Below are 72,089 nucleotides of genomic sequence, written 5' to 3' on the forward strand. Positions count from 1 at the left end.
TTCTTCAATACCTAATCTAAATAACTCTTTAAACCCAAGTATCATAATATAACAACAGTTACAAAATATAATGAAATACATGCACCAACGAAGAAATAAGGCTGATACAGCACATACAAACAAAATATTGACATATCATCCTTTAAAAATCTGGAACATTGACAACACTATCAATAAAAACTTACTACCTGGAATTAAACTCCCCATGAATCAGTACCTGTATGTATTTCAAGAAAGATAGAATTATATGACAATAAGGTCTGATGTTTATGATGAAGTGCTCGAAAATTAGCTGCATCATACATGTGTATTACCGTACTCAAAAGTTTCATATGCAAATAGACACCATGCGTCAATTAAATGCACCCCTTTGTGTTGCTGCTGTTGTTGTTGGTTTTTTTTTTTTTTTTAAATCAGTACTACTTCCCTAGAATTCTGGAGATCAATGAATGACTGGTACATATATTCAACTGGGCTGTGCATTTCAGTACCGGTAGCTAGGCTCCTACACATTGCAATTCTGTTCAGGGAGGTGGAAAGAGAAACTTCTCTTTGTACCCCAAGGTAGGTCTGTAGACACGATCTCACCGATAGCTCTTTATTAGTCAAAGCCATTTCTTGAACTCTTCGCAAGAGTACCTTGTAATAGATGTGATGATCCCATTCGATGAAGAGATATCAACTCATAATTTCTCACTTGGTATGAACAGACACACACACACACACAAACACACACACACACACACAATTATACAGAATTGTAAATATGTTTTCGGTCGATTACATTTAGTAAATACAATGTACTACTGAACCTCACTTCTAAAGAGTCATCTTTGTTTCCTACTACAAAACTGGAAAAAAGACTGATAAAATGAAACAATAACAATTATTTGTATTGGTTTTTTTTTTCTTTTGCTTTTGTGCTAAAAATGGAAATATAGTCAAGACTTGATGTAATCACTTCCAAAATATAAAATATCTTCTTTTTTTTTTGATAATGTGACTTGTTTCATGAAACACTGAATTTTAATATTCAATGTTTCTTTTATACTCTATAGAATATAATGCAGAACTTGTGAAGCCACATAAATTGCTGAAGTTCAAGAACAACCAGGAAAAGATGGGACCAAATCAATGCACACAAGTCAAATTCACGCTCTATTTTATTGTGCACAGAAAAGTGTGAAGAGGTAATAATGACACATAAACTCTACTACAAAATATGTTTCTGTCCACACACCCCAGAAAACACAACCTGTATTTATCTTAAATCTTGTCCACAAATGACAAAATATGTGTTGAAGAGAAGGGGCAAATGTGTGTGATAACATTCAAATACATTTGCAAACAATTACTATGCACTCAGAAAAAAAAATGCAATTCTAAATAAGAGAAACATTCATTCATTGACACTCATTCAGTAATGAATAAATAGGTTTCTACCACATTTCTATTTCTGACAAATTCACAACCTCTAGTTTGATACTTTCTTCATAACAAGGAAAGAAATAAAAAAGAAATCACGCTCGCTCTCTCTCTCTCTCTCTCTCTCTCATTGGCTAAGATAATGTCTTCAACTCTTTAGACATCAAAACTGCAGACACACACCCAGAATCCAGCAGAACTTGACTGGAAAATGTCTCCAGAAAATGACTGGTCATACATGATTTGATGAAGAGATTGGCAAAAACATGATTACTTGATAAACAAAAAGTACCTGTACTTGACAGGCATGAAATATGTTTACAAACATATGAGCAAACGCATACTTTGAAAGTGTGAACACCTTTCATATGCACCCTATAAGTTACAAAGTAGACCTCAAAAATATAATGTATAGTTTCACTTGCACTGTAATTAGGAATTTGCAGAGAGGTACAATGCACAGTTCTGTTTCCTTATTAAACCCATTGAGGATGGTTTGGTTTTGCTACAAGTATTTTCCAGAGACATCTGCCCGAGTATACTCGGGACTCGTCCTCAACGGGTTAACATCAGCATAATTATCATGAATAAAATAGCAGGGTGTTAGCTTGATTTTGCCAATGAACACGTTTCAAATATTGATATATTCTCCTTTTTCTCACTGGACTCCGCAACTGCCCAAATCAAATTCAAAACTGAAGCTACATGTATTCACTGATCCTTACTTGGTCAGTCTTCTTGCACAGTGTTAGCTGAACACAGAGCAAAAATTAAAGGACCGACGGCATAAATGATTGGCACTTGGACAATCTAAATCAGTTTTCAGCAGAACATTGAAATGTTATTTTCTAGTGTACCAAAGTTCTACCTATCAAACTTGTAAGTAAAGTTGAATGGCAGACAAAGACAAAACAAAAACTGACAAAAATTGGCCCGAATTCACAAAGATGGTACAATTGAAACCATGGTTTAAACCATGGACAATTTGTATGGAGCGCCAAGTGTCACATGGCCTATTCCATTACAAAATCAGTTATTTTGTTGCCGAAATGATCATTTCACAACAAAATGACAACATTTCGTCGACGAAATAATGATTTCGTTAATGAAATGAACATTTTGTCAATGAAACGGTCATTTCGTTGACGAAATGACTGATTTCATAATGAAAAAGGCCATGCGACACTTGGCGCTCCATACAAATTGTTCATGGTTTAAACCACGGTTTCAATTGTACTACCTTCGTGAATTCGGGCCTGTAAGTACAAGCTTGGAGGAAATGAAGGTTTTAAATTGTGCAGTTTTGCTTTAACCATCACTGGGCGGTACATATATAACTTCCATAAAACGACTATTCAAGATGTTGTCATTCCTATTTCTGGAATTCTCATATGCTTGACTGCAATCCAGAATGATAAATACACAGTGACTATGAAGTTGTTATGATCATTTAGTTGAAGATGGATACATTGATTCTGAATCAGAAAGCCACACTTCACAACTTCTTTTAATACAGCGATTAGATTCTGTAAAATTCAAGTTGTTTTTCACACACTATATATTAAGCTACCAGCGCCTGAAATGAACCGAGTTAAGCGACATATTTTGTCAGCATCATATTTTGCGAATAAAGACTACCTGTAGTATGACAATTTGAGAGTGCTTAAATTGGCAACTGTGAACCACAACAATTAAAAGAGTGAGGTGTAGACATTACACCTTTTCACAAAGGAAAATTTATCAATTTCACACCTTGGTGTCATTTCATATTTAGTACGCAGGGAGATATTTTGGTGTGTTGTTACTTTCCTGAAGATTAGCAGATTGTGAAATTTGTGAAAATACTGTATATGGCATCTAAAGCACTCCTACACAGCATTCCACAGGGAAACATGGAAAAAGTTCCCTGTTTAGCTGGCAAAGCATCACTGATAAGTCACGAGTAAAACCAAGCTTTCCGATTCAGAACAGCACATTCTAGACACATCTGCATGGATGTTGCAATGAGCAATATTGTCTACTCATGTAGTACATTGTAATTGGCTATGTAAAGTATCATCTGTTCTCATGTGGCCATGTACTTTGTTTCCACTGGGTAAATCAGTACCGGTAACCAATACAGCTCTTACATTGTACACCAGCATGCTAAACAAATCACTTGCCTGCCTAGGGTATTTAAACTAACTCTGCTTTCAGGCTAAGAAAAATAAAAGGGCACTTGTCTGCCTTAGGGAGGAGGCTTACCAGGGCACATGAGACATTTATTTATTTATTTATCTATTCAGTCAGTCCTACTCTTTTAGTACACAGTGCACTTTGTGGTAATACAGACTTTATATCTAATGTGAATACACAGATTGAGTTTGTGAAAACATACATATTCTGCATTGATTGATACAATAAATATTTATTGTCATGTGGCAAAAACAACAGCAAAAATGACAGCATATCAAACACACAAAATTCACTGTGCATGTACAATGTACAGAAGTGAATCACAGAACAGGACTGGTCTACACAGCTGCAGAAGGAGCACAAAAAAAAGTATGTGTAATACATTTCAATCTGTAGAAACATGGGAAGAGACTCCCAACCTCTGGTTTCACAGAACTTTAGGCTACACTGTTGTCATTACACATCTGACTCTTTCAGCAAATTACAGTATTAAGTATTAAAGAGACCCTCATGCTCTCAATCTTGTTAGCAACAACAGCCAAAGGTGAAGAAAGCTGAAGCTTGGTGCATCACTACCAGGCGAGATCTGCATATATTATTATTCATGAGTCGGCACAAAGCCCCCATGTAACTCGCACCCTCCTCCCCCTCATGAATAATTCAGTACCTCACTTTGACCAATGGATTTGCAAGATTTTGCCGATTTGCTGTCAGTGCCAAATGTACCACACATGGGTTTCTTCAGAATGGCAACTTTACTGATGGGTAGTGATCTTTGCTACTTAATGCTGGTGGCAAAATTCTGTAATACCCCCATTCCACAGAATTTTTTTTTTCACATCGGTCACCCATCGGAAGCAAAGTTTGTTGCTTCCGGCCACCCACTGAAGTGTATAGGATCGCAGTTTGATGAATCCGACTTGGTTGGTTGACTATCACGTAAATGTCAGACATGTCACGCGTGATCCTCATTGGACACTCCTGCCTCATCGGATCATCACCCAACACGTCTGACACTGACCTGATAGCTGACCAACACAAGTCATATTCCTCGGACTGTGATCCAATACACTCTGGTGGGTGGCTGGAAGAGATAAACTTTACTTCCGATGAGTGACCGATGAGAGAAAATCTCTGCGGAATGAGGGTATAATTCACAAGTGTAGTTTAAGATAAAGAAATTGGACAGGTCTCTAAAAGGTTCTCTCCTTGGCAGCTTGACTCTGTCTTACTTACAACTATAACAACAAGGTGAACTTTGGCAAAGGCTGCAGTCTATAAAGCATACACAATACACACAAAGACAAGAAAACAATCTTTTCTCCGGGCACAAATGGAAAAATATAATAACACTGCTATATACTTCATCTCAGATCATTCTGTTATTAACACTTCATGAAGATGGCCTAGTTTACTGGGGACAAGAAGTAGTTTTTACATGACAACCCGATCAAATTTTTATCATAAACTTAAAACTACTTTAATATTTCATTAAATTCCAGCAGGATGACTCTTTAATGCTTAGACTTATGTTGACCAAAGCCAAGTGGCCTCAGATTAAATTTATTGAAAAGGCAAAAGCCAAACACATTATGTTGCTCTACAATATACTGGCAAGAGTTGGTAAAAGCAACTTGAAATTAGAATTATGAATGTCTCATGAAAATGCCCCCCCCCCCAAAAAAAAACAAAACAACAACAACAACAACAACAACAACAACAACAACAAACAAACCAACCAAACAAACAAAAACAAACAAACAAATAAACAAAAACAAATGAGGAAAACATATGAGGAAAGAGGAAATAGGTTTCATGAAACCAATAAATTCACATTCCCTCTTATTTGATCATTAGCTAAAGCAATTGGTCAAATAAATACTAAGTAGGCCTACCATTCAAATGCATCGAAACTGCAATACTTATGACAATATTTAATCTGCATATCGAGGAAATACTTTCTTTAAAGTCAAACAATGATTCTTTTTTTCTGTACAACAAACAAATTTTTGAAGTCAAAACTAAAACACAGTGACCTTTTCATCCCTTCCCATTCCTCTCCCTCCTCCTCCTCTTGCTACACTACAGTGTATGTACTCGGTCTTGTCCTTCTTTTTTCTTCTCTTCACAGAATAGCCTTGGTACAAAATTGTAAGTGCAGGACTATCACGTTGCCGGCTGACAATTGCTGCTGAAGCAGGAAAATATTTGCTATGTTGGTATCTGCGAAAAGATTAGATTCTCTTGAACAATCTTGAAGAGATTGTAAATATCAATGATCACAAAGTACAACAAAATGCCAAAATATTAATTGAATACAATGCTATGCATGAGAGAAGATTTAAAGATCAATGTATATGTAACTTCCACATATCTTGGGTTGAATAACTTTTGACTTGCCTCTGTGTACTACACTGTTTATGTTGTCAAAGCTAAACGTGAGTTTTCCTAACACCGTGTGGTCAATGAACAAAGGGTCTAGACAAGATTTACCTGCTCAAGGATGGACTTGAGTATACTTGGGGCAGATATCTGGGAAGTGCGTGTTACATGTACATACGAAAATTAGCCTGTCCTCATGGAGAGGTTGCTCTGTGATGACAACTGATTTGTTGGTTTGCTTTTTATCAAATACTGTGGATATACCTACACAGAAAATAATAATTACCGTATGAATTGTGTGATGATGATACCGACTTTAAACACAAACTGAATGACAGTAAGCAATTCACTCCCGAGACAACTAATCTGGACTGCCAGAGAGATACGATACCTGTACCATAGCTCACATGTCATTATACAAAGACAGGATGCTATTAAAAACAAAATCATGGTCTAAAGGCTTACTGCTGACTGGGCCAAACTACCAGAAGAGACAAGAAATTTGAAGGCTACATATATATCACCCAACGATAAAATGACGAACAAATCATACGTCTGAATTCCTTTACAATGAGAAACTTGATTATGACGTGTACTCTGAGAGATTCACAACACTACATGTAGGTAGAGAAAAAAAAGCAAGGGAAGAGTAAATCCAATTTGAAGGGTCTGTCCAAAAGTGCCAGTGCATCTTACAATGTATTTTCTCTTAATCCTGACATTGCCACCTGTGGGAACTACACTATACTTTGGGCATTACTGCAGCATTCTGACCAATACACATTTATAAAATCTCAGCAATTAACAAAGTAACACCATCCTAGCTACATTGGCATATGTTTGATCATGTTCAATTAGTGGCCATGATTGGAAAAAAAAAAAAAAAAAAAACTCTTCCTAATACGAGAAAACGAGAATACGAGACGGTCATCATGCCTTCCACAAGGTGATGAAATTAACTGAACTACAACTTTATCTCTGGATTTTACTAGTGATAATGCAGTAGTTGAAGCAAATCCCCTTTTTTGTTTCTCTCATCTACATGGGAAATCAAGAATTAGTCCTATAATGCCAATGATATCTGTAGCTCTCATGAGCTTGTGGGAATAAAAAAAAAAAAAGAACAAAGAAAGGGTGAATACTGATTTCTAGTATATTTCGTTTAAATGCTGCTTTCACACTGGATGAAAAACTCTCCAAAATCTTTCAAATCTATTTTCATATAATACACATGCATGATTTCTCAAGAGCTAAATCTAGGTCACTTTCACTGCAATTGAAATACAAAAAGAAAATAGATTAAAAAAAAAAGTAAAATAAAAGTGATTCAGGACCAATATCACACAACCATTTTTATGCAGTTTGTGGGATGTCCACACAAATCGAATGGTACACAAGATGAAGGAAATGTGAAGTTTACGGACACACAGAGAAATAGGAGGAATATTCTGAGTCACGGCTAGATAAAATCGGTACCTTCTGCATCCATCATACTAGAGTAGATGGCAGCTTGGGAAGTAACAGCCCACCTTTCACTAGCTTCTCCCATTCCCATGATGATGCCATTACTATACAAATGATGACTGGCATTAGGGCACAATTTACCAACGGGTGCAACATGAGGATAGTTCTTTTTACGAACTCCTCACAAAAGTTTCCAGCTTTTACCGTCATAATGTCAGTGGCACAGATTCTTCATAATGATGATAAATCTAAGTTGAATACAATTCCAGAGTCAATAAATGTAAGATCACTTCAGGAATATCATAATTTCCATGGTTCTAGTACATGGCATAAATCAGCATATAGCCTCAATGTTTTGCTTTGTTTTAATACTTCAATAGCTCAACTTTTTTAGAGACCTCCTCATTTGACTTCGCAAAAAGAAGGCTACTAGCTTCAGTGACCGCGGTGACTTCGTGGCAGTGCAACCGTCACATCTAGAGACTTATCCACTCAAGAACATGTGTTCTGTCACTTTAGTGTACATCAAAAGAGAGCTTCCTGAGTATGTGTGGGTATACCACGCAGATGGCGTGTGTGCTACATATTTTCACACTTCATGGACACGCCGACGGGTTTGACGCTGCCGAGTTTGCGATGTTGAGCGGACACTGACTGATGACTCTGAGTGGACTGGGTTCATGGGTTCTTGGGCACTATTGCTAACAGCACTGCCCGCGGCAGTTCCTGCCTGCTGCTCACTGCTCTGAGCAGAGGAGGCTGGGGCTCTGGGTGGGGCCTGTGGGGCAGGGAATCGGGGCCGCCCCACGGAGCGCGTCTCCGGAGCAGAATGTGTACGTTGATGAAGCACAGGAAGGCTAGGGCTGGCACTTGGGTCATATGGAGGCGGGTCCGCTGAGGTACCTGGACTGTCCCTCCCTGACTGGGAGTCGGGGTTCGTTGGAGACTCATTGGCAGGTCTTCTTCGAGGGCGAGATGGCATGGTATACACAGGGGGGCTAGTGTTTGCATGAGACGAGGTGTTATAGCTGTATGAGGCAGGAGACTGGTCTGTTGTTTGGTGTGGGGAGGAATTTCTCATTACCTCGTAAACAGTCTCATCAGAAATAGAGTTGCCGAGATTGATGTTGGGGTCAGAGGAACTTTCTGGAATATCAGTGCCCTTTTTGCCACTATCCCCAGATGAAAGAGTCTCATTTTCTGGCTTCACAGTCTTTGACTTGAGTGCTCTGCTATTGGCGAGGGGCAGAGCAGCTCCTCCAACTGCACCACCACCATCCTTCTCCTCCTCCGCCCCGTCCACTTGCCTGGCAACCGAGTTCTCCTCTCGCTTTACCTTAATCTTCAATCCTGCTATGCCCTTCTTTGGGGCACTCACCAAGTCACGCTTTATCCTCCGCCGGCGGGACGGATCTGACCGTCGGTACTGGAGCATGCTGTCGAGGTCAATCACGTAAACATAGCCAGCAATGAGCAGCTCAAAAGTCCTCTTGTTGGCACGGTAACTGTCCTCTAGCTCTGCTTTGGTCCTCTCCTCGTACTCCCACCAGCCGTTGCGCCCCTCATAGAACCAAGTGTAGGACTCCTCGCTCTCCTTTGCAACTGCTGTCCGAGCCTCCTCCTCGTCCTCCTCCTCGGCCCTCTCCTCCTCCTGAAGGTACAAGAGCTTGGGGCTGGAGAAGAAGTCCTGGGGGATTTCCTGCCTACAGAGGGCGCACCGACGGTACTGGGTGGAGGCACCCTTCATACAGAGGAAGCAGAACACATGATGGCAAGGCAGCTCAACGGGATGGATACAGGACTGAAGGCAGACCGCACAGTCCGGGATGGATGGGGCCATGCGGCCGGGAGGTGCTGGGTCTGATTTACTCATGGTGTCTGCAAGGAGGACAAGCAAACAATATAACAGAAAATTACAAATCACTTCAGTAGTCATAAAGGCAATTTCGTACATACTTGTAGCAGGACGTGACATCAATAAAAGAATTTACTGTATGTGCCCCTTTCTGTTAATCTTTGATTTATTTGGTTTGACTAAATATTAAAAAATGGTAATTTAGTAGTAAAAGCAAATATTTACATTGTAAATTTTCTTTTTAAAAATGCAACATAACTAACCATGGACTTGCCCATTTAAACCCGTTCACATGCGGAGAAAAAGTGAAAAAAAAAAACCCACATGAATAAGGCATTGCAAACACACCATTACAATGTGATTTCATACATTACTTGGTGCAGTCATCATCTCTCAAAGAGTAAAAAGAGAAAGAAGGGGAAGAGTAGGCATATAAATTGTACAATGTATGCCTTTTAAAGGTTTTCCACATATAGTTGTACCATGTACATTGTACATAAGCAGCTGGGCAGCAGCTACGTGTAGGTGTTAATTCCATAGACTTAGCATGAGATCAACATCCTTCCTGTTCTTGTACAATGTACGTTTGTACGTGTAGTTGACATAATGAGGTCATCTGCCCTTTCAGATTTCCTTGTAACTGTAATAGAACAAATCCTATGCCAGCAACTGTGCAAGCTGAAGTCTAAATGCACTACACACCATGTACAATGTAGATGGAGCTTTTACTCGAGACTAGAAGTTGCTGATAACAAGGTACACTATCTTTTACAATGTACACGCTGTATTCAGTGCTTGTACACTTAATATTGTGTTTGCAAGTACATGTCAAAGTGTATGAGTCATATCCTGCCAATGCATAATGAAGGACACAATGGGACACTGTTACTGATTTCAAATATTTGAAATTTGTAGAATGAATAGACTATTAAAGGAATAATCTATATGCAAAACTGGCCCAGAGTTAAAATGTGGAGACACAGCTTTTGTAAAACTGCAACCAGCCAAAAGACAAAGCATTTGGGCTGTGGATGTTTATCAAGCATTTGGTGTTTGGTACGTGGTGGTATTGGACATGAAATTTAACTTTATTAAATAGAGATTTGAATTATATACAATTTGAACGTGTACATTTACAGAAAAATTTGGTACCTTCAACATTCCCTTAATAAGTACTGTAAAAGTTGATAATTCCTTGATTCGGTCAAACGAAGAGACTGTAGTATGACAACTATCCACTTGAAGGATTTGGAACCATGCACTGGTTGTTTATCGCTTACATCCAGTACCTGTACATGTCGGCAGAAACTCCGTGCCGTGTGAACGCCCTCTAGCTGTATGGTATTATTTTCAAGCGAAGAAGCAAGCTCGGCCGAGCATGATAGCAAAAAGAGCCCCTCGCTCTTGGCTGAGAGTGATTAACTAGACCCAATTTGCTCGTCACCATACAGCGAGAGGGTCTTGTTAAAAAAGCTAAGTGCACCGTGACTCCTTGTCTTCCGTACCGTTCATGAACAAATTATGAATATTCATGAAGTACAGTACATGCACAGTGCCACACAAGTTGTTTGAAAAATTAACAGTGGAAATGAGATAAACAGGAAGAAAAATGTCTTTTCAAGACCACGGGAACTGTCTGGAAATGAGCAAATTCTACACACACGTACATTAGGTACCAGTATTGGTCTATGTATGAATGAAAAAAAAAAAAAAAAAAAGAATTATACCTACAGTGTACTAACAGTATAAATGGTAGCCTATTGCTGTTAACCTACGGCACTTTTAACGGTATCCAAGAATTTATGATTTTTTTTTTCTCATCATACAAAGATAACACCCTGTTCACTCAGGGTGCTCCCACAGTACAACTGTACAATGGAGCACCTCACAGTTACATGTGTATATTGTGAATCACGCACATGTTCCAAACTCATACAGTGCACTGTATCCTGTAGGGCATCGGCCTACTTTCAAGTACGTATACAAATTTCAATATAGTTCTTGACTTACAGACACAGTCGTCAGTGTATGGAGACTTCAAAGGCATCGCATAGTTTTGGTTGAGACTTAACTTCAGGTTTCTAACATTTTGGGTGAGATAATGAGAAACCTCTTTAATTTGATATGTGAAAGAGCATATTCGAAGAAGATTTAAAAGTTTATTTGATTAAAATTGGTTTTGAAATGGCTTAGATATTGATATATCCAAAACAGAGCAATCCCAATCAAAGTTGGGACCTACCTTTTATTACACTATTTACAGTCGCTTTGTTTTACTTTGTTTTGGGGATGTCTCAGCCATTCCAAAGCCAATTCTTATCAAATAAACTTTGAGTTCCTCTTACCTAGAATGGTAGACTGTACTATTTTATAAGTTAAGTGGTTTCTTGGTATCTCACAAAAAAACTTAAAAGCCCATTCCTAATGTTCACCACTAATATACTATCCCTCTATTATTGATTCAGAATTAATGATGTCACATCTTTCTTTTCTGTAGTGTAGGGATCATGGCACACAATCGAATGATGCTACAGCTACAGTGTAGGTGTACGTGATTCATATCCAGAGTAGGGATGAGCAAGCAGCGAATCAGTACAGTAATTACATGTAAGATTGTAACTGTGCAATCTATGTAACATTAGGCATCCAACAAAAGAAAAGCAAGCCGCCCATAATTGGACCATATACACTGTATTCCAAACGCTGTCCAAAATTCGACCACCGCCGCACTGCATCGGTTACACATAATAGAAACCTAAAATACATGTATGCTTTTTGCGCAGTCGAATTTTGGCACGGGAAGTCAAATCAAACCTTGGCTTGGTGAAGGTTTTTATTGCAATAACGAATAATTTCAATTCTTGATTGTCAACAACTATGGTCCGTAGACCCTATGGACTATACAATGTAAGTAGACTCTATAAGTATGGTTCGCAATGACTAACGGTTAGACATCTAGAATCTATGACATATGTCTATAGACAATGAACTGATGAATGAATGCCATGGCATCTTGACTGTTCAGTTGACATTGTTTATTGCGGAGCTGGAGAAACATGTCCCCCATCCCCCCCCCCCCCCCCTCCAAAAAAAAAAAAAAAAAAAAAAATTCTCAATTTCTGTACCGGGTAGGCCTATAATGAATTTGTGTAAATTTCAACTCAAAACTAAACAGTGCATGGCATGGAACCCAACCCCTCCCCTGGCAGGATTGCCATCTACTATCTAGTACTAACACACGTTAGTCGTTAGTGGTATAGTAGTCGAAATTAACGGTTAGAGCGAGACATATCATTGATCATAGCATATGTCACCTGAATGAAGAGCTATAGACATCTAGACTATAACCGTTACACGGTTCTATTCCCTTTTTTGGTTCATGTATGATGAGATCCTACATCCGCATAGATCAACAATAGCCAGACTCCATCCACGTAGGCCTACAGTCAAGTTAACGCAAGCTGAACGAAGCTGTTCGTGCCGCTGTTGTCAGCAAGCAGCAGCCCGCCCCCGCCCGGTTGACATGGTAGTGGAATTGCCCCACTAGCCACTCTGTCCTGTGTGACCATGGTTTACTCCACTTACTTACGTACCTGTCTTACTTTCAACTTTTGCGCCCTTTTTGCTCGAAACCGTACCAGATTCTCCTCTCTCTGGCTCACGAGATACCGGAATTGACCCCTCGGACATTTTCGGAGAACAGCAGTCTAGATGTTTGAGCCTTTGAGCATGATATCTCTGATTGTTCCCACAAGTACGGAATGTGCTTTCGGTGTACCCGGTAGCGCTGCTGATAAAAATGTGTGTACGTACGTGTACGTACGTGTAAAATGTACGTGTGTATCGCATTTTGTAGTAGAAGTATGTGGTTGTTGTTGTTTTTCTACATCGATCATAAATGCGCCGAATGTTGACGCCATCTACGTGCGGGTTTCTACAGCAGGTACCACACTACACCTATTTTGTATTTTGATCACTGATCCCTTGACATTGTAGGGGATAGTGATCAGTGGTGTGTTTGTCTTGGACTCTTGGTGTTACTTTTCATGAGGGAACCCCCGACCCCAGCCTAATGAAAAGTTCCTCCCACTTGATTTTTTTTTTCCTGGGGTTGCGCATCTTCCGAGCAATCCGGCTCTCATCTTTGCGTCGAGCAGATTTCTCAGTCTCAAGAAACTGATTATTACCTCTCATTGTGAGAGCGGGTTAAACCGAGCTGATCCAGAACATTGTGACTCCTATTCTGACATATCGAAAAGTTTAAAGGGGGAAAAAAAGTAGTCGTCAAGAACAGAAAACAGAAACAAACAAGTTAGCAAACTAAACGTAGCAAGACAAACAAAACAAAAGCAAAAATAAGTTCACAGGGGGATTTTGATCGTACCTACATGATACTATAGTGCCCCTCACTACGTCGTGGAGATTGCAATTTAAGGTACCAAATTGGCTGTCAAAGGCATCAAATCAGATTATTTTACATCATGATAGAGAAAATACAGACGCTTCGTGTAAAGATTTGAATCAAAACTCGTCGGCCCTGCACACTACTGCGATGTATAAAGAAAATAAGTATTATAATCTAAGATGATAGCTGCCCGAACTTTCCAAAGCAGGCCCGTAGCCAGGATTTTTCAAGGGGGGGTGCGGTCACTAAAAAAACGGACCTTCGGTACCAATACCAATGATGACACATACACACACACACACACACACACACAATTATATATATATATATATATATATATATATATATATATATATATATATATATATATATATATATATTCTTTGGACGACCGAACTACAAAAGTTGTATAAGAATTTGCGCGCGAAGCGCGCCGCAAATTGTGAATTTTGACTGTTTTAATGACGTTTTAAAGTCTCGAGGAAATTTGTATTTTTGTCTGTTGCATGCAATCGCATTACGGTATTTCATCTAGGAAATAGTAAAAACTCATTTTGCCAGGAAGTTGCAAAGTTTAATTGTGTTCGAGACTCTGCGCGCGTAGCGCGCCGCAAAATTGAGAACAGTGATTTTCCTGGTGTTGTTTTAACTTTTATTTTTTCTATTGTATACCCGCGTTAGCAGGCCTGAAGCCAGGATTTTTAAAGGAAGGAGGGATTGCGTTGATTAACAAAACGGTCCTTTGATACTGTCCCGGGAAGGGTAGCGACAATTAAAAGGTGGACACCATGCTCATACATGGACTTTCAAAATGGCCCCTAAACGAGTAATGATCATATGATTTTTTCGGGCCTTAAAAACAAGTATTCCTTAAATGTTTCCTGCACCCTAAAGAAGTACTTCATCATGATTGAACAATATACCATTTTCCCAAATTTCGGCCTTTTTGATACCCTTTGATTATATACGCTCGTACATCACACTTTCCATCTAATCCGTGAGAAAAAACGACCCCTATTACGCGTTTTCTTTAGCGAGTATGGTCACGGTGTCCACCTTTCAGTTGGAGTTTTCCATCCCATTGGATGCTGTTTGGAAGATGAAACATTCACTTTACTATACAGTATATCAGCCGTTGATATTCGTGTTTGTCAAAAACGAAAATAAATAAGAAAATTTTTAAAACAAAATGAATTGTAAATGTGAACCATTTATATTTTGCCTCCTTGTGGTAGGGTATTTCCAGCATTTCCGAACTTTCAAATAATCATTTTAGATTTAATAATATTAAAGGTAGTAGATCCGATTCGTAAACATCTCCAATATCAGTCAAATGTCATATTAACCATCATGCTAAGAAGGTTTTCTTTGTGAAATTTGGAGGTCAGTGAAATTCAAAATTAAACATCGGTTAGCCATTGGAAGAAGTTGAGTGCAAATTCAGACCTCAGGCTTAGTGCTCAGATGTTTTCCTATTTGATTTGATCTGTCTTACTGTGCACACTAAGATACATACTGGAATGGTTATTTCTTATCATTTTATTAAATTATAGCATATCATTCCTTTACAACATTATTTCAGTTGATTACCTGTGTACAACACGTGTATATAAGCGCCCGATTGCAGACAGCAGGTGGCAAGGTGACCGTTGCAACTACTTACATTATTACCACCTCCGAAGGAAATGCACCAGTCCGACTACAGCCATCATCGAAAAATAAGATGGAATGTGGAATGTATTTGGTCGTTTTTGCTCCCAAACTTAACAGTTATGTTGTCAATAACGCTGCTACGTATCTAGATAATGTCTCACATACAACTGTATCTGGATATTGCGTTGAAAATGATATTTGGCGAGAAACAAAAGCTTGAAATCACAGGAATTCACACTGCTGACAACGGCAGACAGTGAAGGTCAACGGCTCAAATTTTCGTTGGTAGTCTTGTCACGTGATAGTTCTGTATGGATTGTACACGTTCCCTATGACAGCAATTGTGAATGGGTAGTCTAGCTTTACTGCAAATTTGCGTCAGGACTGCTCAACCAATGGACAAGATTCTTATGTCACAAAAATGGGCAGAACCTCTACTTTCTGAAACCGTGCGCCCCAAGTTTGTGCGATCTTCCGTTCTCGAGATATCCCGTCTGGAAGAATTGCAAGACGGCAAAATATGCTCAAATTCGTCAAATTTGGACTGTTCGCCATAGACAATTCTACTCATAAGGTACTTTTCTGATCTAATTTGCGTCACTGCTACAAATGTTACAATAAAGATATATACACATAAATAATCCCTAAAGTGTCCACTTTCAGAATCCGGGCGCCCCAAGTTTGCTTCTTAAACAGTTTAAAAGTTATTGCAGATTTTGTGGAAAAATGCGTCGATTTTTGACCCGTTTTACGTGTTGTTATAGCGTTCGCGCGGAAGCGCGGCTTCGCAGATGACCGAAAGTTTTCAATATGTAATAGCTCGCACAAATTGATACATAACATTTGTGTTTGTGTGCATGGGGACGATCCGATGGTTCATACAACAAAAGGATTTCGTACAATTATTTTTAACATTGTTAAACGTACTCTTCCACATTTACGTAGCATATAATGTGTCTTTATATTTATTTGGATTGTTATCTTGAGAATTGCTAAAAACCGTTATTATGAAAAAGTGGACCTTTCAGAATTTGGGGGGGGGGGGGGGGTGCGTACGCACCCGACGCACCCCCCCTGGCTACGGGCCTGCAAAGAGGAATATCGAATATACGCCAATGATATAAGTGGATCATTAATACCCTCTGTTGAATTATAACGTTTTGTGTGTTTTTGTTTTTAAATTATTGTTTCTTTTCTTCGCCGCATTATACCCTTTCATGCCATCACAATTACTGTTCATTATATGCATTATAGCGTATCGATTCATGGCTTTGTCTGATGTAGGATATCATCCTCATCTAGTTTGGATGACTGTAAAATCAAATAAAACCAACTTAACTTAACTGTAATCACAAATGAACTTATTTTCCTATCCGTCCAAAGACTGATAACCGACTCAAAAACTTTAGATGAAATAAACTTTTTTTTTGGTAAAAGTAATTTTTGTATCAGCATAGTCAATCTATCTTTAGTCGGTGGGTAAATGTGATTTCCGCAAGCATTGCACATGGCCGGCGGAACGGGGGGGGGGGGGGGGGGGCTCGCCCCCCCCCTTTTTGTGTGCACAATACAAAGGAATACATAAGGTGTCATCACTTTGGGCCCCACTTTTTTTCAACCCGGAAGTACGTAAGTGGCACTAAAGAGTAATAGACAGAGTGTGAGCGCGGTAAGGGTATGTTTTTCCGCTGAAAAAAACTTTTTTTTTTTTTCTTGTCAACTGAAGAAACCCGAAAGTGGAAGGAGAAAGATGAGCTGAAGTTTTTTGTTTGTTTGTTTGTTTGTTTTTTGCTTGTCAGCTGAAGAAACCAGGAAGTTGAAGGGGAGAGATGAGCTGAGGGTTTTTTTTTTCCGCTTGTTAGCTCATCAAACCCGGAAGTGTCCCCCCCCCCCCCCACTTTTGAAAAGGCTCCGCCAGCCCTGTTACAATATTGTGTAATCGGATGGGTCCCATCTTTTATTAGGACCACTTTGTTTGGCTTTGTTTTTGGATATCTCAGCGATTTCAAAACATATTTTCATCAGATAAACTTTCAATTCCTCGTAGAATATGGTCTTCAATATTTCATATAATGGTTTCTATAATGAAAAAGATGAAGCTGTCTGAGTCCCTATATCTCAAACAAAACTTTACCACAAGCCACATTATCCAGCAAAACGTGCTGATAAGCCTTTTATGTGAGGCAACTTTCTCGACTCTGCATTCGTGAGACAACTTTGAAAGCTCGTGGGACAGAAAGATGTACGTGTTCTATGTGTGGTCCACGCGCGCACGTGAGAGGCGGCAAACTTCTTTTCTCTTTTAGTTTTACAGAGTGCGTGCGTGCGTACTTAATTACGCGACCGTCTGTGTTACCTCCGCCAAGATGGCTGAATTCGACCTGACTTCGAAGATTGGGCAGTATCTTGACAGACATCTTGTGTTTCCCTTGCTAGAGTTTTTATCAGTGCAAGAAGTAAGTAGATCTATACTCCAAGCATCTAAAGTGGTTATGTTTGTGCCATGTGTATCAGTCAACCAGCCGATTTCTCCTCCCATCTGTGCAGCTTTGTACGCTGTCGTTGTGCTAACATGTGGATAGTGTTCGGTCCCATGCGCTTAGATTTGTGTGGGTTCTGTCATGAACGGATGCCTCGTAATGTTGTGTGACGCATGACGCGTGGATGGGTTGATGGGTCTAACTAGATCTAATTAAAGACCAAACAAGTGTAGAAATGCTATTGACGTTAGCATGGTTAGATAGGCCTAAAGTTACAATGTATGCCTAATATACACTAGGCCCGACTGATAGTTGGAACATATAAATTTCTCTATGACTCTAGTCTAAAAACTAAACGTTGGCTTTGCTTGCTTCAGAAGTTCAGGACAAATAAAAAAAAATAGCAGTTGCCAGTTTATTTTTAGTTTATCTTCACGTAGCCTAGGTCTAACTAAGTAAGAAATAGAATAGGCTTCTATAGCATTTCTAAAAAGAAAGGTAAGCTTGCTATTCACTTTCAAAAATGGAGGTTTGACATTTAATTTGAAACTGAATACTTTTTCTACATGGTGCTTTTGTCAAATTTGATATGTAATTTTGTTTATGCTCAATGCTGCACTTTTTTAATGTGATTCTGTAATTCGTTTGATCCTTTATTATTCTTTGCTGTAAATGGCATAGACCGTCTATATTTTTTACCAATAGGTGTCCTAAATACTGAATAAAAAAAAAAAGTTAGATGTAGAAGTACATGTAGATCAACCCTTACCCTTCCGGAGTTTTTGAGAGAAGTGATGCTAGATTTTGAGGTCCTTTACCAATGCCAATTGATACGTTTTGATTTTTTCTTTCTCCTTCCGCTGAGCTGCCCACAACCCACAGTCCCCAGACGCAAACGGACGCATAATGCACTTGTCAATGTAATGACTCGCCCCACTACCCCTGGACATGGGTGTGTCATTTCCTCGTTTGGTCCGTCAAATTTGTGACCCAGGTGTTCTTCATTTTACCAGCTTTGTCCGTCAAATGTTTGACCGAGGGGTGGGTCAAAATCCCATCATTGTCGGTCAAAATTTTGACCGAGGGGTGCGTCATGGTACGTCACTTGGCTATGGAAAATAACACGCATTATTTTGAACCGAGGCGTGCGTCATGGTATGTCACTTGGCTATGGAAAACTGCACGCATTTTTGCACGCTACCAGTACCGGATACACGTACCGCGAGTGAAATTACAGTGAGCGCTTTCCTGCGGCAAGTGAAAATCAAAGTCGGGAAGCGTTTTGGAATAAGAGGGAAAAATGCTTGCCAGAATCTGGCAAGCAAATAATTTAAAAGCCACAACTTAGTTCAACCTTTACTGTCGAACACTTAGTGCCTATATTGCATATTGCGATGCAACACCAACACACATTGCTATCGAAGAAAGTTCGTTTACATTCCAATACAATGTGCGTCTAAATGATGTTCTGTGGTGACAGAGGCGAATTTTTGACAGTAAAAGAAGCGGCAGCAGAAGAAACTGCCTGCCGCATGCCATTTTCTACTCGCGGGATAGCGCTATAGCCCGACCAGCAGACGCATGACGCTGTTAGCTGTGCGAATCTCTACGTACAGCGACTGGGCTGTATGTAGTTACTCGCGGGAATGCTGTGGCGTGGTGTGTACCAGCGCTGCAGCAGTATGCATCCACCGGACTAGCATTGGCCGCACACACACAGCGCATCTGCACACATGTGATTGTCAGGTTGGCTGGTCTGAAGATTGTCATACTACTGTACGGAATATCGTAGCAGCAGCGTGATGTACGGTGAATGACGGTACAGTGCTTACAGGGCCATGGTAAGGGAAACTTGCCGAAACTTTTACAAATTATGTTTACGAACCAAAAGAAAATGAAATTGCTTGAATGAAACGTATGCAAAAATCGTTTCAGTATTTACGGGGTGCGTCAAATGTACCGAGGATGTCCGTCAAAAAAGTGACCGAGGTGTGCGTCACTTTCAACGTGTTGTCCGTCAAAAAAGTGACTGTGGTGTTCGTCACTTGCAGCGTTTTGTCCGTCAAAAAAGTGACTGTGGTGTCCGTCAAAAACCCCCTGTGGTCAGTCAAAAAATGACCATGACGCACCCATGTCCAGGGGTAGTGGGGTGCGTCATTACATTGACAAGTGCATAACATAAAGCAAGTGACGTGACCCAATGTTCGACATCCTAAATTGCGGAAGCAAAATAGCTTGCATGGTCCGAACGCTTGCGCTGCAACCATCCTTCAAACGCCTGTGACCGTTGTTCGGCACCGGGCATCCATGGTTCGGCATTCGCGATGTACCGAGCCGTGCGCTCACCCTGCCTACCATATGTGAATGTACTATTAGCGCGCGTGCCATGCATGGGCGAAACTCTAGCTGTATACATAGTACATCACACTACGAGAGCACGGTGCTCCTTGTACTCCACACTGTGCTAGAGATTCAACGCATACACAAGCATGCAAAATATAAATATCGCGTAAACGCTTAAGTTATCTCAGAAACGGCTGCCATCATGGCTGTAGGTGTAAACGCTGTACAGATTCAGTGCAGATAAACGGACTAGTAACTTCGAAACTTGGAATGAAACGAGTCTATGTGTTGCTATGCAACTTTACTTACCCGTTTACTTACCCGTTGAACTGCTTATGCGAGTTGACCTGGGAGGGTTGCGACAATGATTTCGGGGGTCCAGCGACGTGGCCCACTGTTGTGCTCTTCGGAACACGTGTGGAGGTAGTTGCACAGTTTGAATTTCGCACTTGATATGCGCCTTTTTTTATGCCTCCGCCACGAAGTGGTGCCGGAGGCATTATGTTTTCGGGTTGTCCGTCCGTCCGTCCGTCCGTCCGTCCTTCCGTCCGTCCGTCCGTCCGTCCGTCCGTCCGTCCGTCCTTCCGTCCGTCCGTAATGAATTTTGTGGACAAGGTAACTATCGGAACCTGTTGAGGTATCCTAATGAAACTTGGCATGTATGTGTATTAGGGGGTGAAGTTGTGCCTATCAACTTTTGGGTGCACATGCTCAAGGTCAAAGGTCAAAAGGTCAAGGTCAAATACATAAAATTTCACTATTTCCACCATATCTATTGAATGCCTGAAGATATTTTCTTGAAACTTAGTGTATACATGTATTGCCCAATTAAGATTCTCTGGTGAAAGTTTGGGTCATGAGGTCAAAGGTCAAAGGTCAAAAGGTCAGGGTCAAATACATAAAATTTCACTATTTCCACCATATCTATTGAATGCCTGAAGAGATTTTCTTGAAACTTAGTGTATACATGTATTACTCAATTAAGATTCTCTGGTGAAAGTTTGGGTCATGAGGTCAAAGGTCAAAGGTCAAAAGGTCAGGGTCAAATACATAAAATTTCACTATTTCCACCATATCTATTGAATGCCTGAAGATATTTTCTTGAAACTTAGTGTATACATGTATTACCCAATTAAGATTCTCTGGTGAAAGTTTGGGTCATGAGGTCAAAGGTCAAAGGTCAAAAGGTCAAGTAAAAATATTAAAACTTCTTTTTTTCTCCGTACCTTGGAAAATTGTTCAAGGTATCTTCATGGAACATAGTATATACATGTACTGACTGGAAGTGATTATCTAGAGAATGTAGGGTTCATGGGGTCAAAGGTCAGGGGTCAAAGGTCAAGTGCAATACTTCAAAATTTTACTATTACCCTCATATTTATGCAATGCCGGCAGGGTTATTTTTTTACACTTGGTGTATGCGTGTGTAACCTAATAGAAATTCTCTGGAAAGTTTTTTTTTTTTTCTCTTTTTGCCTCAAAGGTCAAAAGGTCAAAGATCAAGTGAAAGTGCTGAACTAACTTTTTCCTCCATATCTCGGAAGTAGCTCAAGTTACCTTGAAACTTAGTACATATTATGCATGTTCTACCTGAAAGTGATTATCTTATGAATTTTAGGGTCAAGGGCCAGATGAAAATGGTAACAATATACTATTCAATTCAGAAATTTCACTTTTTCTCCACACCTGTACCTTGAAAATTACCCAATACCTAAATGTATGAATGGGTCAAAGTCAAGTTAAAGTCCTTAAATCCCTAGATACATGCTCTCTTATTCATCCAATTAAACCTACGTCAAGTAAGGTGAACATACAACACATTTGTGACAAACTTGTCATTCCAATATTTTGCCAATTTTGTGAAAATGTAATCACACAGTGTCCACATGTACTATCTAGACCTATTGGGAAAATCATGCATTATGGCGGAGGCATACCAGTCGCCAAAGCGACATTTCTAGTTATTCATGATTTTCAGTGAATTTTTATTAAAGTAAGAGTGGTCTATTCATGGAACCCTGTCGAATCAAGGGCCACTAGCTTTATACATATAAGCGAAGTCTAGCCGTTTAAATAGTGCTCTTGGTGTCGAACACATCGACGCTACATTGAAACCGACACCGTCCCCTCTAGGCTCTACTCTCTAGCTCTATTTAAGCAATATGTGTAAAGAACAAACTTTCATGCATGAAACTATGCGCAGTGGTTTTGCATTTTTCACTGGGGATTTGATGATGTTGTCAAAATATTACTGAACAGCCCGATGATAAACAATTATAACAAAACAAAACAATTATACTGTACATGTAGATTATAAATGCACATACACTGCTGTAGATTCTAGGAAAAGCATTACTTGGTCTACTTGTATTTCACACGTTGTCACGTATTTTCGAGAGGGTCGGGGTGTTGGTTTCAACATACGGCATGACTGAGCGCATCAAAATACATGTTACAACCCATACGAAGCAGTTTGATCTTGATGATGGAGCATGTACTGCAAGAGCAAATCGCATTTTCAATGCGCACTAGTGAATTCAGAATATTTTCTTTCCATGTGAGTAAAATTTCAGGCAAATTGTGAGATACAGGTATTTTAAGTATCTATTGAGAAAAACATTAGGGTGTCGATGTGTTGGACACCCGAACAACTCAGCCTGAACTACACTTAACAGTTAACGTTAGACCGTCAATGTACTGTACCAGCATGCAGCACCATGCATGAGCACAGGACATTGACCGAAAGATCGGTCTATATCTTGCCAGGCAATTATGTTCCACATGGACTGCATCTGGCTTCACAGAATCCCCTTAGGAAAAAAAAGTATAAAAAAAAAGAAAAGATGATTAAAACTCCTTCGGACAGACAGATTTTTCTGTCTTACACATAGTGGAGTTACAATACATGGACTACAGCCACAATTTAGGCACCATTTTTTAGATCACCTTAGTTTTGCACAGCCTTATGAGTCGTATACTTCACTTCAAGTTCTAATGCCAAAATGGAATGAATTACAGTTTATGGCAGGCAAATAACAGATGGCTCAAATCGCTCTGAAAAGAGCGTAAATGCGCTTACTACTAGCACTGTAGCAGGCTTAGAATCTCATTCCACTCCACTTGGCGACACTACAGCTATTCATTTTAAGTTGTATACACAAACGCGCGCACACACATTGCATCACAACACAAAATTCCACACACATGCATGTAGTACTGAAACACATGCTGTCAAACCCACAGTGCCTGTGAGCTTTACAATGTCTTAGTGGTGAGATTGATAGGTACTCGACTTGACAAGACCCGACAAGACGTGTGTTGCAGTCTATCTTTACCTTCATTTTTAGTTGGCAATTTTCAGTGAAGAGACTTCAAACGGATTACTCTGAATTTGATAAAAACAACCTGATTTTACACTTGGTCCTCTGAATCTGTCAGCAATAACTGAATATGAATATTTATGGTCATTCATACTAATCTCTTCAAAAAATGAAGGGTGTGATGTACCATGTATGTCACTTGTTGAGCTACTGACAGTCCCACAGCACAGTTATCTAGCCAATATGCCATTAAGAAGTTTTGCATGTGAAGTGCAAATTGTCTGGAAAATGTATAACTACAAACTTAATGAATTTCAGTCTTCAAAATTGATTATGTGAAGTGGGTGCTAAAACTCTTAGCAATAACAAAATAGAGGTATTTGTTGTAAGCTACATGTGTACATAAAATGTCATATACTTTTCAAATTATAAGCAACCTTATTCTCAAGTATGTTGTAAACTGTTTTGATATTTCAATATTTTCCTTTGCATACAGATTTATGACGAAAATGACATGCTCCAAGGAAAACTTGATCTTCTCAGCAACACAAACATGGTGGGTATTTTTTTTGTTGTTGTTGCTATCTTGTCCTGTATTTTCCGACCATAATCGTTCTTGAGTTTGCTTTTGCACTTTGACTTCCTCACAACTTTATGAAATATTTTATTGTTGTAACAGTATTGTGCATGTTATTGATATTACTTCAGTAACTTCATTCTGTGATATTCAGCATCAGAATCTCTTTCTGGAAGATGACATGAGAACCACATACATTTGTATCATGTTACTCAATGTTACTAAAAGTTTGTTGTTGAGTGGCATACTACTGTATGGTTGGAAGTGAGGGAAAAGACCCTTTGTTTCTGCTGAAATTGTGGGGTGCAACAGATGTTATTTCATGGCTGGTCTGAAAAATTTTATGACTTCTTAACAATATTTATGTGATGATGAAAATCTGTTACAGACCCCAGAGAATTGCTCAATTTATTCATGCTTTTCTTTCCCACTGTAATACCCAGGTTGATTTTGCCATGGATGTGTACAAGACTCTTCACGAAGATTCGGATGTTCCAGCAAGTAAGTCTGTATTTCCACAGTAAAAAGATGACAGGCTGTGATTGGCTTGGCTCTCAGAAAGTGTATCATTCAGGGGTGGATCCAGGAATTCCATTAAGGGGGTGGGGGGTGCAGTTGTTGTTTTTTTTTTCTAGTGCCACTTCCAGGTTTTATCAGCTGACAAGCAAAACAACAACAACAACAAAAAAGGCCTCCATTGCCATTTCTTCTGCCACTTCTGGGTTTCCTCCGCTAACGAATTCACCGGGTTTAAACACAAAAACACAAAAACAACCCCCAAAAAAGCCTTCAGCACAATTTTCTGGTGCCACTACAATAGGAAATTAAAAGGGGCGCAAGCTCCCCCTTTCTTTTTCTTTTCTTTTTTATTTCTTTTGTTTAAAGAAGGGGAGGTGTGCCCGATGTACCACTGTCATTGATCCGTTTTGTAAAACCCTTCTTCAATTGTTTGTTTGTTTTGTAAAATGAACTTGCTATAGTACAAATTTACGATGAGAAGATGACCTATTTCCATCATGCTCTATGGCATCCATGTTGACCGAAGTCTTCAGGAAAGATGACCATCTTTTGCCATTTGCACAACTCTTTGTACTTTGATAATGAGGAGTACGGTAGGTTGAGGGGAGTATATTGGATTACACCAATGAACAACAGTACAGTTGAACCTCTATTATCCGGCCTCCCTTTATCCGGATCTCTCTATTATACGGACGCAATCTCGCCGTGATTTTTTTTAAATAATTACGTGAGGAAAGGGGGATTCCCAACTCCTTGAGAACTCCTACACAAACACACATGAATTACATATTACTTCCAACATGATCAACATACATTACATCAAATTTCCTTCCATATTGCTTACCCTCAGACATTTTAACATCCCCAAACATCTGCCCCCCCCCCCAAGGAAAAACGCAGTATCTACATCCAGCTCCATTTCTAAACAACCGAGATATTCACCATTTTACCTTTTTGCCAAAGCCCCTGGAAAATATACTCTTTTGAAAAATTCCTTCATTGTGGAATTTTAGTCTATCTAGCTACCATTTTTCCTGGAAAATATAATTTTGTGTTTTTGTTTTGTTTTTCAGTTATTGATGAAAATGTAGATACTTTGGGGAAACCCCACGCAATTGACGGATTTCCCTAAGGAAAAACGCAGTATCTACAATGGATCGAATTTCCCCAAGGAAAAACGCAGTATCTACAGCGGAATGACTAGGATTAATCTTCTGCCATAATTATGTATGCATGTATACATCATTGTTCAAGTATTCTCTGGCTCTGGGGGATGCATCCTCCATCCCCCCCCCCCCCCCCCCATTTATGCCCTGATTTACAGAGCAGGCTTCATAACATTATTAAATAACAGATCGTTCTTGGAACGTTTTACTTAAAAGTGTATCCCAGACCGATCTTGCTGTAGGCCTAACGTTACGTCGATACGTGTTTAATATGAAGCTTGCCAGGGCTGTAATGTGATGCTACATGGCCTAGCCGCTAACTAGCATCTAGAATACTAGATCTAGATCTGTACAGTCTAGGTTACAGTCTGTCTAGACCAAAATAAATCTAAATCGGATGTCTGGACCTAGATCGATCTAGACTAGGTCTAGTCTTTATATCGTTTATTCTAGGCTGGCTACAGTACGTAGCAGGCTACACGAGTCTACCGCCTCGGGCTATACATGCACGATGGTCACAGAAAAAAAAAATAGCCTAACGTTAGAACTGAAGAAGGTTTAAGCCCTACACGAGCCAGGACTCTTTGATTAGAAAAAAAAAATACATCTAGAACCGGTCTAGAATGAAGTGACATCCGCTCTCTAGGCCTATTCCTTCTGGATTGAACCTAAGTTTAACGTCATGTAAATTTGTAATTCTTATGTACGTCCCTAACTTATTTTACTTGTAAGTTATGTAGCATGCAGCATGGGATCATGCATGCATTTTACGCAACCCAGTCTCACTAGGGTCTAGACACTGTCTAGATCCGATAAGAATTAAAATACAACTTATTCTTAACTGTCTCTATTTCGTCCATTTACTGTGGGTACCTATTTTTCACATGGACCCTAATCTATAGTATTGTCAACTCTGTAATTTAAAGACAGTATGGTATGGAGTAGATAATTGAACATTGACACTTCATTAGACTTAGGATTCTAAAAAGTGGTTAAGTTTTAGACTTCTTACTACAGGCCTGCCCTAGAGTAGGCTTATTCAAGTCCTACACTAGATCTTTCTTTAGACTTTCGGAATACGGACCCTGAAAGTTCTGATTAACATTAGAAAAGAGACGCAAGATTTCAAACATTACTGTCTAGACAAGTCTAAAAGACTTAGACTTAGATCTAAGGGAGGGTGTAACATGTTACATAACCTGACGTTTATCCGATACAACACAAATAGATCTATTGCCTTTCGAAGAAACTTTCGGATTCGGAGCCTGAGGAATTTTGACAAGGGTCTAGGCCTAGCAAAGTTACTTCACAACAAGTTATAGTGATATAATGTTCATAATGTTCATCATTGAGGTAGAATATGAAAGAATAAAGCTGATCGTTTATCACACGAAGCGAAGTAAACACAAATGTATGCATTTGTCTTTACCTCGCTTCGTGTGACAAACATGCATTTGTGTTTACTTCGCTTCGTGTGACAAACAATCAGCTTTATTCCTTCAATATTGAAATAGTTTTGAATAACTTACTCATTATCTGCAGATAAATGTTTCTTGAGGGCTAGGCTCACGAGTAATTTTCCCCACGACAACATTGTGTTTTATTCCAAGTACACACTCCCACCGTATGCTGACTAGCCGGGCCCTGTGCTGACTGCTGCACAGCTAGCTGCATCAGTGCAAGCTGTCAGTGTTGTGTTGTATTGTATTTAATGTACACTCGGTTAGTCTTAATCACACACTGTGTTTTATATTAGGATCACGATCTCATCAAAATATTTACTAATCAGTATTGTTTCGGTTAGATATTTTGAACATTATGTCTTATTATTGAGCAAGTATATCTAAAGAAAGTAATTTACGTTCAAATTACAGAACAACCGGCAAAGTATTCACATATATAAATAACAGTGTCTGGTAATTAAGACTAGCTTTGTAGATACTGCGTTTTTCCTTGGGGAAATATTCATCATGTAGATACTGCGTTTTTCCTTGGGGAAAGTGCAAGTTACGTGTAGATACTGCGTTTGGCAGTTACGGAAAAGTGGCTTTCTAAAAATTTTTTCAAAAATCTGAATATGTCATATGAAGAAGGATTGCCCACTGACTATATTTATGCAAAAAAGTGAAAATCGCCAAAAATGTTAGATACTGCGTTTTTCCTTGGGGGGGCAGACATCCCCAAATGTAACAATGAAAAGGTTGCAGTATACACATTACTACATGTGGTACTACAATGGGCTACATCAGTACATGTGTATGTATATGTACATGTATAAAGCATTGAGTCTCCCATATCCAGCCATATCCCTTATCCGGATGAGCCCCGGTCCCGACTTGTCTGGATACGAGAGGTTCAACTGTACTTCGATTGTGCATCATAGACCACAATGCTCAAAGTCCAGAGCAGCAGTAGCAAAGAATTTTTTTGTTTTTTTGTTTTTAGTGGTTGTGATAAAGGGCATAAAATTATGAATCTTTTCATGTGCCTGTGTTTGGCATTTGCAAGGTTTTCTGCATTTTCTCTTCCTACCAGCTCTGAGGGAGAAGCGTGCCGATGTTGTGAACCGCCTGAAGCGCTTGCAGCAGGAGATGGAACCAATCTTCACCATCTTTGAGGATGCAGAGGTCCTGGACCACATTAAGTCTACCAGGGACAGCCGTCAGCTCATCGACTACCTTGTCAAGAGCCATGGGGTGGGTCTGGGAGCAAATCCCTTGTAGGGTGAAACTTTCTCCACATGTATTGGTTAACTTTTGAAATGTGATAAAACCAAACCAAATCAAAATAATGAACATTTCATTGAATTTGGGCAAAGGTAAGCAAGTTTTGGGATGAGATATTCCGCATTTCATGGCAAGAGCTTGTGGACCCCTATGAAAAACAGCCATTGGCTGAATAGGGTCATCCAATCCATGAGTGGTGAATAAATAGATAAAATAAATAAATAAACAGTCGTGCATGTGTAAGTCACAATTATATGTGAAAATCAAAGCAGGTGAGGTTGTGTCGCAAATGTTTCATGGAATTGAGAAAAAAAAAATCTCAATATTGAATGTCATTTTGTAGAATAAAGGGAAAATATAGAAATCATATCCTTTACATCAAATTATTTTACCACTTTGATGATTCAATTAATGATTTTAGTGATTTTGTTAAATATCAGTGACCTTTTGCGATTATTATGAGCAAAGCTTATTGGCACAAAGTTTTAAACAAAACAGCATCAGTCTTATTTCCAGCGTCGCCTCTATGTTCCACAGTTCCAGCAGGAGATGCTGAACCTCCTGTATGACTACGCCAAGTTCCAGTACGACTGCGGAAACTACTCGGGCGCGGCAGAATACCTCTACTTCCACAGAACACTGGTGAGAATTTGAGACACATACCTCTTGCCCTCTTCCCAATAGCCAGCCCCGTTCTTGTTGCCTAAGAGTCATCTCCGAATCCTGGAAAGACGGCTTGTTCCCCAAATTGGTGATATATCGTCGCCGGGATGACAAGACCTTGTATCTACAAAATGTCGAATATTCAGGAGAGCAAAGAACATATGACAGCCAAAGCACTATATCAAATGGCCAAAAGCCTTTCCTTAGACATGCTGTGGTGGCTTCATTTTTGAGGTAAGACAGCTTGGATTTGGACAGGACATCACTTAATTGATTATCTGACCATTAATCCAAAAGAAAGTCATTTTCACCAAAATTTGAGATTCAAGGTCTTGTCACCCCAGCGACAATATCTCTACCATCTTCTTGTCTGTCATATGTCACACGTTTGTGCATATCATAACTACAGCAATAAATGTAGCCTAACAGCAACAACGATGAAGAACGTTTTGCTATCATTCGTTAACATGCTGTTCCTAGAGATGATTGTCATGTTTGTCATGTGGTGATGATCATAATTCTGACCACCTTCAATCTGCTGTCAAATCTGACTAAAATTCAATCATTTGATAATTTTCCAAACATGTTAAAAGAAAAAACTACAAACACATATAACACTTAGTTGTTTATGTGCACAATCTATGCTGTATTTGCCTGTACACATAGCAAAATGTGTAGTAGCAAACCTACAACCTAACTACTTTTGTAATGGCATAGGACTAACTGTAGACTAGTCCCACATTTGTTAAAGTGAAATAGAAATGCCATTCTGTGAAACAATTATGTACATGTTGCCTAACATGGCCAGCTTACAATGTGTGAGATAGAACCAAATGCAAGGTGGTACGGTGTACAAGTGTAAGTGTGAGACTCGATACATTGATGAGTGCACCAGGAAATGAAATACCAAGTTGCAATTTCTTTATTTTGTATGGCATTATGTGTTTGTGTTAATCCATTTGACACGTATCTTGTCACTTGCCCTGAGGAACGAGAAGGACATTCAATCTGTGTAAAGAAGATGAAGTTAGCCTCGCGCCCTTTTGACTCTTCGCTGTGGATATTTGAAGTGGGTATTGCATGCACAAAAGATCCCACACCTGCCTGTAATACTCCTTATTTGATATAAAGTTGAAGTTAAGTCTAGTCCTATTCCGCTGCATGTGAAATTTTGTCTTCCTCCACCATGATGCCCCTAACTTTGGTCTTTGCCTGTACCCTGTTCAGGTTTCCCCTTCGGATCCTAAGGCGACCAGCTCTCTGTGGGGCAAACTTGCCTCCGAGATCCTGATGCAGAACTGGGATGGGGCGCTGGAGGACCTCAACAAACTGCAGGAGGTCATCGACCCCGCAGACAAGATGGAAGTAAGTACCACAAGGCCTTGTCGTGACACTTAAGAGGAAACAGTGTCCTGCACACACAGATCAGTTCGTGTTATCCACAGGCATCTGCCTTGTTAGAAGATCCCTATGAACAATTGCAGCACTGGACTGTCTTTCTCTTAGAAGTTGTGTGAGAGCCAATTGTGTCCAGTTTATCTGTAGTCACTTAACCCATTGAAGACAAGCTTATTTTCCTACAACACGCATTTCCCATAAACACCTGCCCGAGCATACTCAGAACTTGCCTTTAACAGGTTAAAGAACACTTGGTCATGCATGATGATATTGCTGTGCTGTCAGTGTGGCACAACAATTGAACTTAACATCATAGCTAGCCATATTTTGTGTTTTTAGAGCCCTGAAGTGGAAGGGATCAAGAGATCCTATATGTGTTTTTGGTCTTCTTCTTCACTCTGTTAATGCATTGAAATCAGGCAATGTAGAAGAAATCTCCTTCAACTGCTTTATTTTTGTCTACTCTAGGAAGTACCCACCGTTTGAAATATGCTCGCCTCCAGATGGCAAGAGATGACTTTGTAAAACACACTTCTTTTCTTTTTCTTGTATAACCTTTTGTGATTGTCTTTTTCCGTCCAGTCTCACTTCATCACGCCGCTGCAGTCGCTGCAGCAGAGAACCTGGCTGATTCACTGGAGTTTATTTGTCTACTTTAACCACTCCGAGGGGCGGGATCTCATCATCGACAAGTTCCTGTACCAGCCAGCGTAAGTTTCTCTACCTTCTTGTCACAGAAATGAAATGATTATATTCCTCTGTTTTAGGTCACTGATCAAAGAGAGCTTATTCCTCTTCTTTACACGATGCATGCACATGGATGACCTCTGACCTCATTGCGTACACTTACAGGTGCTTTGTACAATCCAGGGAGCGTGTGCAACACAAATCATAACTATTTTATTCCCCCTTTTCCATTCTTTCAGTGGTTCTGGATTGCTAAATCAACACCTCATAAATTATCTTGTAAGTCCCAATTCCTGAAATATTACACAAAAAGAATAGCATATATATGCAGTATGTGATATTTGGATGTTGGTTTATCTCCCAGCTACCTGAATGCAATCCAAACCACCTGTCCTCACATCCTACGCTACCTGACGACAGCAGTCATCACCAACAAGACCAGAAGGAGACAGGTGCTCAAGGACTTGGTTAAAGTCATACAGCAGGTCAGACCTTAGTTTAGATTTCGGCAGTATACATGTGTTTGTTTGTTTATGTGTTTAGTGATGTGACTATGGGTGTGTATACATTTTGTTCATTTATCACCAAAGACATACATGTAGGTGGGATGGGGGGGGGGGCAGTGTAGCAGATTGTGGTGGATTTAATTTGTGTTAATGGATGATGGATCAACCCATGGTGATGGTAGTTATGATGATTATCATGGTGAGGATGATGTTGCTGGCAGTGATTATGATAGTGATGTAGGCTGAAATGATACAGATGGTGATGTTAGAGGTGATACAGATGACGACAATGTTGAAAGTGATGATGATGCAGTTGGGATTCTGATGATGATGGTGTTTATCGTCATGGAGATGATGATGGTCATGATAGTGGTGATGATAACAATGAAGGTGGTGATGACGGTCGTGGAAATGGAAGTGGTCACTTCCAGGTTATCCATTGTTCATATCCTAACATAGAAAATGATATGGAAGTCAAGTTGATATTGAAAATGTGGATGATGTCAGAAGCATGAAGTTCAACATGATTAGAAGAAGAATAAACAACCCTGTTTGCGACAGGCTTTGTACAGGGTGCCTATTTGCGGCAGCGGCCATTTCATTCATTGATGAAAAGGCCCAATCAGGTGTCACTTACTGTAACACTTGCAAGAAACTCCTGCTTGTGTTCTAAAGTGGGACTAAGCACACATAATGTTCATTAGCTGTTTTATTGATGAATGCAAATGCCCCTGCCAGAAATAGGCACCCTGCCACAAACTGGGTTGAGTACTCTAGTGATTTGATTTTATGGAGATATATGTTGCTTTATATGACAGCAATTATATGTGAATAACTTGACAGATAATAATCAAGTCATGTTTGAACATGTAAAATGATTTCAAGAAGTGTTGGAGACTTTGGTATTTCACAGCTCAGTGATGTTTAACCTTTCTTGCCAACACTCCAGGAGTCTTACACCTACAGAGATCCCATCACAGAGTTTGTGGAATGTCTCTACGTCAACTTTGACTTCGACGGTGCCCAGCAAAAACTCAGAGAGTGTGAAAAGGTGGGTAAGAGGAGAGGAAGATGAGGAAGAAAGGTTTTGATAATATGTCATGATTTGATTTTTTTTTTTTTTTCTGTCTTGGGGGTCAAATAGGACAATATGTGTTTTAATTCATCTATGGTGCTGTGAAGTGTAAAGGCATTTACATTGTATATTTACAGTACATTTTCTATATTTCAAATTACTACAGACAGGCATAGAATTTTAAATGCTTTTTAACTACTAAGATGAATTATTAATACACATAGAAATATATATTGACAAAGAGTGATTTAAAAAGATTAAGAAAATCTTATCGGTATTGTCATTTTCGTATTCTCTTTTATTTCATCATTTGCTGTTTTGAATGAATGCAGGTGCTGGTCAATGACTTCTTCTTGGTAGCCTGCCTTCAAGACTTCATTGAAAATGCCCGTCTCTTCATCTTTGAAACATTCTGCCGCATCCACAACTGTATCAGCATCAAGTAAGTGTCCTTAGCGGCCAGCTGCAACACAGTCACTCTTGTCACAGCAAACTTTGTATTCAAATGAACAGAGACTTTTCCGTAGGCCCTCGTTAGGAGCTATTGGATACTTGTACCTATCAAATACATTTCCATATTTCAACCTTGGCGGAAGGTGGGCTTGTTCTGCCTGCGATGCTTGTGGTTTGCCTTGATTGACTTGACAAGTGATAGTCAGCAAATGTTAGTGACCTACCAGCACACCATGCCAGGTTATTAAAGAAAAAGATGAATACTTGGAACTCGATATTTCTGCAATGTGGACTTTGTTCCATAGGGCCCAAAGAAAAAGGGTTTGTTGTATGACATATTTTGTTGTGTCAGATGATGAGACCTATTTATACTTCACTTCCACTGTATTTCCTTCTCTCACACTTCTGTGGACTCCTGTTATAACAAAGTCCTCGGGACTGGCAATTTTCTTTCGTTGTGTAGAAATTTTTTAATAACCGAACAAATGATAATAAACATGGAGCGGATAATGTTGGAGCCTGAATTTTTATTTTGTTGTAACCGGAATTTCATTGTAACGGGATTGCACTGTACTTAACCTGTTGAGGATGAGTCCCCGAGTATACTCGGGCGGGTGTCTATGAGAAATGCGTGTTGTAGCGAAATCAGTCCGTCCTCAATGGGTTAGACACCATGTATAACATGATGGCTCAATTTGGGAAATTGTCAAACTTAGCTGTGTGAGGTCCATGATGATGTTCAAAGCCATGAAGCAAACACTTTAGCCTACAACAGTTTTGAGCATTATGCTGTCACTGTACTAGCACATGAATGCATGCCTGTATGACAGTGAGTTCCTGATTACCATGAGTAACTCGGCGCAGTGCTTGCAAAGATTGAGTTTGGATTGCAAGCTTTTCCAGTCGCCCTAACCAGTGGTGCCTGGGATATGCAGCATTCCTACAGTACATATTGCTACACACCCCCACACTTGCAGTGTACACCTCAGGGTGGTCTGTGCCCTCCAGTCAGGGTACTTGTGATATCGTGGATGATATTTTAGTTCGCATCCATCAGTACTCTCAATGAACACTGCAACTGATCCAACTTTATGTAATCTACAAAAATGTCTTGATTCAAACTGACATGGTTGTGCAGCTGAGGCACTGCAGTGATAGAGCAGTTAGTGTAAATGCAACCATGAGAAGGTATATAATGTGGACATTGGATGACAGCATGCACAGAGCTCCATGCGTCCTTTAATGTTATAAATTATCATAGTATATAACTTTTTTATCGTAATGACTTGGTATTAAAGGAAATAAGTATTATTTTGAATTATATTGAACTTTATAGGCAGTAATAGACGAATGCTCTCTTTGTGTGTTGGGGCCATAGCATTTCCCAATGGTGGAAGAGCAGCTATGAAGTTACAATGTATTTGTATTGATGACCCTCTACCTATCTCCTCCTTGCCTTTCCCTAGCATGCTGGCTGAGAAGTTGAACATGAAGCCAGATGAGGCTGAGAGATGGATCGTCAACCTCATCAGGAATGCCAGATTAGATGCCAAACTTGACTCCAAACTGGTATGGAATTTCTCCAAAGTCTGTCCCGGTGTGATGCAATGATTATGTCAACCTTTTATTGAAAATTGGATTTTTTTTTTGTAACTCAGAGAAGGGCCCCAAATCAAGTGAACTTTATTTGATAATCATGAGCACAGCTTTGACTCGGTGATATCTTCAGCTTAGATAAGCATTTGTCCTCATGTTAGGTTTAAATTGTACAGGTAAGAACTTGGACAAGAGTTCTGGAGAACCATCACCATCACCACGATTAAATCTACCAGGGCACATGCACACACACACACACACACACTCATACCAGGGAGGCACTACTGATGAAGCCCACGATTCAACCCTTCAAAATGTGCAGAGAAAACTGTGAAGATATATTTGCGGGTTGTAGAGTTCACGCTAGCCAAAAGATAGATACATGTTCAAACTTAGCAACAGAGAAGAAAATGCAGTTTCTTGGGGTTTTTTTGTTGGGTTTTTTTAGGTGTTTTTTTTTTTCCTAACTGCATGGAAGGTAGTCTGTCAAATATTAAAAGCAGTGTGAATAAATAAAATGCAAATTTCTGATGGACAGAAATGTTGTTACTGTACCTATATTGATCAGAACAGGAAACATATTAATGCTTGTACATTGCATACAACTACAGTTAAAACCAGGAGGTAAGATGTTTCTTGTTCTTATACACCAGAAATATCAACACCCTCTCAGAAGTATAATTACTGTATATGCCATATATTTCGTGAGGCTTTTGTTTTTCTTGAAGTTCACGATTTACACACACAAAAAAAGACTTACTAAAAATATAGAGCATATTCAGTGCTTAGTCCATATCCTTTGAGTCTGAGTAATCTATTCACATGTCAATATTTGAATAATTTCATCTTTTTTTTCTCTCTTTTTCTCAGGGCCACGTTGTCATGGGAACACAGAATGTGTCTCCATACCAGCAGGTGATTGAGAAGACCAAGAACCTGATCCACCGGAATCAGATCCTGGCTGTCAACCTGGAGAAGAAGGAGACCCAGATCAAACAGCTTGACTCGGCCAAACAGGTTGGTCTACCCCTTCCCCCTCCTCCTTTAATTAAACTTCTCTTCATATTTTGTGGGCAATTATTGCAAAACTTTCGCTGATTTTATTCTTTATTTCACTCTATCAAGTAAAAAAAAAAATTGAACAGAGCAGGAGTTTCTCTGGTGGCCAGATCAAGAATTTAAAGTCAGAAGAATTTTTTTTTGGGGGGGCTAGACATAGATTGGAATGACCTTGATAGGCGAGCATGAGTGCTGAGCCTTGCCTTTTTTTTTTCCATCACATGCTTCCACTTTATTTGGTATTGGTCTGTCATATTGTTATTAATATCTTTATTAGTTTTAAAGTTGTACAAGGAGTTAAGATTTACCAATTGTCTTTAATAGAGTAAAATTTAGAAAAATACAACAACAGAACAGTTCAGTTTTGTTTTGTTTTGTTTTTCAAAATGAAACCTAATCTAAGTATAAAGTGATGGAATTTCAAAGTTTTGTGTTTTCACAAAGCAGTGATATTGATTGTAACCACTTCCATATATTGTCTATAAAAATGGATTGATCAGCTTTGCTGTTAAACTCTTGTAGAATTATGCTAATCAGTATGTGACTGCTCGATGATATGCCAACGCTCATAGGGGTGACTTTCATTTCTAACTGGAGCACGGTTAGGAATCACTCTTGAAAATCAAATGTTCAGATGTCAGAAATTGAGCCTGTCTTTACAGCGTGTGACATGTTAATTGCTCACCTTGTCATTCCCCTCCAATGACCCGCACACCCAAGCCTGTCTCTGAGCTGTCCATTCCCATAGACAACTCACGTCAGGTGTGCGGAGATCAGAGTGAAGTGCAAGCTTTCCCGTCCACTCCAGTCAGTAGTGACCGGGCTATACAGCACTCCTACACCACTACTAAAGGGGAGCCCTGTTATAACTAGCTACTTGGGACAAATGAAATTCCTGTTATATTGAATATCTTTTGTTAAGGATAAAACAATAGAATACAAAAGAAATGCGACTGGCAAACTTACCTTATTTAATCGGGTATCTTGCGATATCTGACCTTGTTATTATGAGCTTCCGCTGATCTGATCAGAGGAATCGACTCACTCCCCTCTCTCCTAGACGACTTTTGTGGTAGCAGTAGATGGTTATGCATTATCTTGACAGTATAAGGACTGGCGCAACCAAAAAGAGACTGTAATAGCATTGCAGAGACTGTAGATTACATGAAGACCACGCATATTTTAGTTTGGTTGCCAGTTTTTATGCTCTTTCTTCAATGGATCAGTCACTGTAATTACAATGCACTTTCTTTGCAATGACAGATCACCTAGTTTTGTTTTATGCAGTCATGTGCATATGTGTGTGGGTGTACAGTACACATGTATGTACATCTCTGTTATGTCACATAGTAACATGCACATACAAACACAAACACTGTTCTGTTGTGAATTGTGCTTTGGATTTTTCGTTTGTTTCATGTGTGTCTTTGAAATTGACGCAGTGTGTTTTATTCTCTTCGATTTTGTTTCCATAGCAACCGCCACCGGCACCCTGGGCTCCAGAAAATTACTGAAGAGCATGAATACCGCTTTCTGTGTCTTTGAATGAGTAGCAGAGGTCGTCATACATCTGTGAAGTGTTTAACTTATTCCACTGTCTAATGAACACTCCTTACAGAGGAAGTCAATTAATGAGAAACCCTTTGTATGATAAAAGTTTGTTGTTTAGGTCTGTAATTTTATTTATCATTTTCATGGGGTGTTTTTTTTTTTTCTTCATCCCTGATAGTGATCAGAATATTTCAGAGTACAGTGCACTCCCGTTATAACGAACATGGTTATAATGAAATTCTGGTTTCAATGAAGTAAAAATTCAGGCCGCAATATAATTGGCTCTATGTTTTTTTGGGTTTTTTTTTTATTGTCCATTTGTTTGGTTATTACGAAATTTCGATATAACGAAAGAAATCTGCCAGTCCTAAGGACTTTGTTAAAATGGAAGTCCACTATACTGTAAAAGTGAAAATTACTGCATGAATATATATATTATATATATATATATATATATTTTTTTTTTTTTTTTTTTTTTTTTTTTTGCCCTCAGTTGCGTAAATTCAATTTTGCAAAATCAAAGTAATCAAATATTATTACATATTTACAAGCTAAAAATATTTCTGCACTCTTACTTTTGCGCAAAACTTCCACTTCTACAGTAGCAAGTTCCATCTTGTGCTTACGTAGAAGACATGTCAGAATTTGTAGCAGATGTGTTTGAACAAAATGGCGCCGAGAGCCAACAGGATCACTCCAACCGCCAGAGATGCTTACCTTGTGAGTTTGCATATGATGTTACAACGAGATGCAGAATTTTGGAAGGCCATTTTGCACAATTTTGTGAGAAAGTATACACATGTTACGTGTTGTGTTAGACTGAACCGACATACCCCTTCACTACCAATCCCTACATTCCGTGTAGGACTGCAGACTCATTTACTCAAGACTTTGGTCTTGTGCTAACAGCTGATGTCAATTGTGAGTAAATATAGCCAGAGACAGCAAAAGAGGGCAATCTATATTCCAGCCCACACCAGAAAAATTAAATAATGAGTAGCATGCGATGCTCATTGCACTTTGTAACTAGTCATCCAATATGCTTTTAAAAGATTTTATGTATCTACATGTATTAGTTATTACATGACAATTTTGTCCCACTCTTTGACATGCCATTCAATTGTATACATAGTGCACATTGTAAATGTAATGCAAGTGTAACCTGCCGACGATGTAATGACAAGTATGGGATTTCCTGGAAATATTGCAGAAATGCATAAACCTTGCACTCATTTTTGGTGCAGCAGTGCGACAGACCTGGTGTACATGGAGGCTGTGATGTTGCAAATTCCTGTTCAACAACAGCTTGATGGAGAATATCCTTGCAGAATTCATACCACTGCACTAATAGTTAATAGTGTAGTGTGGGTAAAGTATAAATGTACATATACAAGTACATGAACTTTGCTCAGATACAGTGGTGCAGTCAACCCCTATCAGGTCAGCTGTCTGCTATACCTACCATGCCGAAATAGTTTTCCATCTTTCCTATCAATTCTCTAAAATCTACCCAACCCAGCGAAAGTTTGCATTGTCACCCGCCCCCCCCCCCCCCATCCCCCTTGTGCAGAGCACGATAAGATCCAGCTCCATTGAAGAAACAGTCCTTATACTGTAGTAGGCTTGACTGTTCATGGACAGAGTATTTGTCTTCTCAGGGGAACTTTATGAGAAAATACATGGTATCTGGAAGGTGGTTGAAAAATTGTGTTTCTACATGTCGGCCCATTTCATCAAGCATCTTCAGTCCTCGAATGCAATTTGTTAGTGAGTGTCAGAATTTTACCTGTCTTGTTCACATGTATGTTCCCTTGCCTTCTAGCCCCTCCACCACAACAGAGAAACACCTGTGAAGGCCCTTTTGGTCATGTGGTATGTTCTGGAATCATGAATAAACTCTCATGACTGCATAGATAACCAGAATGCTTGAATTGATTCATTTATTATGAAAACTTGGTAGAAAGTAGAAAGTTGTATACAGTGTACATACGATACATCATTAAAAAGTTGCAAGAAGTAACTTTCCATGTAACAATAAGAATATTTGAGAAAATGCTGGTATAGTTATGAACAACCAGCTTGCAACTGCAACTTCGCTGTAATGCATTTCTAGCATAAACGCCTTTATGAAGTACAGCCTTGAAAAGATGTTTCTATAAACATGCTCATACATTTTGTTCTTACAATAATGTGGCACAAACAGCAATTACATTTCACACTCATTAAATTGTTCTATTGTCTATTAAACATGAACAGCCCACCTTCCTTTGCTTACACAATATACACATAAACAGCCAAACATAGACGTTAAATCTCAATTTCAATTGCATATACAGTACAAACTTTGTTGCAGTATCTACATTATAAACACAAGACATCCTTTCCTTCACGCATTCTACACAAGTTGCCAGTTTACATTTGTCTGTATTTGTGCATGTGTGTGTGTGTGTTGAAGAAGAATGGGCATTGTGTATAATTTATGTTTTGAAGTTTGAGAAATTATACGTCTGAAGTTACTTCTAAAGTTACTGTACTCATAATCTTAACAAATTTTGAAGCATTCTCCACATTACATGCATGTCTCATTGTGGTGTTACTGTGACATGATACCATTTGATTAATTCCTTTATGCTGGTCTCTTAAACTTAAATTAGCCCTTTTTTGTTTTTTCTTAAACTTGATATCTTTTTAAAAGCAAAATTTCATATTCAAAAATGCCTAAAGACACACTCAAATAAGAACTTCACCTCTTTCCCCAGTATAAATATAAAGTATAAAATCCACTTTTAACTGACGACGACCCACACATCACAAGATTCCCATCATACATGTACATACCAACCTCCCTGAAACTTGGGAGCCATTTTCCACTGATTTCTAGGCTTTGGCTATCATCATTGCACATTTCCAAATCTTTGAACAGATATCAACAAGCAATGGTCTCACAGTATACATCTTCAAATGGGTCTAGGGCAATTGCCCCCTGGGCAATTACCCCAGACCCTTCCCCTGACCCTAATCATTATCGTAATCCTAATCCTGAACCTAATCCTAACCCTAACCCAAACTCCTTACACTAACCAGTATTTAGCCAGGGGGCAATTGTCCTGATGCACTTCAAATAAATGTCATAGCAAACAGGAAAGAGGAGCATCAAGGGTAAAAAAATATCCCAGAATATCAATATTTACCACACAAATAAAAAAAAAATCCTGCATACATATAGTAGATCATGTATAGAACTGGTGACCACATGGTATTCCCCTTTCACATTTCTTGTCTTCTTGTGTCTCATTCTGTCACTGTTACTCTTGGATATGTTCTATCTGGTGCCACAAAACTAATGTCACATGTCAAACCGATTTATCATTCCCCTAAAATAAAATGTCCATGCACCGAACAAGAGGCAAAGTGTTGTAGTGCTGGAAGGAATGCACACCAGGGTTTTAGCCTATCTGAATCGCCATTCACACCATTAATGCCACGGGGTGATCTACCTAATACACATGTATATTTCTAGTTTACGCAAGCATGTCCTCTACCAGCATGCGTCTATCCATTCCAACAAGCAATTTGCCTCGACATGTACTACAGTATGCATCACATCAAGCAAAACTGAAACTAAATAAAAAGAAAAAGAAAATGAACAAGGTTGAGGGGATCTGAATAGTGCTGTTATTCCTAAGCAATGCAGAGTGGTCCCTTTTTAACCCTTGTTAACCTTTTCTGTGCCAGGGACTTTGGGCTGTGTGTACAACACTATGGAGTTTTCTGTGTCAACTGGCACTCAAAGCAGGCAAAGGGTTGACAAAGACGAATCCTCTTGCCATGGCATGTTTGTCTATATCATACAATTCTGATGAAGTGTGACAACCCCCTCCTTCCCCCACAATCATCCACGAAAATGTCCTCATTACTTCATGTAAGGAATGAGGTTTTTGATGAACCATGTGTCGGTGAACTGAAGGTGATCACCAGGGGCTGTGAGAAAGACTAGCTTCTTGTCCTTGTCCATCTGCTTCAGGCCAAGTTTGTCCTACAGTGAACATAAAAAAGCAAAGACACAAAATGAGAGTATGAAGAAAGATGATCTATTGCATGGAGTGGCATGCAATGTGTGCCTTGCAACTTTTAAATATCTTTTCCATAGACAAAGGTAACCTCCAAAGCTTGTTCTTGTTGTTGACTTTGACAATCAGGATAAAATCAAACCGAAGGGACCAGACAACCATTTCATAAAAATTAGACATTACACAAGAAAGTCAGAGAATCTTAAAATCTTCTTGTGTTCTCATGAAACCAAGATGACATCACATTCACATATGCAAATTAAATGTGATGATGTCATCTCTTCACATGTTCTGCATCAACATGCACACAAAGTACTCCATAACCAGACATTTCTGCGCGCGAAAAATTTTCACGAATTTCACAAGGAGCCAAGATTCGTCAAATTAAAACGCACATGAAAGTTCTTGTCTACACTATATGCATTGAATGCCAGTTGCAATTTGCGAAAAATTTCATGCTGTAAATACTTCTGGTTTTACAGTATTTGCTTACACTTTAATTTCTTCTTTTGTCATGAACTACCAGTATACAAGGAATAAATTGTGCTCTTGTAATTTTTTAAAAATCTGTAAGGTAACAGGTACGGAGGAAAGGCAAGAAAAAAATAAATGGTGGTATGCAGTCAAACGACTTACCTCTATGTAGAGTGGACTTTCTCGCAGTGTGTACAGCTTGGAGGTTGTGCCATTTTGGTAGAAGCCAAACCACTGATGAACAGAATATGAGAAATGATCATATGTTTAGCATCAAGCAGGCTTCTGGCTAACTGCAGAACAGCAGCAAAATCAAATGTTATATAGATGATGACTGGCGGGGAAGGGAACATACCGAATGTTCCATCCGAAGGGTTTGAAATGCTATTGAGGGACTTATAGTCTCCCGAAATAGCATTTCAAAACCTGAGGGTGGAACGTTTGGTATGTTCCCGACAACAAAAGTCATCATCTGTTATATTATATGGGTTAGTCAAATACCATCATTATCAATTGATTTCACGCTCTGAAAGTGGCGCATCAAACCGTACACCGTACCTTATTGATATCATGGTACGCTTAGCGTAAAGGTCCAGCACGCGCACAACGCACTTGATCGCACCTAGCTCGCGCAGAGCCAAATTCACTGTGCGTGCGGGTATTTGTTATGTGAAAATGTTTTCCCATGGGAGAACATAACAAGAATGTTCACCAATGGGCTAACATAACGAATGTACCTCCATCACGCGACTGTGTTTAGCCAATCACTCCTCGGTATTTGACTAACCCATTTAATATATGTGATGTATCATAGATAGAGAATAGATAGAGAAAAAAAACAACAACAACAACATTCTACTGACTTTGTTTTTCATAATTTTCTCAAATGGTACACAAACATTAAAGAAAATACTTCTGAACATGCATTCATCTCAAGAATGTTGCAGAAATACAAAGAATCTATGCTGCAAAAGCTTTAACTTGTGCACATTCTTTACATTTCAACTGATGGGTGGTACTTGAGCTCAACAGATGAGTCGGCAACGGTTGCAAAGGTACCAAGGATACTAACCTCTGACTCCTTGGGTTGAACCATGGTGTCCTCGCCAAACATGACCATCACAAACTTGTTCAGCTTCATCAGGTTCTGCTTGTAAGTCTGGTTCACAAACTAAGGCAACAACCAAGAGCAGAGATGCCAACTGTAACTTTTTTGCTGCACTTTATACTGTTTGCTGTTTTTGTTGTTGTTGTTGTTGTTGTTCTTTGTTGTTTTTAGCCAAAATACTGCCGGTTTCATGGACAATACTGTTCTCCCTAAATTGTATAACTACACATGTCCATCACAGGAGAGGAAAATATACTATTTTTCTGCCAAAAAATGTCTTTTCTGAAGGAAAAAAAATGTCTTTTCTGCCAAAAAAGCACTCACCATACACTAAACGGCATAAGACATGTACATTATGTAGTGCACACACACACACACACACACACACACACACACACACATGCATACTGACATACTGTACATGTACATGAATACACAACCACGCTACCCCTCCCTCGGCGCGACCCTCTAGCTGTCCCTGCGTTCTCGCAATGATGTAGAGTAATCGCAACTGGGTTCTTCTGTCACCTCTCTTCGAACACAAAATATGTGGATTAAAAGCTAGCACTTTCTTAAACATTCATAGAATTCTTGGACACGTAGGGCGTTCTGTGTAAATACATATCCACAACCATGGGAAATGATTACCCAGAACTGATGTGGGAACGTCAATGAAAAGTCCTTCAATCATTCAATCATCACGGCTTGATTGTTTACTTGCCGCGATCACTGCACTGTACATGTGTTGTAGCGATCTAGCTCGCCATTGAAGAGTTTGTTTGCAAAAACCGATAAGTCCATATTTGTCAAATGGAGATATTTGCGATTAAAGGTCAAGAAAAACAAAGAGAATAATAAGAAAATTTTTGCTTCTTTTGACCATAACTTCAAAAATATACCTTTATATGTAGTGATCAATATATCATTTAAAAGGTATTATTTTGTACTTTATGACAGAAACCCTATTTCAAAATCTTCAAAAATGGACTTATCGGTTTTTGCAAACAAACTCTTCATATATACACATGTACAGAAAAGTGAAGGCGGGCAGCGAGCTGAAATGTATGTGTACTGGATGGACGGAGGTCAAAACACACCAGTCCGAAGCTTGCTTTGTAAGTTTGATGTAAACGACAACTGATAGGGAATCTTTGAAATATTGTTGTGGTATTTTGGTAGATTTTTTGTGTAAAATATCAACGAAATCAAAGATCGCTTGAAGAAAAATTGTCCCGTTTATCAGAGGTCCCCACCCGATTATCCAGTGAAAATAATGTGCATTGGAAATGTTTCTGGGAAGCGTATGTCATTAAGCGAGGTTCCCGATTATCAGATGCCCGGTTATGCGATGAATACTGTATAAATAAAGGCTGTTGGGTGTACTCAAGAAACTGAACAAAGGTTATATGTTCTAGTGGCCACTTGCTTTGTGATATCAGATAATTGAGTTTTGCTTTTAAATATTTGTTTGTCATTCTTTTTGTGGTGGTGCTAAACAGCTGATACAGAAACTGAGGTGTCTCTTGGTACGCGTACATGTTCAATGCAAATTTTACATTCTCCTGTTAAAAAAACAAACAAACAAACAAACCTTACTCCATAAGTGATGAATGATAACAGTATTTTTACGTAAAAAGGAATGATTCCTGTTCACTGAAGAATACATCAATAGCAAAACTGGATAAAATTCAATGAGCCCTATACTCACATTCTCCTGATTAAGTGGCGCCAGAAATTTGCTGACTTTGCGATACTCGTCCAAGGCGAAGGGATCCTGCCAGTACTCAGCCTGTACTAGGCTGCAAAAGGGAAGAAGAATTGGAGAAGAAGTTTCCTTTAAATGTAGTCTGTAAGTTTAGTTACAGCAGAGGTGCGCAAAGCAGTATTAGGAGATTGTTCTTGCAGGAACAGTAGAAGCAGAAGTGAAGTAGTGGTAGAAGTAGTAGTAGAAGATAATGTTGTATAGTAGTAGTAGTAGTAGTAGTAGTAGTAGTAGTAGTAGTAGTAGTAGTAGTAGTAGTAGTAGTAGTAGTAGTAGTAGTAGTAGTAGTAGTAGTAGTAGTAGTAGTAGTACAATAGGAGTAGAAGTAGTAGTAGTAGAAGATATGTAGTAGTAGTAGTAGTAGTAATATCAGAAGCAGTAGTACTAGTAGTAGTGGCAGTAGAAGTAGTAGTAGTAGTAGTAGTAGTAGTAGTAGTAGTAGTAGTAGTAGTAATATCAGAAGCAGTAGTACTAGTAGTAGTGGCAGTAGTAGTAGAAGTAGTAGTAGTAGTAGTAGTAGTAGTAGTAGTAGTAGTAATAGTAGTAGTAATAGTAGTGGTAGTATCAGTAGAAGATATGTAGTAGTAGTAGTAGTAGCAGTAGTAGTAGTAGTAGTAGTAGTAGTAATAGTAGTGGTAGTAGTAGTAGTAGTAGTAGTAGTAGTAGTAGTAGTAGTAGAAGAAGTAGTAGTAATTAAACATTTATACAAGGTGTAATAATGACTTTCTTATTTCCATGGAATTTTTAAAATCAGTAATGACGGAGCTTCATTAAAGGATTTCACAGAAGAAAAAGCATTATAACACAACAAATTCATAATTATTGGTAGGGCCTTTGCTTGCAAAGTTTTTTTTTTTTGGGGGGGGGGGGAGGGGAGGGGGACGGGGCTCATTCTATTAAAAGTGACCACTTCAGTAGCTAAATCATACACACACACAAATTTACAGGAGTGTAGGATATGAGATCCTGTGTGAACTCTACAAATCACTTTCATCAATGTACGTATGAATAAAATTCCAAAAGACTTGTAATAAACCAAAAAGTTTACACCAGTATTGAGCTACAAACATTAACGATTACTATACATGTATACTTCAAACGATACAAGTCACAAAGAAAATATTTACCAATAAAAATATTGTTGAAAAGGTGTTGATACTTACTGATCCTGGACAAATCTTTTTTGACAGATTGACATCACAGTCCAGGCATGCAAGACAGAAAGTGGAAGATACAATACAAGCTTTCTAAAATCATCAGTAATGTAAAAGTAATCTGTGTTCCCAACCCCATGAATAATCAACATCTTAATTACTGGAACTTTACTCATGTACCAACATTCCATCTGTAGCTAAGGTGAAGCTCTGCACAAATGTTGCAATTCAGAACAAGCCAGAGGCAAGCCATTTTACCATATTCATGAGTGCATTTGAACTTACAACTCTCAAAACAACCACCTAATTGGCAAACAAAGAAGGAAAAATGGGCAAGTTATGTATCATAATACGGGGGAGAAAATTGTGTATATTACATATCATCACTTGAGAAAAATACTGGTAAGGGCAGTAAGGTGCCACACATGCCATAGATTATGGGAACTTTAAAGGACAAGTCCACCTTTATAGACATGTGGATTGAGTGAATGCAGCAATATTAGTAGAACACATCATTGAGAGTTTGAGGAAAATCGGACATTCCGTTCAAAAGTTATCAATTTGTGATGTTTCTTCGCAGTCACTGCTGGATGAGAAGACTACTACAACTTGTGAGGTCACATGTGTACGATATAAAGAAAATATAAAGAAAATTCAACATATTTTCACTTTTCTGGCTTTATAAAAGGTCACTTGACTTCCCTCTTTCAGAAAGCAAGGGGAATAATATTACCCTTAACATACGTAAGTGACAGGTTGATGAAATACACACTTTTTTTTAAAAGTAAAATTTTGTGAAATTCTCTTTACATTTTCCTTTATCGTTGTACGCATGTGACATCATACACTGTAAAGTGTAGTAGTCTTCTCATCCAGCAGTGACTGCGCAGACACTTAAAAAATTCATAACTTTTGAACGGATTGTCAGATTTTCCCCAAATGTTCACTGATGTGTTCTACTATAAATATTAATGCATGCACTTTATAATAATCCACATGCATATGAAGGTGAATTTGTCCTTTAACGCCCTTTTACTATGTGTATCTAAACCAACAATATTCATACGAGTCACAGGCATTTGATTCATTCAGAAACTATAGCATTCAATAAAGTCTCGAGGCACTGCTGCACTGCTGCGGGACGTCAAATATGTGGCCTCTGTGGGAATTTACACCAACTACAGTGTACAAGATACCCTGTATGTGGTCTGACATGGGTTGTCTATCTAAAAAAATAAAACAATCAACAAACAGCCTACAAACTGAGAGTCTTAAAGGTCCTATTTACTAATGGGAGCAGTGATTTAAAAGATGAACTTTAGATGCATACGTATAGGTCAGTTGTACATGTATCACAAAACATCCTACTATATGAAATTGTTGCCATAGAGCCCAAAATATAGGGAGATATCACTATTTTTCTCATTAAACCATTTAGACTGTTTAGTCTGGAAATATTCTTATTATAACTATTGTTCACATTTTGTACATTTAACAAAACTTAACATCCATAATACTGGCTCAAATTCTTTACATGATTGGTTGTTTCTATCTCTAACTCACATTGTAGAACTATTTTGAAGCACTGGTGCTGGGTTTTTGTTTCATCTGCAAATGGTAAATTATGCCTTGTAAATGCCTTCAAATGGTAAATTATGCCAAGTCTACAAATTTGGGCCTTTCTCCTAATACTCACTCAGTGTATGCACCAAGGTTAAGTAGCTCCCTGGCATAGTTACAGAGAGCACTGCTGTCACCTGGACATCTGGGGAACCCATACACGCCTGCGAGTTGGGAAACAAAGAAATAATACTTTGAAGGTTAACCAGATGCCAGTGCGTAAATGACACAACACAGTCGTGTAATACTGGATTCCCACCGTCTTGCAACCTAATATGCATGCCACAACTGGCTCTTGGTATATAGTTGATAACATAGAGATCATATCTGATCTTGCGGTCAGTTGTGTGAATGTAGAAAAGTTTAAGATGGTTCTAAAATTGTATTCGATCAATAAGATTGGCACTACTGACCTCGAGATCTACATTGTACTAATAAAGATCACCATGTTTTTTATACTCCACAATTCATTCCACAATTTCAATCATGGCACAAATTGTGATGGACATGAATAAACATTCCATGATTAGCCTCAAATGGCCAATCATGGCATGCATAGCAGATTGCAGGACTTTGGGAACCTGGCATAACAAGAGATTGCTTGTTTAAGGGATCATATAGTTTCAATTGAAACCTAACTTCAGGTTTCTAACATTTTGGGAGAGATAATGAAAAACCTTTTATGGAATATGAAAGAGCATGGAATTCCAAGAGAGATTTAATGTTTAATTGGTGAAAATTGGTTTTGAAATGGCTGAGATACCCAAACCAAAGCAATCCTAATAATAAGAGGTGGGACCCACCTCTTCTTTGGATCACTTTGTTTTATTTTGTTTCTAGATATCTCAGCCATTCCAAAACCAACTTCCATCAAACAAACTTTGAAGTCCTCTTAGAATGGTATGTTCTGTACTATTTCATGAGTGCTTTCTTTGTATCTCACAAAAAGTTAAAAGCACATTCTTCGTCTCCACCAATACTATACCATCCCTTTAACATCTTCTCATTAACAAATCATTCTTCGACTGTTTTTTTTTTCCCATTAGAAAGCATCTTGAAAAATGGTCGCAGAACATATGATAAATTTAGAATTTTATAACCAACAGAATAATTTTTTTCTTCTCATTAACAAAGAATTCTTGGATTTTTTTTTTCCCATTAGAAAGCATCTTGACAAATGGTCCCAAACCATACAATAAATTTAGAATTTTATAATTAACCCTATTCTAACTGGGCTATTTGAGACCAAGTTTTTACTGAGGGGGGGTCAATTTGACCCCCCCTTCAGATCTTGGCCGCTGATCGCGCGATCGCCGCAAAATTTTGCCTGAAGATAGAGCTGGATGTCAACTACAAGATTACATGGTCATACAATAGAAAAATATTTCCTTTCTATTTTTAATAAATTAATTATGCAAATTTGTGCATGAAATCATATTTTCATCTATAACTCCATTAAAAAGACTGGAGGATTGCTAAATTTTTGTGTCAGAATTCCTCAAGACACATCAAACAATTTTCATGTCAAAAAATAGCACAATCGAAATCAATTTCTTTTGTTTTTTATTGTTTTGTTAATTTCTTATGTATTTTATTGTTTTTTCGACCTTTTGTTTTCTATTGTTTTTTAGCCAAAATTTGTTGCAGGCACTTTTTCAGGCTTATCTACACTAGAATTGATTAATTTTAATGGTTAAAAGTTGAAATAATCTAATTTATATCAGTTTAACCAAAAAACACAATTTGCATTGGATTTGCACACGATATCATGAATTTGAGCTGTTTTTTGGTTGACATGCATATGCAAAACATTACATAACTTCAAAACGGTGCACCCAGACGTCGCAAATTTGGTCTCAAAATATGCGGGAGACTTCAATGAAAAAAGTCGTGAAACGACGCGGCAAAATCTTTGCGCGTTGCGAAATCGTGGCGCGAAACGTCGAGGGGGGGGGGTCAATTTGACCCCCCCCCCCCCCCAGTTAGAATAGGGTTAATAGAATAATTTCTTTTTTTTCCAGCCAATAATCAGCCATGTCCATAGGACATGAATACAGTACAAAAAGCAGGGCATGACACCTCACATCTGCAGACATCCAACCACAAATGCAAGCTTGATGCATATGTGCACTTAATTCACGATTGTTTTATTAGTCTACATACTGAATGTAAACTTCTACAGTCACATATTACTATATTACTGGTTTAAATGCTGGATATCAAGGGGCTTCTTACCTTGGTGTTGTCCACCTGCCGAGATCAGGTTATGCATGGGAGGATTAGGACATATCTGAGCAACACCGCGTCTGGAAAGAGAACCAAAAAAAAAAAAAAAAAAAAAAAATCTCATAATAGATAAATAAAAACATTACAGATAGATAGATAAATAGATAGAAAGATATAGAAAGATAGATAGATAGATACATACATACATACATACGTAAATACATACATACATACATACATACATACATACATACATGTAGATAGATAGTAGAGGCTCTGAGCTGGACCTTCACGAAAATTTCAGACTTGAGAGTTTGGTAAGTTATACAAATGCATTGATCATTGTGTCTGCCAGGTGCATACAGGATTAAAAACCTCACATTAAGCAGCCGTCTGACATTTCCAACTAGGCGTTAGATTGTCATACAAGGTAATGCTTCACCAAGTACTGCAACCAAAGACTCAGAGTCAGCACCACCTGGTACCTTACTTTATATTAGTTGCTACTCTTTCTGCAAAAATTTGTGCATCCAACATTAACATCCCATGCTTGTAAGCACCAATTAACTAGAGTAAAGGAAGCGAAAAACCAATTCTCTTCTTCTCCTTCTCCTTCTTTCTTTTTCAACAGTTTTTTTTAAATGAGACAACGTAATACCGTCATATGGTTGTATGGGAGGTGCACAGAAAAAGGAGGAAAAATTGTGATTTCCATTTCAGGTAATTTATGACAAATTTCAAATTGGCTCCCGACCTGTCTGTAGTGGCTGTCTGTTGTGTTTCTCTCGAGTGTTTGCAATTTTTATTTATACAACTGTAAGTGTTGGTTTGGTTGTACCACATACAGTCTATGGTTGCTCACAGTGTGAAGCCTCACTTTCTACTCTTATGAAGACTTACAGAAACTGGCCTCCTTGTGAGAAACCGATGGCATTGTATCCATTCTTCAGCTTGGGATCTTTAGCGATGATGTCACAGGCCATCTTGACTTGGGTGAAACCATCCATCAAGAATCCGTTTGCCATATCCTATAATGAATAAGCAGGGTTCCACATTAAAGAAACTCAACATTACTGCAAAAGTGGAAAATTTTGCAAGAACAATTTTTTGCGCTCAGTCAGGTAAGATTAACTTTGCATTTTTTTTTTTATTGAGTGGAAGTAAAATATACACATAAAATTGTATTGCATACAACAAGCAAAAATGTTCTCCATTCTTTTTATTTTGGCACTTATTGTACAACTGTAAGTCACAATGAATGCGCTAACATTTCCACTTAAACAGTACACTGCTGGGAAAACTCCATGGAATTCAATCAAACCACACTGCCTCAATCTGAGAGATTTCATTATACATTTCTTTGTTTCATATCATTTTGACAGGAACATTGCAAAGTGGTGCTCTACTATTTGCCACTACTTTTAACCTTAAGTTGAAGTAGAGCTGCTTTCATGAAAAAAGTTCTTTCAAGATACATATTGTTATATCCTAGGCAACATTTTTCACAGTTTTCATGTGCTTTGAAAATAGTAAAATCTTAACCCCACTGGTAGTACACAAACCCTGAAGCCAGCACTGTGACAAGATACAGTCTGACAAATCATAATTTATATGTGTTGCGAGTTAAAGAATTAACTCCCATTGGTTGGCTTACATCGACGATGTTATCACCAATGTGTTGAGAGTTAAAGAATCAACTCCCACTGGTTGGCTTGCATCGACAATGTTATCACCAATGTGTTGAGAGTTAAAGAATCAACTCCCACTGGCTGGCTTACATCGACAATGTTATCACCAATGTGTTGAGTGTTAAAGAATCAACTTCCACAGGTGGCTTACATCGACAATTTTATCACCAATGTGTTGAGTGTTAAAGAATCAACTCCCACTGGCTGGCTTACATCGACAATGTTATCACCAATGTGTTGAGTGTTAAAGAATCAACTCCCACTGGCTGGCTTACATCGACAATGTTATCACCAATGTGTTGAGAGTTAAAGAATCAACTCCCACTGGCTGGCTTACATCGACAATGTTATCACCAATGTGTTGAGAGTTAAAGAATCAACTCCCACTGGTTGGCTTACATCAACGATGTTATCACCAATCTCCAAGGAGAGGACGTAGATACCAGGGATCTGTTTCTCCACCAGACTTTTGATGCTCCCCATACTAAGGGGATTGCAGCAACTGTCACCTGCAGTTTGGCAAAAGAGAATGATTTTTTCTTACATAATAAAAATGTAAAACATCTTCATCAAGGTTCATCTCCCATGCCAAAATTCAACCATGTGCATCTAAAATTCAACCATGTGCATCGAACATTCAACCATGTGCATCTATTCTAAGTTTGTACATAGTGGCTGGCGGTCAAATTTTGGATGGGTTACGGTCGAATTATGGGTAGCTTGCTATGCATTTGTACAATGCACATTTACTGCCATGAGAAATCAGAATCTGCACATAAAAATGTACACTGAAGTGACAATAGGATTCATTTCACATGAAGAACATTAATTAGCAAGCTCAGCTGTCATTCTCATTGGGTTTAGAATGAAGTTTCACAAACATGCAAAAATCAAAGGAAAATTCTAACTCAGTACTCAAGTATTATTATTATTTGTGTGTGTGTGTGTGTGTGTGTGTGTGTTGTCATTATCATACTCCCGCATACTCAAAGAGTATAAGAGGGTTTAGGAATCTGTGTGTGGTTAGTCAGCGGTTCATCAAAAAGTTTGTGTTGCGAACGTTTTCTATATTTTTTAATCAATTTTGATGAAATTTGGGGTATATGGTGATATTGAGTGATTATTTCCATAAATTTGAAGTAATTGAATTTAAATTTGGTGTATAATGATGAAAATGAGGTGTACATTTGTTAGATCTATACGATTCTCGTGTGTGTTTGCTGGAAAAGGTATTGCCGTAGTAATATTATTTTTTTCAAAATTTTGTGGGGTGAATTATTTCCACACCATTAAGTAATGCTATTTCAAATTTGGAATGTGTAATGATTTATAGGTGTAGTTATGTAAGACACACTTTGTGTTATTTTGATAAGGCACTGCCATGGTTATGGTATAGATCTAGGACATTTTTTGGAGTGAATTATAAAACATATATTGGGATATATGTACAATGTAGGTGATATATTGTTTGGTGTATAATGATGATGCAGGAGGGGATACTAATGAATATATTTATGAGTTGAATAATTGTATGAAAGTGATATATATTCATAGATTTGTACAGTTGTAAATGTCGGGTTAATGTACATTATGTTGTTATGGTGCATACGTTAATGTGTATAGTTTCAATCATATTCTGTGTTATGCCTGTGGTGTACCTGTGATGTATTGAACGTTTATTTTGTTGTGATATCCAATGTACATAGAATTTCCAGAGTGGACAATACAGTAATCACTCACTCACTCACTCAATCAATCACTTACTCAATCAATCAATCAATCAATCAATCAATCAATCAATCAATCATTTAACTGACATCCTGACACAAAAGAAACTAACTAGGGTTCTAGTCTTTTTTATATTAGGAAATGGAACTAAACTTACACATCTGCACTCTTTCCCTCCTTTTCTTTTCTTCTTCTGTTTCTTCTTCTCCTTTCAATTGCAATTTTGATCTTGCCGAGTGTCCTCGATCAACTAGCTGTTTGTTTATACATCACATAAAGCCGCAAAGGTCAGCATCGCACATTGCAGTAAATTAATGTGTTCTTTTTTAATAAAGTCCACAAGATGATCTAACATTGTAATAAACTGTATTCCCCACTCTAAAGCAATTGCTTACACCTAGGAAAAAAGTCTTTGTACTCTTTTTTAACAATGTTTCTGGTTATTTGCAAGGTGGATCAACTGAACTGATATCATATCAGTGATATTTGTTAATGTGTGTAGACAAATAATTCCACAAAAAAAGAGGGTAAATGTTTATACTTAGGCCTTTAGGGTCTAGAAATAGATTTATACGGGTTGCGGCAAAAGTTACTCATTCAATTACTGACGTTACTTAATACTTTAGGCCTAGGGTCATACTAACTGTTAGACTAGATTTAGCTCTAGATCTACGTCTAGCCTGTTTTCTTCTTCTTCTTTTCCTCCTCCTCCTCTTTCTTCTCTCTTTTCTTTCCTTTTGCTTTCACAATATTGAACGTATGGGACTACACTAGGTCTAGTAAGTAGTAAGATTTGCCCAAGAACATCGTCGCATCAGAATCTATACATGAAAACGAGAATTAGATATATCTAACAACCAGTAAAACGACTTACCCATTCCATGCCAGATCACCAAAGGAAGAGTCGTGTTATTTGCACCCTGACAAATTGTCAAGAAGGCTGCGAAACACACGAGCGCGATTTCGGATTTCATGGTTCTTCGTTTTCTCGTATACACAGGTAATTGTTGATATACAAAGCTCTGATTTTTCGGCTTGTGTGTGTGTGTGTGTAGAGTTCGGTACTGTACTGTGGTTGAATTGAAGTGCACTATAATTGCAGAGTCAGCTGACCTTGATCATGTGACCGGTACGGAAAATCCACTAGTTATGGAAACCGCCACCGACGTCCGCTCGTAAACAATCCTTTGGCAGGATTAGGATTAGGGTTAGGGTTAGGGAAGAGTGCAAGGGTGGGTAATTCATTGCCCTAGTCTTGCCTAGTAAATTTGTTTCTTCACCTAGTGGGCCTAGGGTGATACATTTTATTTTGATCTAAACATGGTCCATGATTTGATATGATTTTATAGGTAGTAGACCTACCGTACTAATGAAAACATACGGATAGGCCTAAGTAATTGACTTTTATGGCGATGGAGTGATTTCTTTGCAACTAATAATTGAAAGAATAGGCCTACAACCAAAATTATAAACTCTTTTTTTTGTTTTCTTTATAATTATGTTTCGTAGCAGTGTATTATAGAGAGAACTGATCGAGGTTATTTAAAAATCACCACGCTGTTCAATTTGAATGACATCAGCTGCTCTCTAAAAAAATCGATAATATGCACTCTAGAGGGAGTGAATACAAAAAGAGTGAAATTAGAGTGAAATTGCAGTGATTCTTGAGTGAGAATGTTCATTTTCACTCGTTTTTAGAGTGACCTCAGGGATCTCTCCAAAATCTTCGAGTTATCCCTGAGGTCACTCCAAAATGAGTGAAAATAAACGTTTTCACTCAAAATTCACTCCAATTTCACTCTAATTTCACTCTTTTTTTTGTATTCACTCCAGTTCAGAGTCTTCAAGAGTGAATATTTTCACTCATTTTTTTTTTTTTTTTTTTAAAGAGTGGGCGCTGTCTTGTTGACTGGTCACCTGTCTTGTTGCTCCTCTCAGGATAATGGTCCCATTATGTCGATCCAAGCACAGCCAGTCTCTGCGCTGTCTCAGCTGCCGCCCTATCCGACTATTGGACTGAAATTAAGTCACCATGACGATGTGAGAGCGCTCTAATAGCGCTTTTTTTTTTTCTTCCCATGCATCTCTTGGAATAACATAAATGTATAAGTTAATAAGTATCTTGGCACTGGATAATCTTTCATCAGGGCTGGCGCAAACGTTTTCAAAAGTGTTTGTGTTGGGGGGGGGGGGGGAGGGGGGGGGATCGGCAGTTTATATTTCAGATGCCCTTTCGGGTTTCATCAGCTAACAAGCAAAAACCAACAAACAAAAGAAAAAGCCGCGCAACTTTCTTTCAATCGGCAAAAGCTTAAAGGGATAGTACAGTTTTGGTGGAGATGAGAAATGGGTTTTTAACTTTTTGCGAGATACCAAAAAAACACTTATGATATAGTACAGAACATACCATTTTAAGAGGAATTCAAAGTTTATTTGACGAAAATCGGGTTTGGAATGACTGAAACATCAAAAAACAAAGTAAAACAAAGCGATCGTAATAAAGTGTGGGTCCCACACTTTATTAGAATCGCTCTTTTTTGATATCTCAGCCATTTCAAAACCAATTTTCATCAAATAAACATTGAATTCCTCATAGAATTACATGCTCTTTCACATTTTATAAGAGGTTTCTCATTATCTCACCAAAAAAAAAATGTTAGAAACCTGAAATTAGGTCTCAACCATAACTGTACAATCCCTTTAAAGGGATGGTACAGTATTGGTGGAGAAGAGAATTGGGATTTTACTTTTTTGCGAGATACCAAGAAAACACCAATGAACCTACACAGTATACCATTCTAAGAGGAATTCAAAGTTTATTTGACGAAAATCGGGTATGGAATGACTGAAACATTCAAAAACAAAGTAAAATAAAGCGATCGTAATAAAGTGTGGGTCCCACAGTTTATTAGAATCGCTCTGTTTTGGATATCTCAGCCATTTCAAAACCCATTTTCATCAAATAAACGTTGAATTCCTCGTGGAATTATATGCTCTTTCATATTTTATAAGAGGTTTCTCATTATCTCACCAAAAAAAAATGTTAGAAACCTGAAATTAGGTCTCAACCATAACTGTACAATCCCTTTAAAGGGATGGTACAGTATTGGTGGAGAAGAGAATTGGGATTTTACTTTTTTGCGAGATACCAAGAAAACACCAATGAACCTACACAGTATACCATTCTAAGAGGAATTCAAAGTTTATTTGATGAAAATCGGGTATGGAATGACTGAAACATTCAAAAACAAAGTAAAATAAAGCGATCGTAATAAAGTGTGGGTCCCACATTTATTAGAATCGCTCTGTTTTGGATATCTCAGCCATTTCAAAACCCATTTTCATCAAATAAACGTTGAATTCCTCCTGGAATTATATGCTCTTTCATATTTCATAAGCGATTTCTCATTATCTCACCAAAAAATGTTAGAAACGTAAAACTAGGTCTCAACCAAAACTATACGATCCCTTTAACCACAATCTATTCTTGTTTGCTCGGTGCCATTTCCGGGGTTAAAGAGGATGCATGGCTAGTAGGAATGTTGGGGTGATTGTTCCAATCCTTGTTGGATTCATTGAAGAGTACACATTTTATATCTGTTTTTGTGTGAAAATTGTTTGCTCCAGAATGGTCTCATATTCAAGTAATGTTTCCAGGTTAGCATGCCTGTACAGTGACGGAGCATTAAACTGTACATTACTTGAATATGAGACCGTTCTGAAGCAAATGATTTTCACACAAAAATAGATATGTAATGTGCTCTTAAATGAATCCCACAGGAATTGGAACAATCATCCCGAGGATTCACTGATTCCCACTGATCAGTTACTAGCCATCCCCTTTAAAAAAAAAAGGGGGGGGGGCAAAAGTGCATTGTTACACCATATACATTCTTATGTATTGTGCAAAAACAAAAAAGTGGGGCTCGATGGAGCAGCCTCCCCCCCCCCACCCCCCCCCCCCCCCGTTCCCCGCTAGTCTGCCTTCCAGACCCTCTGCCCATGCTATTTCGCTATTCAGGATATTGACGCCCTCAGCGTCGAAAACTAGTACATGTATAGTTTAAGGTGGTTTTGTCCTTTCGGCAAAGGCGGCGACTTCGTGGCGACTTCGTCGGCGCAGAGTCCAGTTGGCAAAGGGTCTGGAAACCAGACTACCGTTCCGCCGGCCCTGTTTATGTCTTTTTTAATTCAAGTCACAGACTCTGGAAACTGTAAGCCCTACTCATCGTGTTCCCATACGATTACTTCACTAACTTTCAGAGCCTCCTTTCCGGTACTCTGTCGAACTGCTAGTGAGCAAGACACTTCCCACTCAATCAAAGTTTTACTTATTTCTTAACCTCTTTGACAGTTAATTGATCTGGTGTGCAGATCATACTAACCGTGTTGTGTGACCACGTGTATATAAAAGTATAAAAAAAATATTAACCTGTTGGGTTTTTTTTTTTTTTTTTTTGGATATTATGTTTGTATCTGACAAAGAAAATGAATATATTGATAATAATTATATATAATGCATGTATTAGGCGAAAATTAGAATTATAATGCACACACATAATACACATATATAGATCATATCTATTACGCATGATAATTATTTCTCCTTTTTTTAAAACTTCACTTGCAGTGTATGTCCTTTATATGATTGTATTTCTGCAATTTCGCTGTTTGCGGGAAGCCTATAAATGAAATGAACACTGTAATAATACGCTGCATTCAAACTTCGGAAGCTTTGAGGAAATTTTGTTTTGTTTTGTTTTGGTTTTTTTTTTTTTTTTTTTGGCGCTATTTGCAATGTGACTCAGATGCAACAAGTTCCGGACGTCATCATCTATATCAGACTGATATTTCCGCATCAGTGTCGTCATTGCCGTTACTACACTTCGAGACAGGCAAAAGTACAGAATGAAAGACTGAAATTTCTCCTAAATTGTCTAAAGATGGCGCTATACCATAATCTGGCTCCCAAGAGTCTTGTCGGAGAAGCCGGGAACTTTACAGTCACGGTGTCGTACTGCAGCGGCATAGTCCATTCCAGCATGTTGTGACGTGTTTTGGGCCTCACACGGGTAAATAATTCCCCTTAGAGACGTGTGTTAATTCAAAATTCACAAAAAAAAAAAATAAAAATCTGTGAAATAGCTGAGAGAAATGAGGTGTTTCATCTTCACTAACTTGGATAAGTGAGCTATACCCTGTCATCCATTAAATGTCCAAGGCAGGTGTTTCGGCTCAAACTCTGTCCAAGGGTCCGCAAAGCCAGTCTACTAGTTCTTTTCACTAGAAAAATCACCTTTTCTCCGTACATGCACCCAATGAAATATAGTCTCTTCAAATTCCATGATAAAAGCTTTCATCTTCCAACCAAAATGTAGTTTGTAGAAGAATTCATACTCAATATCTGCAGCTATTCACTTTTATGCCACACTGCATTAATGATTTCTAATTATTTTTTCTTCATTTATTTTGGTATCTTTGGTACGAATTTGTGAAGGGTTCTTCGACATTCCATTATACAGATGTGAGCCCTATAGCCGTATTATTCTTTGATATCCCGTCAGTAGATGGCGTGCTTCCGAGGAGCTGCTGACCAGTGTAGTCCTGGTAGCCTTCGACTGAGAAACCTTGAAATAAAGGCGTGGAAAAACAGTGACAGTTTGCCTGTAGTCAGATCTCGATGTTTCATTGGCTCATCACCGATGCCAATCAAAACACATCGTAGAACCATCAAAAATATAGAAGAAGTATTTGTCTACGCATACTTATCGTAATTACTAAGAAAAAAATGTGACAAATATATACAATTATTTTTTCCCAAAAATCCCCGATTAAGTGTAGATCAAATCGTTGAATTGTATTTCTGAGAATGCAAAATGTTCTCGTGTGTGCGTGGGGGGGGGGGGATGGGGTAGCCCCCGTTATCTGATTATGTTATTGTATGGATTATGGTAATCTCCAAATGAGCCCAAAGGGGAAGGGAGAGACTTGAGCTCCGATACTCTAAATCTGTTGACAGTTAATTTTCTAGAGATGTTGACTACTCCAAAGTTTATGTCTTTTCTGAAAAAGTTATTACGAATAATATAGGCCTATGCTTAATCTGCATCAATCCATGCGGGTCGCTATCGCAACAAATAAACAAAAGTACGTTCTGTTTTCAAAATTTGAGCCATTTGAAAGAATAAATGAAGGCCTATATGTCATAAAAAAGTTACCATATTTTTCACATGGTAAATGCAATTATTGTTCATTTTTTCGCGAAAACTGTAACGAAATATTTTCATTAAGTATTAGGCATACATATATTTCTTTTTTTTTCTTTGTTCACATGATAGCATTTTTCGAAATTGATACATGTATAGTATTTGAGAAATATATATCTTTGAGAAACCTATTTATATGAAATGTGATTACAGAACTTCGTTTGCCTCAGAATTATGTATTAATACATTCATAACCGTATGTTTCGTTAATAAAATGATCATTTCCTTACAAAATGCAACATTTCGTAACGAAATGATAACGAAATGGTCATTTCGTCGTGGGCATCCCACGAGACCGACATCAATAATAGGTCCATGAGTCATACAGCCCACGAGTTATACGGCTCAGGAGTCATCCAGTCCATGAGTTCGACACTACGCACAAAAGGCTGATGAGACCGACACTAAGCAAACACAGCCCACGAGACCGACACTAAGTAATAAAGGCTCATGAGACCGACACTAAGCAAAGAAAACCCACGAGACCGACAGTAGGCAAAAAAGGCCCACGAGACCGACACTAAGCTAAAAAGGCTCACGAGACCGACACTAAGCAAAGAAAGCCCACGAGACCGACAGTAGGCAAAGAAGGCCCACGAGACCGACAGGATAAACAGCGCCATCTACATGTCAATCACCTGTACAGGGTGTTCCATGAACGGAAAAATAACATACTGGCGGGTGTAATTTCCTAACGCTATCAAAGATGGTGACCATCTACATAATTATTATGAACGTCATCAAATATGTATTCCTACATACTTCTGGGGAGGGGGTGGGAGGCAAGTGTGTCAGAGAGCGACATTGTTACCAAGTAGAAAAAATGAATTGTATTCTTCATGCCCCCGCCCCCCCCCCCCAAAAAAAAAAGAATAGAAGAATTAGTATTCTTCATCCCCCCCCCAAAAAACAGACCAAAAAACAACAACACACAAATGAATTTAAAAGAGGACAATAACGATGTATGGATTGATTTTAGAGCTTTGATAATGCCATCGTGCTATTTTTAATAGGCTTTCCCAGTTTTTAGCTAGAAGATGGACAAGATATAAATTTTACCTCTTCTCTCTCCCGATTCACTAGTTACTTATTCCATTTCAGATATTCTACCTTCCTGCTTTGACGTTTTGCAGTAAGATCTATTTGTAATTTTCTCTGTAACTATAATGTAATTCTACTGATTAAAACGTTTTATATTGCAGGGATTCACCTCAATTTTGTGGCTTGTGTTATTCTCTTCAGAACAGTACATCTTATCGTGAAATACAATAGCTGTTTTCATGGATGCATCTGGTTTTTTTTTCAGAATTCCTCACGCTACCTTAATAGACAACTACATTATTATTTTTTTTTAATTAATACTAAATCAACACCCTCGCAGGTTTATTGTGGAAAGATCTGTTACACACTTTTACTGTACTTTATTTTTTTCACAAACACACACCCATGCTAACACAATTAAAGATCCTGATCATTTCGGGGGGGGGGGGCGGGGGGGGGGGGGGGCAACTGATGGGGTAGCACCCTGCCGGAGATGGCAACTCTTCTTTTCCACCTCTCATATCTTCCTATGTTATTATCAGGACACCCTATACAATTTATTGGTCTATAGGTGGCGCTGTTCATCCTGTCGGTCTCGTGGACCTTCTTTGCTTAGGATTAAGTGTCGGTCTGGTGAACCTCTTTTGCGTAATGTCAGTCTCGTGAGCCTTGTATGCGTAGCGTCGATCTCGTGGACCTTTTCAGTGTAGTGTCGGTCTCGTGGGCTTTGTTTGCTTACTGTCGGTCTCATGAGCCTTTTGTGCGTAGTGTCGGTCTCGTGAGCCGTATAACTCCTGGGCTTATTTTACTTGATGTCGAACTCGTGAGCTTTATTTACTCAGTGTCGAACTCGTGGGCTGTATGACTTGTGAGCTGCATGACTTGTGAGCTGTATGACTCGTAACATGGGCTGTATGACTTGTGAGCTGTATAACTTGTGGGCTGTACGACTCGTGGGTGTCGGTCTCGTGACGTGCACCCATTTCGTCGAAGAAATAACTGATTTTGTAACGAAATAGGTCTTGTGACACTTGGCACCCCATACAAAAATACGGTCTTTGTCCATTGTTTAAACCATGGTTTCAATATTGTACCACATTCGTGAATATGGGCCTTTGAGTTCTTCCTGTACGATATCAATGAACAGGCATGAGAAGATAGCCCTGTCATGTAGGCCTAATCCTGAATATTTCCCTTTATGTACATGATGTGATGCGATATGGTTAATAATGTGCAATTAGTCTGGGTGCCAGAGGCTGAACCTTGCTTTACCGTCCACCCAATGTTTTTTGATGGTTTTACCCTATTTCGGGGATGCTGAATCCGAATCCGGATGATGCAACTCTTGCATCCTTGAGGGTTTTCAGATATTCAAGATGGCCGCCAAGATGGCCGTCCAAACCGGAAATTCCTACGTATTTCCTTCTAAATGGTGAGATATTGATAACAAGTGATGGTTTTACCGTATGTCGAGGGTGCTGAATCCGAATCCAAATGATGCAACTCTTGCATCCTTGAGGGTTTTGAGATATTCAAGATGGCTGCCAAAATGGCCGCCAAAACCGAAAATTCCCACGTATTTCTTTCTAAATGGTGTGAAATCAAATAGAATTGATGATTATCCGTATTTGGAAGGTGCTGAATCCGAATCTGGATGATGCAACTCTTGCATCCATGAAGTTTTTGAGACATTTAAGATGGCCGCCAAAATGGCCACCAATTAAAACCGGAAATTCCCATGTATTTCCTTCTAAATGTTGAGAAATTTAAAAAAATTCATAGTTTTACCCTATTTCGAGGGTGCTGAATCCGAATCTGGATGATGCAACTCTTGCATCCATGAAGTTTTAGAGATATTCAAGATGGCCGCCAAAATGGCTGCCAATTAAAACCGGAAATTCCCACGTATTTCCTTCTAAATGTTGAGAAATTGAAAATGATTAATGGTTTTACCCTATTTCGAGGGTGCTGAATCCGAATCTGGATGTTGCAACTCTTGCATCCATGAAGTTTTAGAGATATTCAAGATGGCCGCCAAAATGGCCGCCAATTAAAACCGGAAATTCCTACGTATTTCCTTCTAAATGGTGAGATGTTGAAAACAATAAAATTGATGGTTTTACCCTATTTTGAGGCTGCTGAATCCGAATCTAGATGATGCAACTCTTGCATCCTTGAAGATTTTGAGATATTTAATATGGCCGCCAAAATGGCCACCAGAACCAAAAATTCCCACGTATTTCCTTCTAAATGATGAGAAATTGAAAACAATTGATGGTTTAACCTATTTCGAGGGTGCTGAATCAGAATTTAGACGGTGCAACTCCTGCATTGTTGAAGATTTTGAGATATTCACTATGGCCGTTAAAATGGCCGCCCAAAACGGAAGTTCCCTTGTATTTCCTTCTAAATGGTGACACTTTGTAAGCAAGTGGTTTTCATCTTATTTTGAGTGTGCTGAATCCGAAGCTCAGGATACAACTCTTGCATCCTTAAGGGTTTTGAGATGATAAAGATGGCCGCCAAAAATGACCGCGAAAAACGGAAATTCATATGTAGACCCCCTATTTCCTTCTAAATGGTGTGAAATATAAAATAGTTGGTGGTTTTACACTATTTTGAGTTTGCTGAATTTGAAGCTCCAGTATACAGCTCGTACTTCCTTGAGGGTTTTGAGATAATAAAGATGGCCGCCAGAATGGCCCCTAAATTGCCGTCAAAAACGAAAATTTCCATGTAAGTCCTATATTACCTTCTAAATGGTGTAAAATTGAAAACAATTGGCGGTTTTACTCTATTTCGAGGGTGCTGAATCCGAACCTGGTTGAAGCAACTTTCGTGTTCTTTTTTTAAGGGTTTTGAGATGTCCAAGATGACCGCCAAAATAACTGTCAAAAATTGGTAAATTTTAGGCCCTATTCAGCACCCTCGAAACTTGGTTGTTGAAATTCGTCCATTCTTTAGGGTTTTTAGACGTCCAAGATGACAGCCAAAATAAGTGGCAGAAATTCCAATGTTAATATATTTTTTCTTAATGGTAAAAATTTTAAAATAAATTGATGGTCTTACCCTATTTCGAGGGTGCTGAAGGTCTTTGAAGGTTTTCGGACATCTATAAATGTCCTGTATGAACGGAAACTCCTTAACATGTTCTTATACTGAAATGGTGAAGTATTGTGCTCCAACGCGAAGCGGGAGATTAAACTCATGCAGGGTGAAAAGCAATAATTCGTATTCTTGAATTCAACTCAGTTGAGCGAATTTGTCAAATCAGCCAAAATTTATTGACAGCCAAAATGACTGTTAGAATGGTATTCTAATATACTGAGATATTCCGATATGTCTCAAACGGAACTTTAACACGTACTGTAAAAAAAAAAAAAAAAAAGTCAATTGACATCATACTGAAACGTACAAACGCAAAGAAAGATACGACTGAAAATGTCTTTATGCATAATTGTTATGAAATAATGCTTGTGGTCGCCAATAATATGGCTCCATAGATGTAAAATTAATCCTTTTCGGCTATCAACAGAGTAAAATTAAATTATGGCATGTTGGTATTTGGTGATGAAACTTGTCTTGTATTCTGACGACTCTCGCGTCGTATTCTTGTGAAACTTGTGGCATATTCTGATTAGGTCACTGGAAATGGTTGCATCCATGACCACTATAGTAGATATCAATAAGGGTAACTTCACAAGCACTCTGCGCGATTATGATATTCGTAAGTACAATTGTACTGGATTATCAACTATTACCTTCCATGTTGTCGTTTGATATTTATTTAGTTTTTTTTTTTCACGGCGCGTTACCTGTGATTTGTCCGTCCCCTCGTGTGTGTTTGTAATAGATTATATATACATATATACATATACACATAGGTAATATTACATCATATTGAAGAAAAAATTGAAGCATAACAATAAAAATGTCCCACTCGTGTCTTCAACAATGTCATCAAGACCACCAATATAAACCAAATAACCAATTTGAGTGTTCATGGATAAAGAGATTAAAACTGCTCATGGATTAAGGCAGTAATGTTGGGTAATTTCAGTACACTTCTCTACATCACTATCACAATATGATTTAGATGAACATGTCTTGTCCATTAATTGTTAGTGTTCAAAACTTATCCATTATATGTAGAGGAAACAGTGTAATCTTGCAATTATTCAACCGCATCTGTAGTCTTGAAGGGTTAATTACTGGCACACTTGTATCGTACCAACTCAAAGATATCCAGTAGAGCTGGTTTCACTGTATATACAGCAAGTTCAAACTGTGCCATTGACGAAAACCATCAATTGTTATCAATTTCTCACCATTCAAGGAAATACATTGGAGTTTCCGTTTCGGCGGCCATTTTGGCGGCCATCTTGACTATCTCGAGGTGCATCATCCAGATTCAGATTCAGCACCTTCGAAATAGGGTAAAACCATCAACTGTTTTCTATTTCTCACCATTCAGAAGGAAATACATAGAAATTTCCGGTTTTGATTGGCGGCCATTTTGGCGGCCATCTTGAATATCTCAATACCCTCAAGGATGCAAGGTTTGCATCATCCAGACTCGGATTCAACACCATAGAAATAGGGTAGATCCATCAATTGTTTTCAATTTCTCACCATTCAGAAGGAAATACATGGGAATTTCCGCTTTTAATTGGCGGCCATTTTGACAGCTATTTTGGCGGCCATCTTGAATATCTCAAAAACTTCATGGATGCATGGGTTGCATCATCCAGATTCGGATTCAGCACCTTCCAAATAGGGAGAATCATCAATTATTTCCAATTTCACACCATTTAGAAGGTAATACGTGGGAATTTTCGGTTTTGGTGGCCATTTTGGCGGCCATCTTGATTATCTCAAAATCCTCAAGGACGCAAGAGTTGCATCATCCAGATTCGGATTCAGCACCTTCGAAATAGGGTAAAACCATCAATTTTATTGTTTTCAACATCTCACCATTTAGAAGGAAATACGTAGGAATTTCCGGTTTTAATTGGCGGCCATTTTGGCGGCCATCTTGAATATCTCAAAATCCTCAAGGATGCAAGAGTTGCATCATCCAGATTCGGATTCAGCACCCTCGAAATAGGGTAAATCCATCAATTGTTTTCAATATCTCACCATTTAGAAGAAAATACGTGGGAATTTCCGGTTTTGGCGACCATTTTGGCGGCCATCTTGAATATCTCAAAATCCTCAAGGATGCAAGAGTTGCATCATCCAGATTCGGATTCAGCACCCTCGAAATAGGGTAAATCCATCAATTGTTTTCAATATCTCACCATTTAGAAGGAAATACGTGGGAATTTCCGGTTTTGGCGGCCATTTTGGCGGCCATCTTGAATATCTTAAAATCCTCAAGGATGCAAGAGTTGCATCATCCAGATTCGGATTCAGCACCCCCGAAATAGGGTATAACCATCAAAAAACATTGGATGGACGGTAAAACAAGGTTAGGCCCAAAAAGTGGCTTTGGCACCCAGATTAAATGTGTTGAAGCTGTACAATGTTGCAGACAGACTCAGCAGTAGAAATCAGTTCAATCAGATGCACATTTAGTGCATCAATACTCCCAGTAATCTATACAAACCCTTTATGCCTGATATGAATAGAATGCGCACTTCCGTTTTCCGTTCTGCCAACTGAGAAGCTTATCTTTATCTTTAAATTTGAATTTGTATTTGTATTTTTTATTTTTAATAAAGTCAGGTTCCTGAAATGATGGTCGTCTCCTGTATTTTGTTGTTTCTTTCTCCCTATCCGACAAGATGACGTGCAGTGTAATATGATTAAATAAAATAGGAATACATGGATTCATCAAAAGCCTATCAGTTATGAAGCTCAGATTAAGATCAATTTGCTAGTTTGTTTTGTCGCTCGCCGATATATGTATAACGTATTGTCATTGTCATTAGCTATTTCTTTTCCATTTTTTTTTTTTTTTTTGGGGGGGGGGGGGGGAGGGGGGGGGGGTTCTCACCTAAACAGCTCACATCCGCTGTTTTTTCAAGGCATGACAATTATGTAGATCTATCTTTCAATGATGAAATCATCCGCTCATTCATTGGAAATCACAAGAACCATATCAAAATGCACTCACACACACACACACACACACACACACGCTATCAGCGCAATAACCCTCTGGCTAAATACTGGTTAATGATAAGGTTACAATAAAGATATGAGAGAAAAATGCAAAATTACTCTCTCTCTCTCCCTCTCTCCCTCTCCCTCTCTCTCTCTCTCTCTCTCACTCTCTCTCTCTCTCTCTCTCTCTCTCTCCCTCTGGCTCTATCTCTCACTGTTTTCTGAATGAGCATGCATTATGACGTCATTTAAAAAAGATGATCAAAGATATTCACAGAGAGGGAACTCAAAGTAAACGCCTTTGACACATTTTGTCATAACATCAGACATGATTTATTATGATTTTATTCAAGAAGTGAATGCTCATTTCAGCTAATTTCTATCAAATATCTATTTTAAAACCATATACTTGACGAGATCTCTCATCATGTTGATCGGGTGACGTCACTAAAGGAATAATCAAGTACATTTATCTTGATAAGAAAAAAAAAATCTTTGAGAATTTTACTCAGGACCTCGTCTAAAAGAAATTGCTGAGAAAAGCCCAGCTTTTTATTTTTTTTTCCGTGACTACAAAAAGGGGGCATTTGTTGGTATACACCAAGTAGCGTACAACATGGATTTGTAATCAATTACTCAGATGTAAACTTTCGTGGGGGGGGGGGGTATCACCCAATCATGCGGCCAGGATGACCCATAACGCAACCCTAGAAGGGATTGACATTAAAGTGATATAATTCCAAAGCAGCATGACAGCACAGACACGCCTATGAACATGATGATTGTAAACCTTAACATTACGATTGAAAACAATCCGTCTTTCTCTCTAAAATGTTCTTCTATACCGCCTCCTTACGTGTCCTATAAGCCACTAACAAACAGACCCCCTAGCCCCCCCCCCCCCCAAAAGGGGAAAGTTTGAGGTAAGAGTGGTTGCTAATACATGTAAGGTTCTACATAAGCGCCACACTCTTACGTTGATTCCAAACTAAATGTTTTATCTCCATCCTCTTCCCTCCAAAAACAGGTAACTTTACTAAGAATGTTATAGTAGGTAGTCAAATAGACTTGTTAAATTGTTTGCAGTTCACAATGCATTGCTATACCTCTATCATTATTATCATCTTCTGCTAAATGGATGAACTAGGAAATGATGGCATATCAAATATTATTTAAGTGGAGAACTTGTTGAACTATAAATTAGATAATCTATTTTATATAACTGCCATTTTCTCTACCTGTGCATGAAGCACACATTAAATGCAGGAAGGCCACATGCTCCGATATATATGTATGTATATATTATGTATATCACCGTAGATTGCTATTCCATTGCCTTAAATCTTCTGGCAAATGGGTGAACTGGAAAATCATGGCATATGAAATTAGTGAAGTGGATAATTTTTTAAGCTATAAATGAGTTAATCTCCTTTACACAATTGCCGTTGTGTCTACAGTGCGTACAGCACACACTAAATACGTAAAAGTCACTCGCCATGGAATGAAAAATATATTACTTATATGCAAGGAAAATACAATTAAAATTGTATTCCCTTTCCCGAAGAAACGGAAAGGGAAATGGATAAAATATACTCTTTTCTTTTTAAGAAGATGAACTTTAAGAAATGTTATTCCAGCAGCATTTATGTTTGTTTTTAAAGGGAAAGTAAACCCAAAGAGCAATGTGGATTGAGTGAAAGCAGTAATATTAGTAGAACACATCAGTGAAAGTTTGAGGAAAATCGGGCAATCGATGCAAAAGTTATGAATTTTTAAAGTTTTGGTGTTGCAACTGCTGGGTAAGGAGACTACTAGAGGTTATGACGTATGAGTGGACTACAATATAAAGAAAATAAAAAGGGAATTCAATAAAAATTCATTTTTCATGAAAATTACACATTCCGTCAGCTTGATACTGACATATGTTAGGGGTAGCACTTATTCCCCCTGCTTTCTGAAAGCGGTTAGTCAAGAACTCTTTCATTTTGCTAGAAAAGTGAATTTTTGTGGAATTCCTTTTATATTTTCTTTATATTGTGGTCCTCTCATACGTCATAACCTCTAGTAGTCTCCTCATCCAGCGGTTCCAACACCAAAACTTTAAAAATTCATAACTTTTGCATCGATTGTCCGATTTTCCTCAAAATTTCACTGATGTGTTCTACTAATGTTACTGATTTTACTCAATCCACATTGCTCTTTGGGTTTGTGTTCCCTTTAAAATAATATATCTTTTTTTTTAATTGAATAAAACACAATTTAATAGTACAAATTCTAGCTCTCTCTGCAAATACTAAAATAATAATTTGATTTACAAAATATACTTATATATCTACATAATATAGATATGTTGTGTAGCTATATTTGACGAGTGGATAGATACAATATATTACTTTGTGAATTAACGTACTTGCACGGATAAAAAAAGCACACACACACACACACACACACACAACAAACCATCTATTTGAACTGTAATGACGTAAAAAATTAATGAATGTTTGAATATTTTTACACAACTTATCTAAGTCATAGAAAAGACATATCGTTATTACTGTAGAAAAGCAGAGAATTATAGAGTAACCATAATTCGAAAACGTGAATCCATAGTGTTAAGAACGAGAAATTAACATTGCCATACCTATAATCTCTGCTGTTTCATTTGCTTGTAGGTCTATAACTTCAATACGAATTAACTGGTTGTCAGACTTTCGGACAATGTACCAATGAAAAAGCATTTTGCACAAATTTCTTCAAATCGCAATACTACATTCACATGCTCAAATTTACAAATCATGTGCAGGCATAAATGGGAACGCCGTATAATTACAAAAGTACAAAGAAAAGAATTGCAAAAAACACACACTCAAGCATGTGACGGAATCGACAAAAGCTTATGAAATAATGCTACTAAAACTTCTATTAGGTCATTTCTTTTATGTTTGGAAATAATTGTGCAAGTTTCAATCTTCTGGAAATATCTGGACTGACATAGAAAGATCTATCATTTTACAGAGGGAATAACATGCAGCATGCACAATTTTTTTCACCGAGGAAATATCAACTCCCTCAAGACCTGGATGAATACTATGTAGGCCCTACAATTTTTTTATTCCTTACAATACTAATAATATACTTATGACTACCGGGATTTAAAATTGCAAAACTATTTCACTGGTTCGTGTATTGCATATGAATATTGCTTTGATTACGAGTTGCAAAGGTATAGATAAATCAAATGCAAACCATGCATTCGTTATACACAAAAACATGCGACATTGATAGCCCAGTAGCAACACAATCCTCAATAGGAGGGACTGACATTAAAGTGAAAATATCCCGAGCAGCATGGCAGGACAGACGCGCCTATGCATATAAACCTTACCATCAAATAAATCTGTCTTTCTCCTTGAAATTTCCATGTATTCCACTTCCTAACATCGACTAACAAACAGACCCCCAAAAGAAGAAAGTTTGAGGTAAGAATCGCTGGTAATACATTATGGGGTAAAACTTCTACATTAGCGCCACACTCTTATGTTGATATCAAGTCAAAATGTTTGATTTCCATCCTTTTCCCTTTATCTACAAACACGTTTAGCAAAAATGCTATAGTATGAAGTCAAATTAGACTTGTTTAGTTGTTTGCCGTTCACAGTGCATTGCTATTCCATTGTCATTTGTCTTCTGCCAAACTAGGAAATGATGACAGATCAAAATTGATTTAATAGTTAAGAGGAGAACTTGTTGAGCTATAACATAGGTTAATCTACTTTGCGCAATACCCGTTTTCTCTACCAGTGCATTAAGCATGCATGAATTGCATAAAAGCCACTCGCCCCGATAAAAGAAATAAAAACATGTTAGGTAATACAATGTACGTATAAACAAAGATTCAACTCTAGCTATATAAAATGTACACATTAAAGTTACATTCGTAGACATTTTTCACAATCGCAAATAATTTAAAACAACCGTGTCTATGTGGGTAGGTTGATGATTCAGAGAAGTATTGTCAGTTTGATAGATGCACGAAAGAAAGGAAAAACATATCACCAAACTGCTGCAGTGATGATTAATAATCATGGAAGGAACAAAGACACATATTGTGTTAAACATATTTTTGCGATCAAGAATAGTGAATATAGGCGTACAGGTGTAATCTTGATCCTACCCACAAAGAGACTGTCTTCATGAATATCAAATTGACACATGCACGGAAAATTAGAATTACAATTACAAACATATTTCCTTTGCCGAAGAAAAGAGTTAGGTTATCGTAAATTGATACTCTTTTCAGTTTGACGGTGAACTTTATAATATTTCATTCCAGAAGTAAATATGTGTAGATATTTGCTATAAATAATATATATTTTTATATATATATTCCTATGCAAAATCGCATTTCAATTGATATATTACGTCTTTGAATAATGAAATGCCGATTGAATTCACATAATATACTTCTATATGTATCACACTATATATCATGTAACATTTATATTGCAGCTATAATGACACGTGGAAAGGAAAAATATACTTAAAGAACTTGTTTAAAATAAAACTTAATCTATCATTTTTCAATGGATTTAGCGCCTTTTAGTTGAAAGCTCTTCATTGACTGAAATAACTTTAATCTACGTGTACAGATAAAGCACAAAATCTGTGAATCGTAACGACGTATATACAATAATTTCACTTGTATCTAATTATTTGTGATACATTTTAATCATAATAGAAATCTATTTTTTTTTGTAGATAGAAAAGGCACAGAATTATCATAATTGACCATTCTCCTCAATCAGAGAGTAATCATAATTCATAAACATGAATCCATAGTAAAGTGCCAAGAACGATAAGCATTTCAAACGAATAATCTCTGTTATTTCAGCTGTCCACGAATGAGCATTAAATCTCGCGCACTTCATGAAACAGATTTTCAGATATTTCCTCGAGAGAACTTTGCTCCTGACGACTACAGTTTCTAGATTTCGGGATGGTCCTTTTCAGTATGAGATTTCAGTACGAGGATCCAATTTTTGATAGCTATCACATTTTGTTTTATATTGGGAATCTGAACATCTCGCTTGCTGAGTCTGTCAGAAAGCTTCTTGAATTTTGCAGTTATCACCTGAATTATTACCGTTTTGATTTAACTTGTGGTCCTTATTCAGGGATAATCTTACGTATTTGCGTGTGTTATATTATTACCACATGGTCATCATCTGTCGTGAGCATTACAGAAAATTATCTCACTCTAGCTACCAAGCACACTATCAAGATAACTTCCCTGCAGACGATCGTTCTCGCTGCGCCAATTGCCATATCTAGTCCCGAAACGTAAATTGTGTAGTGTATTTTTAGCA

General features: G+C 38.3%; 3 protein-coding genes across 3 annotated transcripts; 1 reads left to right on the forward strand and 2 right to left on the reverse strand.

Annotated features, from left to right (window-relative positions):
- Nucleotides 1–7,790: 7,790 nt before the first annotated feature.
- On the reverse strand, nucleotides 7,791–12,992 carry LOC140234279 (uncharacterized). Its single transcript, XM_072314339.1, has 2 exons — nucleotides 12,895–12,992; nucleotides 7,791–9,324 (listed from the first exon to the last, which is right to left on the reverse strand). The coding sequence occupies exons 1-2, from the start codon at nucleotides 12,989–12,991 to the stop codon at nucleotides 8,036–8,038; spliced, it is 1,386 nt and encodes a 461-aa protein (XP_072170440.1). The 5' UTR covers nucleotide 12,992; the 3' UTR covers nucleotides 7,791–8,035.
- Nucleotides 12,993–17,714: 4,722 nt separating this feature from the next.
- On the forward strand, nucleotides 17,715–37,909 carry LOC140234543 (eukaryotic translation initiation factor 3 subunit E-like). Its single transcript, XM_072314583.1, has 13 exons — nucleotides 17,715–17,815; nucleotides 23,999–24,058; nucleotides 24,523–24,580; nucleotides 28,300–28,460; nucleotides 29,028–29,132; nucleotides 30,381–30,518; nucleotides 31,134–31,261; nucleotides 31,603–31,723; nucleotides 32,694–32,795; nucleotides 33,152–33,261; nucleotides 34,739–34,841; nucleotides 35,739–35,885; nucleotides 37,403–37,909. Exons 1-13 carry the CDS (start codon nucleotides 17,726–17,728, stop codon nucleotides 37,439–37,441), a joined length of 1,362 nt encoding a protein of 453 aa, XP_072170684.1. The 5' UTR covers nucleotides 17,715–17,725; the 3' UTR covers nucleotides 37,442–37,909.
- A 1,492-nt stretch (nucleotides 37,910–39,401) lies between these two features.
- Nucleotides 39,402–54,358, reverse strand: LOC140234519 (palmitoyl-protein thioesterase 1-like). Its single transcript, XM_072314561.1, has 10 exons — nucleotides 54,183–54,358; nucleotides 51,980–52,089; nucleotides 50,793–50,920; nucleotides 49,902–49,972; nucleotides 47,743–47,830; nucleotides 46,056–46,070; nucleotides 44,839–44,929; nucleotides 43,095–43,193; nucleotides 42,185–42,256; nucleotides 39,402–41,514 (listed from the first exon to the last, which is right to left on the reverse strand). Exons 1-10 carry the CDS (start codon nucleotides 54,280–54,282, stop codon nucleotides 41,392–41,394), a joined length of 897 nt encoding a protein of 298 aa, XP_072170662.1. The 5' UTR covers nucleotides 54,283–54,358; the 3' UTR covers nucleotides 39,402–41,391.
- Between the last annotated feature and the right edge of the window lie 17,731 nt (nucleotides 54,359–72,089).

Source organism: Diadema setosum, chromosome 10 (assembly GCF_964275005.1).
Source record: "Diadema setosum chromosome 10, eeDiaSeto1, whole genome shotgun sequence".
Lineage (NCBI taxonomy): Eukaryota > Metazoa > Echinodermata > Echinoidea > Diadematoida > Diadematidae > Diadema > Diadema setosum.

What these genes read in the sequence shown, in the direction of transcription:
- LOC140234519 (XM_072314561.1), bottom strand. Translation starts at nt 54,282, where the DNA reads ATGAAATCCGAAATCGCGCTCGTGTGTTTCGCAGCCTTCTTGACAATT. An exon ending in GGTGATCTGGCATGGAATGG is followed by an intron (nt 52,090 to 54,182) that starts GTAAGTCGTTTT and finishes GCCAAACTGCAG; the next exon opens with GTGACAGTTGCTGCAATCCC. An exon ending in TCACAAGGAGGCCAGTTTCT is followed by an intron (nt 49,973 to 50,792) that starts GTAAGTCTTCAT and finishes TTCTCTTTCCAG; the next exon opens with ACGCGGTGTTGCTCAGATAT.
- LOC140234279 (XM_072314339.1), bottom strand. Translation starts at nt 12,991, where the DNA reads ATGTCCGAGGGGTCAATTCCGGTATCTCGTGAGCCAGAGAGAGGAGAA. An exon ending in AAAAGTTGAAAGTAAGACAG is followed by an intron (nt 9,325 to 12,894) that starts GTACGTAAGTAA and finishes TCCTCCTTGCAG; the next exon opens with ACACCATGAGTAAATCAGAC.
- LOC140234543 (XM_072314583.1), top strand. Translation starts at nt 17,726, where the DNA reads ATGGCTGAATTCGACCTGACTTCGAAGATTGGGCAGTATCTTGACAGA. An exon ending in ACCCCGCAGACAAGATGGAA is followed by an intron (nt 30,519 to 31,133) that starts GTAAGTACCACA and finishes TTTTCCGTCCAG; the next exon opens with TCTCACTTCATCACGCCGCT. An exon ending in AACTCAGAGAGTGTGAAAAG is followed by an intron (nt 32,796 to 33,151) that starts GTGGGTAAGAGG and finishes GAATGAATGCAG; the next exon opens with GTGCTGGTCAATGACTTCTT.